The sequence below is a fragment of the Centropristis striata genome, chromosome 22 (assembly GCF_030273125.1).
Source record: "Centropristis striata isolate RG_2023a ecotype Rhode Island chromosome 22, C.striata_1.0, whole genome shotgun sequence".
NCBI lineage: Eukaryota > Metazoa > Chordata > Actinopteri > Perciformes > Serranidae > Centropristis > Centropristis striata.
In genome coordinates, this window is record NC_081538.1 from 31,202,463 (window position 1) to 31,274,551 (window position 72,089).

General features: G+C 40.9%; 2 protein-coding genes across 2 annotated transcripts; both read left to right on the forward strand.

Annotated features, from left to right (window-relative positions):
- The first annotated feature begins 28,663 nt into the window (after positions 1 to 28,663).
- Positions 28,664 to 30,583, forward strand: LOC131960446 (uncharacterized). Its single transcript, XM_059325673.1, has 3 exons — positions 28,664 to 28,903; positions 28,983 to 29,697; positions 29,802 to 30,583. The coding sequence occupies exons 1-3, from the start codon at positions 28,664 to 28,666 to the stop codon at positions 30,581 to 30,583; spliced, it is 1,737 nt and encodes a 578-aa protein (XP_059181656.1).
- A 9,082-nt stretch (positions 30,584 to 39,665) lies between these two features.
- Positions 39,666 to 56,334, forward strand: LOC131960447 (proline-rich protein 2). Its single transcript, XM_059325675.1, has 5 exons — positions 39,666 to 39,756; positions 40,769 to 41,233; positions 49,061 to 49,222; positions 49,707 to 49,792; positions 56,281 to 56,334. The coding sequence occupies exons 1-5, from the start codon at positions 39,666 to 39,668 to the stop codon at positions 56,332 to 56,334; spliced, it is 858 nt and encodes a 285-aa protein (XP_059181658.1).
- The last annotated feature ends 15,755 nt before the right edge of the window (positions 56,335 to 72,089 follow it).

Genomic DNA, 72,089 nt, shown 5'->3' on the forward strand with positions numbered 1-72,089 from the left:
GCCCCGGCCCCGGACTGGCCCCCACCCGGCCCCGGACTGGCCCCCACCATGCCCCGGACTGGCCCCCACCCGGCCCCGGACTGGCCCCCACCATGCCCCGGCCCTGGACTGGCCCCGGACTGGCCCCCACCCGGCCCCGCTCCGTCAGGTGAGCCTGTGGTGTTTGGCTCCGCTGGCGGAAATCAAAGCTTCCATTTATTAGTTCTCAGAGCTGCTGTTGTTGTAAGGATCAGAGATGAAGACCAGGACCGGATTAACGGGACCAGAAGACAAACAAGATCAGATCACCACCAGGGTCCCCACTTCAAAGACTCTCTGTCCTCTCAGACCTGGAACCTGAAACCTCAGACCTGACACCTCAGACCTGGAACCTCAGACCTGAAACCTCAGACCTGAAACCTCAGACCTGAAACCTCAGACCTGGAACCTCAGACCTGGAACCTGAAACCTCAGACCTGAAACCTGAAACCTCAGACCTGAAACCTGAAACCTGAAACCTCAGACCTGAAACCTGAAACCTCAGACCTGAAACCTGAAACCTGAAACCTCAGACCTGAAACCTGAAACCTGAAACCTGAAACCTGAAACCTCAGACCTGAAACCTGAAACCTGAAACCTCAGACCTGAAACCTGAAACCTCAGACCTGAAACCTCAGACCTGGAACCTGAAACCTCAGACCTGAAACCTCAGACCTGAAACCTGAAACCTCAGACCTGAAACCTGAAACCTCAGACCTGAAACCTGAAACCTGAAACCTCAGACCTGAAACCTGAAACCTGAAACCTGAAACCTCAGACCTGAAACCTGAAACCTCAGACCTGAAACCTCAGACCTGAAACCTCAGACCTGAAACCTCAGACCTGAAACCTGAAACCTCAGACCTGAAACCTGAAACCTCAGACCTGAAACCTCAGACCTGAAACCTCAGACCTGAAACCTCAGACCTGAAACCTGAAACCTGAAACCTGAAACCTCAGACCTGAAACCTGAAACCTGAAACCTCAGACCTGAAACCTGAAACCTCAGACCTGAAACCTGAAACCTGAAACCTCAGACCTGAAACCTGAAACCTCAGACCTGAAACCTGAAACCTGAAACCTCAGACCTGAAACCTGAAACCTCAGACCTGAAACCTGAAACCTGAAACCTCAGACCTGAAACCTGAAACCTCAGACCTGAAACCTCAGACCTGAAACCTGAAACCTGAAACCTCAGACCTGAAACCTGAAACCTGAAACCTGAAACCTCAGACCTGACACCTCAGACCTGAAACCTCAGACCTGAAACCTGAAACCTCGGACCTGAAACCTGAAACCTGAAACCTCAGACCTAAAACCTCAGACCTGTAACCTCAGACCTGAAACCTGAAACCTCAGACCTGAAACATGAAACCTGAAACCTCAGACCTGAAACCTCAGACCTGAAACCTCAGACCTGAAACCTCAGACCTGAAACATGAAACCTGAAACCTCAGACCTGAAACCTGAAACATGAAACCTGAAACCTGAAACCTCAGACCTGAAACATGAAACCTGAAACCTCAGACCTGAAACCTCAGACCTGAAACCTCAGACCTGAAACATGAAACCTGAAACCTGAAACATGAAACTTGAAACCTGAAACCTCAGACCTGAAACATGAAACCTGAAACCTCAGACCTGAAACCTCAGACCTGAAACATGAAACCTGAAACCTGAAACCTGAAACCTGAAACCTCAGACCTGAAACCTGAAACCCATCCATCCTCTGGTCCTCTAGTCCGTCCTCTAGTCCTCTAGTCCGTCCTCTAGTCCTCTAGTCTGTCCTCTAGTCCTCTAGTCCTCTAGTCCGTCCTCTAGTCCTCTAGTCTGTCCTCTAGTCCTCTGGTCCTCTAGTCCTCTAGTCCTCTAGTCCTCTAGTCCGTCCTCTAGTCCTCTAGTCCGTCCTCTAGTCCTCTAGTCCTCTAGTCCGTCCTCTAGTCCTCTAGTCCTCTAGTCCGTCCCCTAGTCCTCTAGTCCGTCCTCTAGTCCTCTAGTCCTCTAGTCCTCCAGTCTGTCCTCCGGTTCAGAGTCTCACTGTGAGTCTCGGCTCACACGTCATCTTTAACTCGGCAGCCGGTCCAGATAATTAACCTGAAACAGAGAAACCATTGTGTCCCAGCACACACACACACACACACACACAAACACACACACACACAGAAACACACACACACACACACACACACACACACACACACAGAAACACACACACACACACACACACACACACACAGAAACACAAAAAGAGACACAAAATCAAAGTAAGAAAAGGAAATTGAAATCAGAAATTTGCAAGAAAAAAATCGATGATGTATGAGGAGAAACATTAAATATTCTCTAAGAATCAAGTAGTAATTTTTTTCCAACCGTTTGATATAAAAACATTTAAATTTTAAGGACTTCCAGAATCTTTAATAACTTACACATCGTGTCTTTAAGTGTGGCAGAGTCGGTACAAAGGGAAATAAAAATACAATAAAAAATGAAATTTATAAAAAGTAACAAAAGATAAAAAATAATTATAACTTGGAAAGCAAATAAATAAAATACAAATATAATTTTAAAATACAAACAATGAAATAATAAATAAAGTAAAAGGGCAAAATAAAACAAAGATAAATAAAAGAAATCAATAAAATGAAATATAAAAAATAAAAAGTGACACATATGAAACATGAAAGTAAATTGATGTTTAAATTAAAAAATTATAGAAAAAGAACAAAGTCAGTAACTAATGATAATAATAATAATAATAATAATAATAATAATAATAATAATAATAATGGCATTTTAAAGAGCTGAATGTTTTAATGTTATTCAATAAATGAGACAAAAACAAAATATGGAAGGAAACTGACAACTTTTCATGTAAAACCTGACGTGTGTGTGTGTCTGTGTGTGTGTGTGTGTGTGTGTGTGTGTGTGTGTGTGTGTGTGTGTGTGTGTGTGGTCTCTGTGTTTATTCAGCTCCTTGTGGGAGAAAAACACAAACTGCACTTTCACAATAATCAGCCTCCAAATATTTGTTCAAGTTATAGAAACAAAATCAGTCAGAGGTCCCGAGTGTTTCTGGTGTTCATCAACACACACACACACACACACAAACACACACACACACACACACACACACACACACACACACACACACACACACAAACACACACACACACACACACACACACACACACACACACACACACACACACACACACACACACAGTGTTTATTTAGGCTGGTTTATATTGTTTTAAAGCCTTTAAATTGAAGATATTTGGGTGTTTTCCTGCTGTTCTGGCGCTCCTCCATCAGGGGGCGCTGTGCTGGGGCCGTCACTGTGACATTACATAATTCTTGGAAAGTTTTGTTCAGTGGTGGTGTGGAAAAATTAATTGACGCTCCCTCAGCGAGCAGTTATTTTAGGACAAGCTCAATCAGAGGAGGGATTTGAGTTTTTTCTCAGTGAAACGTTCTGAAAGAAATAAAAAGCAGAGATGAGATCAATAAAAACACACAGAAACTCTGCAGCACGTCTTCTTTTAGGGAGATTTTATGGATTTCTGGATCAGTGAGTGTGCTTGAAAGAGACACTTTATATTCTCTCCACTGGGATTAATCCTAGATTTTATTTTTCCGTTTGTTCTGTGTTATTTTCCGGTCGACTACTCCTCCCAGAGTTTTGGTCTCACAAACACTAAAAAGGTATTAAATGGACCAGCTCGTCCATGACCAGTGTGCTGTGACTTTTCTAAGGGTTTCACCAAACGGTTTGCAAATTATTCGGCAAAAAATCCCCCCAGTGTTCCCCCATGGAGAGGCTAGAGTGATGACATCATTGCTAGAGTGATGACATCATCGCTAGAGTGCAGAGGGAGAGAAAAATGTGTCAAAAAATACATTTGTAAACAACACTCGAGGCCGCAGATACCACTCTACAGAAATAATTTATACATTAAAACAAAACACAAAATAACACAAAGATACACAAAAAAACAAGCAAAAAAAAAAAATTTAAATCAGAAATTTACCAGAAAAAAATCACACGTATCAGGAAAAAAATTAAATATTCTCCAAGATTCAAGTGGTGAATTTTTTTTCAACAGTTTGATATAAAAGCATTTCAATGTTAAAGACTTCCAGCATGTTTAATAACTTACACATGGTGTCTTTAAGTGTCACAGAGTCGGTAGAAAGGGAAATAAAAATACAATGAAAAATTACGTTTATAAAAAGTAACAAAATATTTTAAAAAATGAATTATAACTTAGCAAACGCTTTTCAAATTAATCGAGGATCAAGGATTTTTTTCTCTTTTTTTCTGTATTTCAACTTGCGAATTTTTAAAATTTCAACTTGTAAATTTCCGAATTTCAACTTCGAATTTCTGTATTTCAGAAATTTACAGTTTCCTTTATCACCCCCTAGTGTTTCCTTTATTTATCACTTTATAATCTCAGAAAATATAGATTTTTTTGTTATAATTTTGTGGCATTTTTCTTCCAAATTGGTATTTTTTGAGAAAAGTAAGTGGTCAAACCAAGTACAAAACATTCAAACAGTAATTTTCTTGAAAATGTTTGACTTTAAAATATGAGAAAAAAGGACTTTTAATGCACTTTTGTCTTGACTTGAGCAGATAAACCATCAGGATGTTTGTTCTGCATTCTTTTAATCCGTCCAGAAATAAAATATCATCCGAAAGCGTCTGAAAATCTAAATATGAAGCAGAGGAGACGGAGGCTGACTGTTGACTCAGGATTCAGTATCACAAACCTCCGAGCAGAGCATCAATCACCTGGACACCTGACCTCCTCCTCCTCCTCCTCCTCCTCCTCCTCCTCCTCCTCCTGCAGGAGGTCAGGGAGGAGGCACAGACTAATGTCAGAGGTGTGGGCAGACGGTGGTGACAGACCAGACCTCCTCCGTCAGCTCCAGGACCCCCTCAGTGAAACAGGAGCTGCAGGGGAACCTGAGGAGGAAGCTGGAGCCCTCCTCCTCCTCCTCCTCCTCCTCCTCCTCCTCCTCCTCCTCCTCCTCCTCCTCGCAGAAGCTATTCATCATCCTCCGAAAATCTTTTTCTGGATCTTTTTGTTTCCACTGATGGCGACAACGTTTGAGACGATTTAAAACATTAAAGTTAAACGTGTTTTCCTCCAACAGCCGGTCAGCTTTACATCCACACATTTACTGCAGGAGAAACACTGACTGTTATCAGCATAAAGTGGGCATGTTATTGGTATAAAGTGGGCATGTTATCAGCATAAAGTGGGCATGTTATCGGCATAAAGTGGGCATGTTATCGGCATAAAGTGGGCATGTTATCAGTATAAAGTGGGCATGTTATCAGTATAAAGTGGGCATGTTATCAGTATAAAGTGGGCATGTTATCAGTATAAAGTGGGCATGTTATCTGCATAAAGTGGGCATGTTATCAGTATAAAGTGGGCATGTTATCAGCATAAAGTGAGCATGTTATCAGTATAAACTGGGCATGTTATCAGCATAAAGTGGGCATGTTATCAGCATAAAGTGAGCATGTTATCAGCATAAAGTGGGCATGTTATCAGCATAAAGTGAGCATGTTATCAGTATAAAGTGGGCATGTTATCAGCATAAAGTGAGCATGTTATCAGTATAAAGTGGGCATGTTATCAGCATAAAGTGGGCATGTTATCAGTATAAAGTGGGCATGTTATCAGCATAAAGTGGGCATGTTATCAGCATAAAGTGGGCATGTTATCTGCATAAAGGGGGAATGTTATCATCATAAAGTGGGCGTGTTATCAGCATAAAGTGGGCATGTTATCAGCATAAAGTGAGCATGTTATCAACATAAAGTGGGCATGTTATCAGCATAAAATGGGCATGTTATCAGCATGAAGTGAGCATGTTATCAGCATAAAATGGGCATGTTATCAACATAAAGTGAGCATGTTATCAACATAAAGTGGGCATGTTATCAGCATAAAGTGGGCATGTTATCAGCATAAAATGGGCATGTTATCAACATAAAGTGAGCATGTTATCAGCATAAAGTGGGCATGTTATAGGCATAAAGTGGGCATGTTATCAGCATAAAGTGGGCATGTTATCAGGATAAAGTGGGCATGTTATCAGCATAAAGTGGGCATGTTATCGGCATAAAGTGGGCATGTTATCAGCATAAAGTGGGCATGTTATCAGTATAAAGTGGGCATGTTATCAGCATAAAGTGGGCATGTTATCAGCATAAAGTGGGCATGTTATTGGTATAAAGTGGGCACGTTATCACCATAAAGTGGGCATGTTATCAACATAAAGTGGGCATGTTATCAACATAAAGTGGGCATGTTATCAACATAAAGTGGGCATGTTATCAACATAAAATGGGCATGTCAGTAAAGAGGAGACTCGTAGGTTGTTGTTGGCACCAGTAGTTTTGTCAGATCTTCCAGTTTCATCTGAGTCAGTTAATTTATCCTCAATGTAAGAATGGAATCATTGCAGAAATTCAGCTTTAATGGTAAAAATATGTGAACGAACCATCTGAAGCTGCACCGATGATGTCATGAACCCGATTCATTCGGACCGTACCGTCTTTGAATGTCTCATTCTATCTCTGGTGTTCATTCAGTCCCTGTCGTGTTAATTCTTCGTCTTGACAACATGTCATTTGTTGCTGTTTTTATTGAATTATTTGTGTGTCTCTGTGGAGCTGCTGTATAAATAAAGTTTGAACTGATCTCGGATCATGTAAATGTGTTCCAGCCGCTCGCTCCTGTTGTGAAACAAACATTCATTTGATCACTTCGTCGCCGACAGACACGCAAAACACCCAAAACACCCAAAACACCAAAACACGCATTACAGCATGCAGGGGGAATTCTGGGCCGGGCAGGTAGGAGACCACACAGAGCCACGGGCCCACCTGGAGGCCCCGCTGGGGTATGTGGGGTGTGTGTGTGTGTGTGTGTGTGTGTGTGTGTGAGAGTGTGTGTGTGTGTGTGTGTGTGTGTGTGTGTGTGTGTGTGCCCCAGGCGGGTGTGAATCACTCTGTGATGTGGTGCGTTCCTGTCTGCAGGATTCATTACAAGGTAATAACACGTATTTGTTGTTTTGATGGTAAATCTGTCTGAACACAAACTGAATAAACAGACTGGCAGCAATAACCTGAATAATTCATGAGGGTTTGTTCTCGCACGGAGAATAAAATGTAGAAGATTTTATTCCTGTTATTCTCAGAAATCATTTGTTTCTTGTAAAATTATGCTGAGCGTGTAGAACAGCAACTTAAATGCTCATTCATGTTCACTCCCACAGGGCCTCATATAGGAGCATCACTAACCAGATATGATGAAACTGACATTTTAAACATGTTTACAGTGCAGTAACTTAACATATTTCATGCTCTAATGCATGTTTAACAGTATAAATAGGAATACAAAAGGTTTGAAACAAATTAAAATAACCACTTACTGTGATTTCTTTTTGTTTCAGTGCAAGAACAGCAGACCAACATTAATTACAAGAAGTCATTTTGTGCATTTTTACACTGCACTTTTAAGATTTCATGCTCAAATGCATGTAGTTGTACTGAGGGCCACTTCAGGTGAGGGTGAGGGCCGTATGTGGCCCCCGGGCCTCCTGTTGCCCATCTGTGGTGTAGAATATCTCCCTTTTTTTCCACTTTCAGAGAGTTTAAAGAGTGTTTTCCTGCACATTTAAAACCTTTTTCTTGCAAATTTTTGACTTTTTTCATGCATTTTGCTCATATTATCTGTGTTCTAGTGCCTGTGTCTGTCTATGAGTCTAGCCGCTCTGAGCCCAGGCTCAGTGTGTTTCTTGTGTTTCTGCAGAGAGAGATGAATTATGGGGGATAAGTGGAGGAAGACGGCGACTGACCACAGGCTCGCCGCCGCAGACCCAAATGACAGAGGTCATAAAAGCCGACGTGTCAGGAAACACAAGCTGCTCTCACACACACACACACACACACACACACACAGATGAACAGGCTCAACATCAGCTCTTCTTATTATAATTAATTGATCTCAGAAACAAACTACTCGAGTATTTACATTTTTTGCTACTTTGTTCTTCGTGTCAGAGAGAATATTGAACTTTTTACCACAATTATCTGGCAGCTTTAGTTACTCTGCAGATTCAGGAATCAGAAATATAAAGTCGCTGTTTCATTTCAGCAAACTTTTTTCAAATGAATCGAGGATTTTTCCTCTTTTTGGCCAACAACGGCTCTTTTGTTGGTAAAGGTTGCCGACCACTGCACTAAAGTGAAAATCAATGAGACGAGTTCTCATAAAGCTCCTCTGTTTTATTTTTAATTTGTTTATAAATAAAAGTTTGTCAGATTCTCAGTTATGGTGGAAACAGAAAGCATTTATACTTTTCCCCTTTACAGCCCAAGTGTTTGGGAATTTCTAAATTTCAACTTGCAAATTTTCAGAATTTTTTTTTTTTGTTATAATTTTGTGGCGTTTTTCTTCACACACACACACACACACACACACACACACACACACAGATGAACAGACTCAACATCAGCTCTTCTTATTATAATTAATTGATCTCAGAAACAAACTACTCGAGTATTTCCTTTTTTTGCTACTTTGTTCTTTGTGTCAGAGAGAATATTGAACTTTTTACCACATTTATCTGGCAGCTTTAGTGACTTTTTGCAGATTCAGGAATCAGAAATATAAAGTCGCTGTTTCCTGTCGATCGTGAAACAAATCGGCTTCGTCACTTCTCCACCAGGTGGCGCCGCCAGGCTGCTCTCTGAGCACCGAACGATTTCACATGTCACAGAAACCACTGAAAATTTTCTATTTTTCAACTTGCGAATTTCTGTATTTGAACTCATGAATTTTCTGTATTTCAACATGTGAATTTTCCTATTTCAACTTGCGAATTTCTGTATTTGAACTCACAAATTTTCTGTATTTCAACTTGCAAATTTTCTGTATTTCAACTTACGAATTTCTATATTTCAACTTGCGAATTTCTGTATTTCAACTTGCGAATTTCCCTATTTCAACTTGCGAATTTCTGTATTTCAACTTGCGAATTTTACGTATTTCAACTTGCGAATTTCTGTATTTCAACTTGCGAATTTTACGTATTTCAACTTGCAAATTTCCTGTATTTCAACTTGCGAATTTTACGTATTTCAACTTGCGAATTTCTGTATTTCAACTTGCGAATTTTACGTATTTCAACTTGCGAATTTCTGTATTTCAACTTGCGAATTTTACGTATTTCAACTTGCGAATTTCTGTATTTCAACTTGCGAATTTTACGTATTTCAACTTGCGAATTTTACGTATTTCAACTTGCGAATTTCTGTATTTCAACTTGCGAATTTTATGTATTTCAACTTGCAAATTTCTGTATTTCAACTTGCGAATTTTCTATTTTTCAACTTGCGAATTTCTATATTTCAGAAATGTACAGTTTCCTTTATCTTCCCCTTGTGTTTCCTTTACACCTGGTGGCTGCAGTACAGGTTATAAGCCCCGCCTCCTAAAAATATATATCTGTAGAATAATATGTTTTTTTATTGTTATATGACGAGAAGTGTTGCCAGATTCTTTTTTTGACTATTTATTTTTTTAATTTAAGTGTTAGTGTATTTTTTTTCATCCAGCAATATGTTGTTTTTTTGTATTTTTACATATAATTCACTACGACTAAACAACAAAACCACTTCTTTGTGTGGTATCCAGGTATAGTGGTGTCCTGCTGCAGCCCCAGAGTGAAATATAATATATTATAATATATATTGATGTATTATTAGTGTGGAGGCGAGCGGACAGAACGAGTCTCAGCAGGTCTCAGCAGGTCTGTGTGACTAGATGAAGTGTGTGTTGGCATCATTATCATGTAATTATTTGCCGCCCCGCCAGCCGAGCCGCCACTTTTAGGGACATTTTTAAGAGGGAAGTCTTAAAATTTAAGTATTTTTTCCCTTGAAGTGTGACTTTTAATTAGTAGCAACACACGTGGCGTTCCAGTGACACGGCGTCCAGATGAAAACGTGTTTTAAAGAGTTTTTTACTCTTTATTCTCTCCGGTTCGACTCTCCGTCCAGACACAGTCAGAGCTGAGAGTTTCTGTTGGCTGGACGAGCTTCAGAGTCTCACTGGGTGGTTTCACACACACACACACACACACACACACACACACAGACTGTAGTCAGCAGGAGCCAGACACACACACACACACACACACACACACACACACACACACACACACACACACACACACACACACACACAGGTCAGACACACACACACATATACACAGGTCAGACACACACACACACACACACACACACACACATACACAGGTCAGACACACACACACACACACACACACACACAGACTACAGTCAGCAGGAGCCAGACACACACACACACACACACATACACAGGTCAGACACACACACACACACACACACACACACACACACATATACACAGGTCAGACACACACACACACACACACACATACACAGGTCAGACACACACACACACACACACACACACACACACACACACACACACAAGTCAGACACACACACACACACACACACTTTGCTCTGCGCACACACACACACATACACACACACACACACACACACACACACACACACTCTGCACACACTCACACTCTCCATGCACACTTTGCTCTGCACACACACTCTGGTCTGCATACACACTCTGCACACACACACACACACGCATACATACACACTGCACACACACATAATAATCTGCACACACACACACATACACACACATACACACACATACATACACACACACACACACACACACACACACTCTGCACACACTCACACTCTCCATGCACACTTTGCTCTGCACACACACTCTGGTCTGCATACACACTCTGCACACACACACACACACACACACACACATACATACACACTCTGCACACACACATAATAATCTGCACACACACACACACATACACACACATACATACACACTCTGCACACACACATAATAATCTGCACACAAACACACACACACACACACACACACACACACACACTCTCTCTGCCAGCTGTATCTGAGAGCCAATCAGACGAGTCGCAGCACGTTGACCCTCTGAACTCTGACGTTCAGCTTCCTGCCGTGTCCTCGTTTCTCTGCAACATATAAAATATAAATGATATATATAATAAATATAAACCAGATGTTGTTACTCTCTCATAAATCATTCATCATGTACACTGTAAAACACTTTGTAGAAAGAAATTATAAAAAGTGTAACAGCAAACGTTGTCAAAAACTGAAATAACATTCAATTTATTTACAGTTTTATTTAACTGCTTAATGGTTTTTTTTTGGTTAAATTACAGTGAATTATATGTAAACAAAAAAATACAATAAATACACATGATATTGCTGAATATAAATTAACAAACTTTCTGTTTCTTACAGTAAAACTTTCAATTTAATTTAAAAAATCATTAAAAAGTCTGACAACAAAAGTTTTATATATATATATATATAATATTAATATTTTAATAAAAATAATTTTACTTTTTTATGGCATTATTATTAACACTTGAAATATTAGTTAATATTAGAAGTATTTAAAACTTATTTCTTTTTTACTTTTTATCAATACATTTTTAATACAACTATTGCTATCTATTTTATAGAATTTTATTTATTTATTGATGTATTTCTATTTCTAAATAAGCTCGGTGTAATTCAATGAATCGTTCATTGTTTATAGCGTGCTGAGGAGTCTTTTCTTTTTTATTCACCGACCTGGAACTCACCTGGAACACACCTGGAGCTCCAGGCCACGAATCACACTGCAACATTAAACAGCAGTGTGTGTGTGTGTGTGTGTGTGTGTGTGTGTACTCGGGGTCATTTAGACGACTTTCTCTGCTCACAATAGAAACATTCAGTCATGTGTTTACTCTGCTGTGATCTCACCTGAACTGTGATGTCATCAGGCCCCGCCCCTTCTGCACCACAAAGGAACCATAATGAGATCTCATTAGATCCACTGAAGCCGTCAGGCTGAAACAATGACGGCACTCTGTTCGCTGTAATTGTCCTAAGTATCCTAAACAGCGTTAGCGTTAGCCTGCAGGATGCGTTAGCTCCCTGTTATTATGTCGGGCTCAGCTAACAAAGACGAGCCGTCAGCCAAACCAGCATCAAAGACTTTCACCTGGCAGCTCCACAATTACCTGCACAGGCTCCGAGGTGTGTCCCACCTGCTTTGACAACTGAAGAAAAGCAGTTGTCATGGAGTCTGAGGTTCAGGTATGAATGGTTGTTACCTGCCCAGGTGGAGCTGCAGGCGGATCACCGTTTCACTGCTGCAGAGAGGAGAGAGAGTCCAAAAGGTGGAGAAACCTGACAAAAAACTGGAGACCTGAAACAAAAAGGTCAAAGATTCACCTATAATGGTTAAGATCAATGATTCACCTATAAGGATAAGGTTCGGTAAAATGATTAAGGTTCAGCTTCGACCTTAAATGGTTATGGTCAAAGATTGATCTTCAATGGAAAGGTTCAACATAGATCTTAAAAGGTTAAGGTTCGGCATTGACCTCGTAATTGTAACTTGATTGGTTCAGGTCAAAGATTGACCATTAATGGTAAAGTTGGATATTGACCTTAAATGGAAAGGTTCGGCGCCAAACTTAAGTGGTTGAGGTTTGGCATTGACCTTAAATGGTTATGGTCAATGGTTAACCTTGACTGATTAAGGTTCGGCATTGACCCCTACGGTTGAGGTCCAGTATAAGGGTTAAGGTTCGGCATTGACCCTTATGGTTGAGGTCCAGTATAAGGGTTAAGGTTCGGCATTGACCCTTATGGTTGAGGTCCAGTATAAGGGTTAAGGTTCGGCATTGACCCCGTATGGTTGAGGTCCAGTATAAGGGTTAAGGTTCGGCATTGACCCCGTATGGTTGAGGTCCAGAATAAAGGTTAAGGTTTGGCATTGACCCCGTATGGTTGAGGTCCAGAATAAAGGTTAAGGTTTGGCATTGACCCCGTATGGTTGAGGTCCAGTATAAAGGTTAAGGTTTGGCATTGACCCCGTATGGTTGAGGTCCAGAATAAAGGTTAAGGTTTGGCATTGACCCCGTATGGTTGAGGTCCAGAATAAAGGTTAAGGTTTGGCATTGACCCCGTATGGTTGAGGTCCAGAATAAAGGTTAAGGTTTGGCATTGACCCCGTGTGGTTGAGGTCCAGTATAAAGGTTAAGGTTTGGCATTGACCCCGTATGGTTGAGGTCCAGAATAAAGGTTAAGGTTCGGCATTGACCCCGTATGGTTGAGGTCCAGAATAAAGGTTAAGGTTTGGCATTGACCCCGTATGGTTGAGGTCCAGAATAAAGGTTAAGGTTTGGCATTGACCCCGTATGGTTGAGGTCCAGTATAAGGGTTAAGGTTCGGCATTGACCTTGATTGCTTAAGGCAGTGATTCCCAACCGGGGGGGCCCGAACCCCCCAGGGGGGCCCCAAAGATCCACGGGGGGGTCGTGAAGCCCTCTTGATTTTAAGGGGTGTAATAACTCTAATGGGTTAAATATATACATATTTACCTATACATTTGAAGTCCACACAAACTTGGTGTCCTGTGAAAGCATAAACTATGGGGATTACAAAGACGTGTCACATCACTGTGTGGCCAAAACTCAGCGAGCTAGCCCCCCAAAGTTTACAATGGTAAAATTGTGAAGCTGCATTATATAAAGTTTTGGGGTAAATTTAGCATCACAGCTGGTTTTCTGGAGCGCTACAAGAACAAAGACAACATGGGGCCTGCACTCCTTTTCACTAAATAAAGAGAAAGAAAGGAAATGTCTTTCTGATTACTAGTACTTGATGTAGGAAGTAATCGTCTTTGTCAGCTCTAAAGTTTGAAACGACTTCAAAGGTTTAGTGGTGAGCTGCGGCCACATGTTTCACACTGAAACTCCACCGTCGGCATCTCCACTGTCGGCAAGTTTATACACTCCTACATTTCAAAAGATCCCAAAACATTCAGCTGAAAGAAAAAAAAAAGCCTGCACAGATTCCAATGTTTCCAGCAGTGCAAGATAAGCAAATCTACCTGGGCTCCCCGCGGCTCCGGCCCCGGGGCCCGAGGTGATTCAGAGAGTGTGGGGCCCGCCGCGGGGCAGGAAGCAGAGCTGAGGCCAGAGAGTCTGATTTACAGGCTGATGAGTCGAGGAGCCTCCTCTGGGACTGAACGCTCTCCAACACCGCCACCATTACTCTGCTCCAGGACTCCTCGCTGTAATTAGGCCTACATGTGCACTCTGGCTGCTCGGCATGCTGGGAGCAGTAATTTACTCATGTGTGTGTGTGGTGGTATAAATTCTTACAAGGCCTCCAGTGAAACAGCCAGCAGCAGATACCAGGAAAGTCTCGCTGAAACAAGATGAATCTGTTTAAGAAGCCATTATTTTAGTGTTGGCTGCTTGTTCTGGTAGCTGCTGGGATTTCACAATCACAAGAGGGAACTCCAAATACAAAACATTATATAAAATATTGACATTTTATGTAAATATGATGAAATATTATCATCTCATTAAGTACATGTGGCTAACACGTTAGCAAACATCAATGTAACTTTCCTATCAAACCATATTAAAAACATAATTAAACACAAAAATAAGATAGCTCAACAAACTTTCACAGGTCGGAGAGAATATCAGCCATCATTATCTTTGTATGTTATTGTGCTAAGCTAGGCTACAAACAGCTAACATACAAGGAGCTAAACTTCTTTCACAGGCTAACATCAACCAAACATCAACCAACCTAACATTGATTATGCTAACTGTGTTGCTACTGTACACTGGCTAGTAAACACTAGCTTAACACAATTAAGAATATGTGATGTATATAAATGTTGGATAAGCTAATGGTAGCTTCACTGGCTAACAGTTTCTCTGTCCTGCCTGTGTTTATGCTAAGCTAGGTGTGACATAATGTTGCTTCAAACCAGACGGCAACCTCCTGGTCTGAGCAGGGAGGCAAACCAGGAAGTGCCTTAAGCTGCATTCCACCAAAAAATCCAGCAGGGGGCGCTAGGTTTGATTCTGTCCATTCATTTCAATGCAAAATGAGAAGAATTCACACTTTTATTAGCTCAGAAATGTTTTTCAGGACAACACTATGGTCTCAATCACTAGTAAAAATCATCTTCAAGACAATCTGATGTCAATAGTTCTAATAATGGCCCCATTTAGAGAAAATAGAAGATAAAGAATTGTATGATTTGGGGCGGGGCTACCTTTGATTGACAGGTCACTAACAAGACGAGCCGTCACCAGGAGAGAAGCAGAACAATGGTGTTGGATAAGCTAACTGTGGCTACCAAAGCTAATGGTTTCACTATTTCACCTTTTGTGCTACGCTAGGCTACACTTTCTGATGTATGTTGGTAAACTACAAACAGCTAACACACAGTTAGCACCATGTAGCTGCTGATAATGTTGGATAAGCTAACAGTAGCTAAGCTAACTAGCGGTTCCTCTCTGATTCGGGTGTTTGTGCTACGCTAGGCTAAACTGTTTCTTGTGTATATTGACGGAGGAGGAAAAACAAAGAAGTAAGTCAAGAGGACAAGGCCACAAAGTGAAGCGGGAAAGAAAGAAAATCCCTGAAAACCAATTTAATTTGGTAATGAATGTGTTTTTATTTTAATTATTCAGGTTTGGTTTGACACGTGGAGGATCCTGAAGGTGTTTCAGCTCAGTACTGTTTGGTTGTTTATGTTGATGTTGTTATGAAAGTGTGGTTTCTATCAGTCTGATCAGAGAAACAGAGAACAGATAGTTTTAATAATAAATCTCTGTGTGCCAGCTGCTCTCATTCATAATACCAGTCTGATTGTGAAACTCTTTGAAATCATAATACAACAATTTGCTTATGAGTGCTGCTGCTCCCTGTGTGGTCTGAGCTCTTGTTTTGTGGTGTGTTTTCTCAGACTATTGTTACCGCTGCAGCTCAATCACACCATCTCTGTGTGTGTGTTTGCCTTGGACTCATTCTCATGAATATCTGAGTCTCTTTTTTTTTACTGGTTCGCTGCCTCGTTTGGTTTCATTCACTGTTGGAGAGCGAATGAACCCGAGCCGAGTTCATAGCGAAGACACCAGGTGGAGGAAGGAAACCAGGCCGATCATTTATAGATTGACTCAGCGTGGGAACAACGACCAGCCTTTAGACTTCAATAAACTGACTAAACTCGGTCAGGAAAACATTTTAAAACACGTTTTTATCTGCTCTCTGCAGACCTGAAGCCGGAAGAACTAATTATCTGTTACTCACGTCTTCATACGTTAAGATTTGATCTGTAATATTTGAGAAATTGAAGAACTTTTGTGGCTTTTATCAATAGTTTCTCACTGTTTGTTCTAAGGTACACTGTAAAAAACAAAATGTACCATTCTACAGTGTTTTTCTTGTTCGTGCAAATGCCATTAAAAAGTAATGTCCTTCTATTGCAAATATTAACCATAAAATAAAAGTTCAAATCTGTAAATTAACATAATGGGACATTATAGATTTTTTTCACAGTATTTTTTAATTGCTTAATGGTCTCAAATATTAAATTAAAGTGAATTCTATGTAAAAATACAAAAATATACACATTTACTTCACATTTAATGTATAAAAAAATCGTTAAAATAGGTTAAAATTTGCCCAACACTTATCGTCATATTGACGTAATAAAAACTTTAGTTATTCTACAGATATATATTTTAAATACAGATATTTACTGTATTTTATCAGTATTTTTAAAGTAATTATCCATAAAATAACTTATTCAGGAAATTTGTTCCCTGATATTTGACGGGAAGTGTTTGGAATCTTTTGCTGCCAGACTTTTAAAATAAATAATAAATAAATATCCTGGCTATAGGCACTTTTATGCACGGAAGCCAAACTTTGAGCAGCTTTCATAGGAATGAACAGAGCCCCGCCTCCAACACTGTGTCCAGCTCTCTTTAATTGTTCATTGTTTTGGGGGAATCTACCGTCGCCATATTGTTTTTATGCAGCAGGTACATGCACAGAACGGTTCAGGAGCTGGAATGATGCTACGCCATCAGCTAACGCCATCAGCTAACGCCATCAGCTAACGCTAGCATTAGCTTAGTTCAACTCCTCCGAATGACTTTTAGTCCGACTAGTCAAGACGCTCATTGAACCAAAATGTTCGAGTTAACTCTGATGAAGTGAAAACATGATGTGAACAGGTCGAAGAATGTTTCCTGAGGTCACAAATCAAGTCAGAAGTTGGCTCATTTTCTCATAGACTTCTATACAACCAGTCTTCTTTCTGCAGCCATGCAGTCGCCCCCTGCTGGACGCTAGAAAGAATGCATATTTACGGCACTTCTGCAGTGGCTTCACTTTTTAGACTCACAGGTTTATCTTAGTCTTAGAAAAGTCTGATCTTCCTGAGGAAGGAAGGAAAGAAGGAAGGAGAGAACGAGGAAGGAAGGAAAGAAGGAAGGAAGGATGATGAAGTGAAAACACGCTGTGAACGTGTCAAAAAAAATGTTTCCTTAGGTCACAAATCACGTCAGAAGTTGGCTCATTTTCTCATAGACTTCTATTCAACCAGTATTCTTTCTGCAGCCGTGCAGCCGCCCCCTGCTGGACGCTAGAAAGAATGCATATTTACGGCATTTCTGCAGTGGCTTCACTTTTTAGACTCAGAGGTTTTGAACTTTATCTTTTATTACGTTATTATTTGATCATAAAAAACTACAAACCATAACTGAAAACATGCAAATAAACCTCACAGAATAGAATTTTTTTTTTTAATAAATCAATTTTTTTTAAAATAGGGTATCTTTGAGGCGGTCCTCGGCCTCTGTCAGGAAAGAAAAATAATATTTTGAGTAAATTAGAAGTTTAAAGCTGATATTTAGATAATAATTCTGACTGATCTAGACGTAAATAATAAAGTTCCAACTGGTTTTAATCCTGATCTGGTTAGATTTATCTGATGTTTCTGACTAATTTTGATGTTTTAATGCCGATATTGTTAGATTTATCTGATGTTTCTGACTAATTTTGATGTTTTAATGCTGATATTGTTAGATTTATCTTCTGTTTCTGACTAATTTTGATGTTTTAATGCCGATATTGTTAGATTTATCTGCTGTTTCTGGTCAGATCTGATCCTCCGTACATGCTGCAGATACTCATAGTCAGTAGTTGTGAGGACTCTCAGTCCGTCTGAGAGTTTTTCCTGCCGTCAGGACTTCACTACATCATCTTTCTGGCGTGCAGAGTGTGTGCAGACACTGAAGGATTGTGTGGAAACTCCCAGAGCGCTGCAGCAGACTGGAGCTAATAATCCCTGTTTGGACACAAATACACGCCGACAGTCACCAAAGAAAATATTGATAAAAGTTTACACTTCATCAGATGCGTCAGGGTGAATTCCCCCGACCACAGGCCTCCACATCCTCCTCATGCTGCTCACTCTCTTTATTTACTGCACGGCTTTATTTACTGTTGTTTACACAACAAACTGTCCCTCAGAACAAGAACACAACAAAGAGATCAGAAACAAAGAGACACTGGAACAAGATGCAGCAACAGAAACACATAGTCTCATCACTAGGGAAGGAGGGGAGGAGGGAGGGATGGGGGGGGGGGAGGAGGAGGGATGAAGGAAGGAAGGAGGGAAAGAAGGAGGGATGAAGGAAGGGAGGAGGGAAGGAAGGGAGGAGGGAGGAGGGAAGGAAGGAGGGAAGGAATGATGGAAGGAAAGAAGGAAGGAGGGAGGGAAGGAAAGAAGGAAGGAACGAAGGAAGGAGGGAAGGAATGATGGAAGGAAGGAGGGAAGGAAGGAAAGAAGGAGGGATGAAGGAAGGAAGGAAGGAAGGAAGGAAGGAGGGAAGGAAGGAACAATCAAGGACGGAAGGAAGGAACGAACGAACAAAGGAAGGAGGGAAGGAATGATGGAAGGAAGGAAGGAAGGAAAGAAGGAGGGAGGGAAGCAAGGAACAATCAAGGACGGAAGGAAGGAAGGAAGGAAGAAAAGAAGGAACAAGGAAGGAAGGAGGGAAGGAAGGAAGGAAGGAAGGAAGGAAAGAACAAACAAGGAAGGAAGGAATAATTATGGAAGGAGGGAAGGAAGGAAGGAAGGAGGGAGGGGAGGAAAGTAGGAACAATCAAGGATGGAAGGAAGGAAAGAAGGAACAAGGAAGGAAGGAAGGAAGAAAAGAAGGAAGGACGGAAGGAAGGCAAGAAGGAAGGAAGGATCCTGGTGGTGACTGAGGTCAGTTCAGGTTTAATGTTTAATATTTAATATTTGATGATGAAACATTGAATGAGAGCGTCGAGCTGGAAACAGATCAGACATCATCATCAGCTGGTCGCCTGGCAACAAGTTATCTATTTATTACTGAGTCACCAGAGGATTTGGACTCCTCCTGCACCTCCTGCTCCTCCTCCTCCTGCACCTCCTCCTGCTCCTCCTGCACCTCCTCCTCCTCCTGCACCTCCTCCTGCTCCTCCTGCACCTCCTCCTCCTCCTGCACCTCCTCCTCCTCCTCCTGCACCTCCTGCACCTCCTCCTGCACCTCCTCCTCCTCCTCCTGCTTGCCTTTGCACCTGCTGACCTTTGACCTCTTCATTGGTTTGAAACCTGATGTTTTTCTCATTCAGTCTGGTGACACGATTAAAAGTCAAGTTAGGAACAATCGAAGAAAGACTGAAGAGGAAGGAAAAAAGGAAGGAAGGAAGGAAGGAGAGAACAAGGAAGGAATCAAAAGAAGAAAGAAAGAAAGAATTCTCATTGAAAGAATGAAGGAAGTATGTTATTAATAAAACATTTGAGTGTCATCACACCATAAAACATCTCGTCTGATTTATCTTCGGTAGAAACTGCAACAATAAAAACGATATAAAGATGAAAATGACGAGTTTAAATCATGTTATCAGCTGACTGAGGAGATTAAAGCTGCTGTTAAAACGTGTTGATCTGAAACCAGACAGACTGAGACGCTCCAGGATCTGAAGCTCTGAGACGCTCCAGGATCTGAAGCTCTCAGATGTTCCAGGATCTGAAGCTCTGAACGCTCCAGGATCTGAAGCTCTGAGACGCTCCAGGATCTGAAGCTCTGAGACGTTCCAGGATCTGAAGCTCTGAGACGCTCCAGGATCTGAAGCTCTGAGACGCTCCAGGATCTGAAGCTCTGAGACGTTCCAGGATCTGAAGCTCTGAGACGCTCCAGGATCTGAAGCTCTGAAACGTTCCAGGATCTGAAGCTCTCAGACGTTCCAGGATCTGAAGCTCTGAGACGTTCCAGGATCTGAAGCTCTGAACGCTCCAGGATCTGAAGCTCTGCGACGCTCCAGGATCTGAAGCTCTGAGACGCTCCAGGATCTGAAGCTCTGAGACGCTCCAGGATCTGAAGCTCTGAACGTTCCAGGATCTGAAGCTCTGAACGCTCCAGGATCTGAAGCTCTGAAACGTTCCAGGATCTGAAGCTCTGAACGCTCCAGGATCTGAAGCTCTGAAACGTTCCAGGATCTGAAGCTCTCAGACGTTCCAGGATCTGAAGCTCTGAGACGCTCCAGGATCTGAAGCTCTGAATGCTCCAGGATCTGAAGCTCTGAAACGTTCCAGGATCTGAAGCTCTCAGACGTTCCAGGATCTGAAGCTCTGAGACGCTCCAGGATCTGAAGCTCTGAACGCTCCAGGATCTGAAGCTCTGAAACGTTCCAGGATCTGAAGCTCTGAACGCTCCAGGATCTGAAGCTCTGAAACGTTCCAGGATCTGAAGCTCTCAGACGTTCCAGGATCTGAAGCTCTGAGACGCTCCAGGATCTGAAGCTCTGAATGCTCCAGGATCTGAAGCTCTCAGACGTTCCAGGATCTGAAGCTCTGAATGCTCCTGGATCTGAAACTCTGAGACGCTCCAGGATCTGAAGCTCTCAGACGCTCCAGGATCTGAAGCTCTCAGACGTTCCAGGATCTGAAGCTCTGAATGCTCCTGGATCTGAAGCTCAGAGACGCTCCAGGATCTGAAGCTCTGAACGCTCCAGGATTTGAAGCTGTGAACGTTCCAGGATCTGAAGCTCTGAACGCTCCAGGATCTGAAGCTCTGAACGCTCCAGGATCTTTCCTCCTGGAGCTCTGAGACTCTGGAATATTTAAGGATCCTGGCTGGAGGCCACGGCTGGAATCTGGAGCAGCAACACAGAGAGAACCATGATGAATGATGATCCACGGATCAATCGTGGCTCTGATACCAGGAAAAGGATTTAGAGGCCGGTCTGGCAGCGTTCCGGCCCGGATCAGACCAGGACTTAAGTTACACATTCCTGTGTTCCTGAGCTCAGGTTCTCCAGAGAACCAAACACACAAACACACTCAGTCAGAGAAACTCTGATTGTCCATAGAGGATGATTCCTACACTGAAAAATAAATAAATACAAAAAATAAATAGGCTTTTATTATTTAACAGGGTTTCTACATTAGGTGCATATGCTTAAAAAAAAGGTAAATTACTTTGATTACAAATAAAATGAAGTTATGATGGGTTTACAGTAAACTTTAAATTCAATGTAAATATCTATATATTGTGTTTTCTTACAGTAGAACTTTAAATTGAATGAAAAAAAATTCAGTTGAAATAAAAGTTATGATGGGTTTTAGCAACTGAATAATGCTGTGCCGATATATATATATATATATATATATATATATATATATATATATGGGCATGTTATCAGCATAAATTGGGCATTTTATCTGCATAAAATGGGCATGTTATGTCCATAAAATGGGGATGTTATGTGCATAAAGTGGGCATGTTGTCATCATAAAGTGGGCATGTTATCTGCATAAAGTGGGGATGTTATGTCCATAAAGTGGGCATGTTGTCATCATAAAGTGGGCATGTTATGTCCATAACGTGGGCATGTTGTCATCATAAAGTGGGCATGTTATCTGCATAAAATGGGGATGTTATGTGCATAAAGTGGGCATGTTGTCATCATAAAGTGGGCATGTTATGTCCATAACGTGGGCATGTTGTCATCATAAAGTGGGCATGTTATCTGCATAAAGTGGGCATGTTATGTCCATAAAATGGGGATGTTATGTGCATAAAGTGGGCATGTTATCTGCATAAAGTGGGCATGTTATCGGCATAAAGTGGGCATGTTATGTCCATAAAATGGGGATGTTATGTGCATAAAGTGGGCATGTTGTCATCATAAAGTGGGCATGTTGTCATCATTAAGTGGGCATGTCAGTAAAGACTTGTGGGGTCACAGAACCCAATTTTATTCAGATATCTGGAGGTCGGAGGGTTCGCTATGAAAATGGGCATGTCAGCTGAATTTAGCTTCACTTTGATGGTTATTTCAGCTCGTTTCCAACAAGACATGGTCATGGTTCCAATGGATCTTCTTGATTGATGTCCTATAAACATAATATTTATAAGGGCTTAATTGGTTGTTTATGGCGTTTACTTCCATAATAACGCAGTTTAATTCTTGATGTTTTCTCCTGGTTTTTCTGTCTCGTTTAGTAAAATGAAGTCCAGTTGGCTGGTCAGTCCAGACCTGGAGGCATAACCAACATTCCCGCCTCCAGGAGACACTTTATTGAATGTAAAACACTTTAATTAGCAAATAAAAACAGATTGAACTTTGTTGTCTTTCCTGTTTGATTTGTTTATGAGCTGTTTGTGCCTCGGAGCCTCGTGTTGTTGTTCAGAGGAGGCGCGGCAGCGTCGCGGCTCTTTTACGGCCCAGAGACTCATTTCACTTCAGTGTTTAGTCTTCGTAGCGCTGAAGAACGCAGGACGGAGCTAAACGCTCAACCACATTAATGTTCAATGTTCTTATTGCATGGAAATTCATCCCACACATCAATTATTCACTAGTGTTCAGGTTTCACGCTGCTCAGTTTGATCCTCAACAGAAACAAGACGTGATGAAAATAGACTGAAAATTATGAGATAAAAGATTCTTCATATTATCAGTTTATATTTGAACTGTGAGCTCCAGTAAAGGGAAAATCCCAACAAAACAAACCTCTTTGGTTTCAAACTGAAAACAAATAAATACATAAACATTTAAATTTTGAAGTTAAAATATTAAGAAAATCTGTGAAAATAAAATTAATTTCCCAAAAATAATTTTTAAAAAGATATCTCAAATAGTCAAAATATTTTTTATTACCCTTGTCAAAATAATACATACATATATAAATTTAAAATATGAATAAATACTACTTTTTATTACTGTCAAAAATTAAATGAATATCCCAAAAACAATGTCAAAAAAGAAATGCAAAATAGTCAAAATATTTCAATCAAAAACATTAAATAAATATATAAATACAAATACAAATAAATACTACGTGTTACAAAACATTCAATAAATACATCAAAATAAATGTAAAAAAAAATTAAATATACTAATAAGCCAAAATAGAATTTTTTAAAGTATAAATATATCAAAACTAAATGCTAAAAAGGTCAAATTTAATAAGAAAAATATGAGTCAAAATACAAATTAATGTTAAAATTACATAAACCTTTTTTCTCTTTAAAAAACTAAAAAAAAATATGAAATATACATATATATATATATATATTCCTTTTTATCATGCAAAACTTCTTTTTTCCCCGTCCTGGCAGAAACAGTTTTATACTTAAATAATGTTTTACTCATTCTGGTATTTACAACCTTTAAATCTATTTTCCTTCTTTAAGTCTTCTGTTTCTTCATCTAAAATGTTTCCTTGGTGTTTTATTTAAAATCCGAGCCGTGCAGCAGTCAGATCCTGCAGCAGCAGCAGCGTTAGTGGATCTGAAGCTGCTCAGTCTGACTACAAACACAGTCTTGTGGTGTTTAATCCTGTTGACCACAGAAGGAGTCGGACCCACACGGTGGTGGCAGCCGTCCAGGCCTGCAGACTGGGAGCTCTGGGAATTTGGAAGGAGTTTCCCAGCGAAGTGCGTCAGCCGGTGGGCCGGGGGGAGCACGCCCTTCTGCAGCGCCGGTTGCATCACGGCTGCTGTCAACATCAAAGCGTCCGGCGGGCCGCGCCCCCCCGCGGCTGCAGGCGTGGGCGCGCCGCTGCATGACACATCCACAATATCCACTCGCTCACATTCCAGCTCCGGAAATAACACGCCGCACGCCGCGCCGCGCAGCTCCACAGGCCACAAACCAAACAAAACTCTTACATTTCTTACGCATTGTTTGAGCCAGGAGGAATATTTAGAACATCAAAAATAGATGCAGCCATCTCTGAAATACACGACTCTGCGTCAGGCCCAGAGGAAACCCTGCAGATACGGAGAGGAAACAACGCGTCGTCACGCTGCACTTTCCCACCGCCGGCCTGCAGCAGCCGTGTGGGCCGACGGTACCTGACTGCAGCAGCTCTGCAGGAGGCCGGCAGCTCCCAGACCTAATGGGCATTCCTCTGAGCTGAGCTCAAACCACAACACACAGGACCCCGGGCTCCCAACCAATCAGGCCTTCATGGGGGTGAAACAAGCAGCGTTTCCCTGCAGAGAACACAGAAACACCTCCTGAACAGCTCGGCCTGATTATCCCGTCTGCTCTCCTGCAAAGGAACACGGACACGAAGCAACATCTGAGATCTGGAACATCCCGAGGGAAACGTCTGCAGCCATGTGTTAGCTGGTCGTCAGTAAACATCTGCAGGTATTTGCTCATAAACTAAAGAAGTGAATCAAAAGAAGAGCCACTAGAGGGCAGAGGGGTTAACGAGGTGCAACTGAATGCACCATGAAGTGCCTGTTGGCCAAAAACTAAAAACTCAAAGCAGAAGTCAAATAAAAGTTTCCCAAACATTTTTTTTCTGTCGAAAAACTTGATAAAATGCAGACTGCTTTCAAGCATGAGTCCTAAAACTCAGAAATTTCCAACCTCCTGCTACAGAAAATATAATGGGACACTTCTTACTCTCCCCACCATGAACATATAGAGAAAACTGATCCAGTGTTGGAGGTGATGCTCTGTTCATTCCTATGAGAGCTGCTCAGTAAAAGTTCTCCTTTCTTGTATTAATATTCCCGGATGGATCTCCACAACACACAGGACCCCGGGCTCCCAACCAATCAGGCCTTCACGGGGGTGAAACAAGCAGCGTTTTCCTGCAGAGAACACAGAAACACCTCCTGAACAGCTCGGCCTGATTATCCCGTCTGCTCTCCTGCAAAGGAACACGGACACGAAGCAACATCTGAGATCTGGAACATCCCGAGGGAAACGTCTGCAGCCATGAGTTAGCTGGTTGTCAGTAAAAGTCTGCAGGTATTTGCTCATAAAAGTACTGAATCAAGAGAAGAGCCACTAGAGGAGTTAACGAGGTGAATGCACCATGAAGTCCCTCTCGCCAAAAACTAAAAAAAAGTTTATATGCAAAGTATAGGTTAAATAAAAGCTTCCCAAACAGTTTTTCTGTCAAAAAACTTGATAAAACGCAGACTGCTTTCCGAGTTTTAGGACTCATGCTCGAAAACTTGGAAATTTCCAACCTCCTGCTAGAGAGAAAACAATGAACGCCTTTTACAGTCGGAGTCGACAGCTCGCCACCATGAACATAGAGAGAAAACTGATCCAGTGTTGGAGGTGATGCTCTGTTCATTCGTATGAAAGCTGCTCAGTAAAAGGTCTTCCTATATATCCGTGTATAGAAATCCCTGGATGGATCTCCTGCTGCTCTTCTACTTCCTGTTTAGTGCTCGAACTTGAATGTCAATTAAAACCATTTAGTCTTACGGTAAAATGTGTCATTTTAATTGTGACGTTCTGATTTACAGACTTTTCTTTTCTGATGGAGTTTTTTTGGGCCCAACGGCTGAAAAATAATGATCAGGTCACATACCTGATCACTTTGACACAAAAAACATCAAATCTGATTTTGAAAATGATATTTTGTTATTTTCAGTGAAGAAATTTAAATGTTGGTTCCAAGTCTAACATCTAAGACAGGGGTCTCAAACTCAAATTACCTGGGGGCCGCTGGAGGCAGTATCAAAATGACCAAAAAAGACACAACATTGCTAAAAATAAAGACACAAAATGACAGAAAAAAACTAAGTTACTTAAAAAAGACACAAAATTACAGAAAAAAACACAAAATGACTGAAAAATCACTAAATTACTTTAAAAAGACACAAAATGATCCAAAAAAAACACAAAATTACTTTAAAAAGACACAAAATGACCCCAAAAATACACAAAATTATTTTAAAAAGACACAAAATTATTAGAAAAAGACACAAAATTACAGAAAAAAACACAAAATGACTGAAAAAACACTAAATTACTTTAAAGAGACATTCATATAAAACTCACATTAAACTTTCATATCAAGGTGGGGGCCACAAAATATCGTCACGAGGGCCACAATTGGCCCACATGCCGCCAGTTTGAGACCCCTGGTCTAAGAGGTAGAATGAGGAGAACATCTAGTTCCATATTTCATACTAAATATATTCGACCTTATCTTTGAAGCAGAACTTTTTGGGGCCGCTGACGGCAGGAAACGCTGCTGAAGGTTTGACGTGAGGAGGAGGTCGGTCGGTCGGTTGGATCTCTCCGGCTCCGTCACAGGGAAAAGCCTCGTCGTTTAGCTGTCACACACCAGAGAAACTCCTCGGATGATTCACATACTTGGCCAATAACTCTGATCCTGATTCTGGACTTGTCTCCTGTCCAGGACCACGACGCCAAATCAGATTTAAGGCTCAATCTTTGGTTCCTGATGCAACGACGGAGCGCTGCAGCACATGAAAGAAGAGAAAGAGATCCAGTGATTTATTCCATCAGACAGCTCTGCATGAGTTCACTGTCTGACCTGAGAGAGCAGCATTAGAGCCAACCGGTCCACATTTAGCTATTAGACCCGGTGGGGAGGACGGGAGGGGGATAATTGGAGGACCTCCACGCTGCCAAACATGTCAACATGCCTGTTAAAGTGCCAGATGGCTGCTTTGATCCCCGTTTATGTGCCTCACCTTCCCTGATTGTCTCAGAGGCTGGCGGCGCCGTCTTCCTGCCTGCCCGCCTGAATCTTCTTCACCGGGCCGGTTCTGCAGGAACCCCTCCCTCAGAGACCGGTTCCACTCCAGTTCATGTCCCCCAAAACTCTGATCTCCATCTTACCGTAGAGTCTGTTATGTGGTGTTTTACCGTTCGTGTCCTGCAGGGGGAGATGTCTGCACAACACTACGACATGAGACTTACAGGGACGCTTCAGGGACATCTAGTTGTGTGTTTGAGTTCTGGCCGGTTCTGATCCGAGAACAGAACGTTCCTGTAGGCTGGCACAGGCACAAATTAAAAGGGTTTTCTACGTAAAAGTAGAGTTGTGTTGTGGGTTTTTTCCATTGTGTTGTTTTCTGTTTTGGACCTTTACCGTTGTGTTGTGATGTGTTGTGTGCTTTTTCTGTTTTGTATTGGGGATTTTTTCCATTGTGTTGTGTTGTGATGTGATGTGATGTGATGTGATGTGATGTGATGTGATGTGATGTGTTGTGTTGTGTTGTGTTGTGTTGTGATGTGTTGTGTTGTCTTGTGTTGTCTTGTGTTGTGTTGTGTTGTGTTGTGTTGTGCTGTCTTGTGTTGTGTTGTGGGCTTTTCCGTTCCCTTTGAATGATTTGTCGCAGGTTTTCAGTCACAAATTAAAAGGTTTTACTACTCAAAAGTAGAGTTGTGTTTTTTTGTGTTGTGGGCTTTTTACGTAATGTTGTGTTGTGTTGTTTTCTGTTTTTTCCCCATTGTGGTTTATGGGCTTTTTCTGTTGTATTGTGTGCTTTTTACGTTGTTTTTGTGGGCCTCTTCCCTTGTGTTGTTTTTTGGGCTTTTTCTGTTGCGTTATTTTGGGGATTATTTCTGTTGTGTTGTGGGCTTTTTCCCTTTGAATGATTCGTGGCAGGTTTTCAGATGGTAAAAATAAATATATCTTTAAATGTTTCGACAAAATTACATTTCAGTCATAAATAATATCAGAAACACAGTTGAGTCACAGAAAAAGCTGCTTAGTTTTTTTCCAGTGAGAACCCTTTGGTTATTCTGTTTTTTTGAATTTGTCTGTAAATGCACATTTCTAACAAAACTCATGGAAACTTTTCCACGTCACTTGAATGTTTGACCCACATTCTGCATGACGTTTTCATTTTAACCACCACTGGTTCAACACTGATTCACCTTCAGACGCTTCAGGAGGACCTGAGAGAGAACAATGAAGTGTGACGCCACTGTTTGCTCTTTGCAAAGGTTTTCCTTTTAATGTTGTAAAGTCTTTTCAGTCTTTGGGATCAGTTGTGTTTCTGTGAGGGCGTCAACGCTGCCGTCAGCCTGCTGATCAAACACAGAGAAGAAAGAAGGAAAGAAAGAAGGAAAGAAAGAAAGAAAGAAAAGAGAGAGGGAGCCCCTCCTCCACCCAGAGCCTCCTGCTCCGTCATTGCCATCCCAATTTGTTCTGAGGCTGTTCGGCATGTCTTTTGGTTTGCCTCAGTGAAGCTGTTAACACATAGCAGATTTTTACATGCTGCCATTAAAAGCCACACTCTTTAAAAAGGCTCTTTTTTATTTTTAGCATGTCTCCAGTTGAAAAAGAAAAAGGAAAAGTGGCTTTGGAGCGCCTGAAACCTCCAGAGGGACTGCCAAAGGTCCACTGGAACTCTGCTGCAGCCAGGAGCCAGATCCTGCAGGACCGCCCCCCCAACCGGGCTCTGAGAGGCCCACCCACCTCCACACCACCCAGCAGAACCCCCAGACCCTCCACCAGCAGAAACCCCCAGACCCTCCACCACCAGAAACCCCCAGACCCTCCTCCAGTAGAAACCCCCAAACCCTCCTCCAGTAGAAACCCCCAGACCCTCCACCACCAGAAACCCCCAGACCCTCCACCACCAGAAACCCCCAGACCCTATACCACCAGAAACCCCCAGACCCTCCACCACCAGAAACCCCCAGACCCTCCACCAGCAGAACCCCCAGACCCTCCACCACCAGAAACCCCCAGACCCTCCTCCAGTAGAAACCCCCAGACCCTCCTCCAGTAGAAACCCCCAGACCCTCCACCACCAGAAACCCCCAGACCCTCCACCACCAGAAACCCCCAGACCCTCCACCACCAGAAACCCCCAGACCCTATACCACCAGAAACCCCCAGACCCTCCTCCAGTAGAAACCCCCAGACCCTCCACCACCAGAAACCCCCAGACCCTCCACCATCAGAACCCCCAGACCCTCCACCAGCAGAAACCCCCAGACCCTCCACCAGCAGAAACCCCCAGACCCTCCTCCAGTAGAAACCCCCAGACCCTCCACCACCAGAAACCCCCAGACCCTCCTCCAGTAGAAACCCCCAGACCCTCCACCAGCAGAAACCCCCAGACCCTCCACCAGCAGAACCCCCAGACCCTCCACCAGCAGAAACCCCCAGACCCTCCACCAGTAGAAACCCCCAGACCCTCCACCAGTAGAAACCCCAGACCCTCCACCAGCAGAAACCCCCAGACCCTCCACCACCAGAACCCCCAGACCCTCCACCACCAGAAACCCCCAGACTCTCCACCACCAGAACCCCCAGACCCTCCACCGGCAGAAACCCCCAGACCCTCCTCCAGTAGAAACCCCCAGACCCTCCACCAGCAGAAACCCCCAGACCCTCCTCCAGTAGAAACCCCCAGACCCTCCACCAGCAGAAACCCCCAGACCCTCCACCAGCAGAACCCCCAGACCCTCCACCAGCAGAAACCCCCAGACCCTCCACCACCAGAACCCCCAGACCCTCCACCACCAGAAACCCCCAGACCCTCCACCACCAGAACCCCCAGACCCTCCACCGGCAGAAACCCCCAGACCCTCCTCCAGTAGAAACCCCCAAACCCTCCACCAGTAGAAACCCCCAGACCCTCCACCACCAGAACCCCCAGACCCTCCACCACCAGAAACCCCCAGACCCTCCACCACCAGAACCCCCAGACCCTCCACCGGCAGAAACCCCCAGACCCTCCTCCAGTAGAAACCCCCAGACCCTCCACCAGCAGAAACCCCCAGACCCTCCACCAGCAGAAACCCCCAGACCCTCCACCAGTAGAAACCCCCAGACCCTCCTCCAGCAGAACCCCCAGACCCTCCACCAGCAGAACCCCCAGACCCTACACCAGCAGAAACCCCCAGACCCTCCTCCAGCAGAACCCCCGAACTACCACCAGCAAAAAAACCCTGGATCCTCCACCACCAACCACCAGCAGAAAGCTCCGGACCTCCATCAACAGAGACCCCCAAAACCCTCCACCAAAAGAAAGTCTGGACCCTCCACCAGCAAAAACCCCGACCCCTCCACCAGTAGAACCCTCCAAATCCCCCACCACCAGCAGAAACCCCTGGACCCTCCACCAACAACCACCAGCAGAACACCCCAATCCCCCACCAGCAGAAACCCCCCGAACTCTCTACCAACCCTGATCCTCCACCAGCAGAAGGTCTGGACCCTCCACCAGGACTGATCTGACTGTCTGACATGCTAACGTGAAAGCTAGCGCCAGGCTAACGTGGTCAGTGAATGTGTGTGTTGGACCACAGAGTGTTTGAACCGTCGGTTCACTTCTGACACCAGAAGACAAACAGCCGACAGCCACCGACTAAACCTCCAGAATAAATGTGTCCCCGGTGGGCCGTTAGCCCTGTTTCTCTGTCAGATGTTTAGAAATGTCAAATCTTTTGTGAAAGTGTTTTATGTTCACTCAGAAAAAATGAGTTCTGTAATCCTGGAGGTCATGAATCTATCTGTGTGTGGTCACATATCGTTTTAGTGAAAGTACACTCATATTATTTATAGATGTTACACTGTGAGCAACATATTAATACCAGACAAAATACTTTTTTCATATTTATTATGTTATTAATTTCCAACAGATATTATAATTCTAAAGTATGTTTTCACATCCTAACAATTTACTTCATCATTCGTTCTTTCGATCCCAGAATAATAATAACTTCTTCCTCTGATTCGTCCCTGTCTGAATGCAGATGAAGAACTGATCCACTGAAATCAATGACAGAGAAAAGTCTGCATCAGATTTAATCATGGATGAGTTTGTTCTACGTTACTCTGATGTCTCTGAGCTGCTTTCAGCTACAAAACATTAAATCTGCGTCTCTGATTTCTGTCGTTTGAACAAATGCACGATTACAGGTTCATTTAACAACATTATTTTTTCTCTCCGTTATGTGATAAATAGATGTGACGTAGTCTGGCCCTGGTAAAGCTAACGTTAATGTAAAGCTAACACTTGATGAAGCTAACGTGATTTTGACGCAAACACCCGGTAAAACCAACCTTATTTTAAAGCTTAACACTTGATAAAGCTAATGCTAATTCAAAGCTAACACCTGATGAAGCTAACCTTATTTTAAAGTATGATAAAGCTATTTGATGAAGCTAACACTTGATGAAGCTAACACAATTTTTAACGCTAACACTTGATAAAGCTAATGTTAATTTAAAGTTAACACTCGATGAAGCTTACGTTATTTTAAAGCTAACACTTGATGAAGCTAACGTGATTTTGACGCAAACACCCGGTAAAACCAACCTTATTTTAAAGCTTAACACTTGATAAAGCTAATGCTAATTCAAAGCTAACACCTGATGAAGCTAACCTTATTTTAAAGTATGATAAAGCTATTTGATGAAGCTAACACTTGATGAAGCTAACACAATTTTTAACGCTAACACTTGATAAAGCTAATGTTAATTTAAAGTTAACACTCGATGAAGCTTACGTTATTTTAAAGCTAACACTTGATGAAGCTAACCTTATTTTAAAGCTAACACTTGATAAAGCTAACAGTATTTTTGAAGCTAACACTTGATGAAGCTTGCATAAAGAAGCTAACGTTGCTTTAAACCTAACACCTGATAAAGCTAACATTGTTTTGAAGCTAACAATTGATGAAGCTAATGTTATTTTAAAGCTAGCATTGTTTTGAAGCTAACACTTGATGAAGCTAACGTTAATTTAAAGCTAACACTGGATGAAGCTAACACTTGATAAAGCTAACGTTCCTTTAAAGCTAACATTGTTTTGAAGCTAACACTTGATGAAGCTAACGCTAACGGCTACACTAATCATCACAGAATGGATAGAAACAGATGGAAGGTTTGTTACGTTTGTTTCTGTTTGTTGTTGTTTGTTGTTTGTTTATTGTCGTGTTTGTTGTTTAGTTGTTGCAGCCCTACAGAAGAATGCACCAGAATATAAAGTATATTAATATTAATATTTCCTCCGTAGAAACAGTGAAGTTCAGTCGAGGATTTCCGCCCCGTTTCTTGAATTGACTTTGTAATTCGACCGTGAAAATAGAACAAATGTGTCAACGCGGGATTATTTATAGCCGTGTTTCTGTTTAAAAACCAGATAAAATATGTCCCGCTCTGATTCCCATGGTGTCCGGAGACAATAGGCCATTTATTGATGAGAAAACCATAAACAAGGAGTCTGTCTGCAGGAATACTTGAGGCCTGGATTCCAGCGCCGAGCACTTTGAGTGACTCATGGAAATAGCCTGAGTATGGATGGGAAAACTAACACACAACAAAGGGAGTAATTCACAATAGAAAGAGGAGGGGAAAGAAAAAAGGCTGAGAAAACGCACAACAGATGGAGTCTGTAATCAATACTGTAGCTTCACATCTGCATCAGCCTGCGGGGAAGGGAAGCGTCTTTCCATCCCAGCGACCGTGAGGAGAACCAGACAGCGCCGCTCTCAGGGCCGGGCCGGTCCGGGGTCCGGTCCTGGTCCGGGGTCCGGTCCTGGGAAACCTCCGCCGCTGGTCCATAAGACGTCAAAAGTGACAATATACTAAAAACGTCGACAGTAGAAGTAGGTTAGCAGGTCGTTTCCAGAGATGTCTAAACTCTACGGACGTGAACGGGTAAAAGGATTCAATTAGAGTGTCATGGGACCAAAACTGTGGAGCCAATTTAAAACAGACCCGTGGAAAATCTACCAAACCTGGCATTAATATATACATATTTCTTAAAGGTCTAATTCAAAAAAGACTCAAGGACGAGATCCCTTCAGAACTAAACCCCTTTAACATTAAAACTCCTTTAATCTATCCATGATGATAATGATAATAATAATAATAATAAACCTAGAATTTTAAGGACAGAGTAAAAAGTAGTCTGTAGATCACACACACACACACACACACACACACACACGAACACACACACACACACACATATACATATAAATGAATGGAGTTTAGTGTTTAAGGGGTTCAGTTCTGAGTCTTTTTCTTTTGTTATTGTTATTGTTACTATTTTTATTGTTTACTATTTTGTTCATTGTTTTTCGTATATTATCCTATATTTTAGTTGTTTTTGTAACTTGGAGCATTCTGGAACAAGAATTTCCTTTGGGATGAATTAAGTTCTATCTAATCTCTTTTCGAATTAGACCTTAAATTAAGATGAATATATATATATATATATATACATAAACATATATATGTATGTGTGTGTGTGTGTGTGTATATATATATATATATATATATATATATATATATATATATACATAAATGTGTATATATATATGTGTGTGTATATATATGTGTGTGTGTGTGTATATATGTATATATACATATATATACGTATATATGTATATATATATATATATATATATATATATATATAACACATAAAAAGAGCTATATTTATTTTAGGCTTATTTAACTTTATTTTACTGTTTTTATAGCATTTAATTTTCTAGTTGCTTCATGTGTAGCATTTATAGTGATTTTTTAAATTGAATTTCCTTTTTTTGAGCTACATCTGTTGCATAAAAAAAGCTCTATAAATAAAGTTAAATATTTGTAATATTGAACTCAAAGTAAAGAGATTTATCTGTGATTTATTGCGAATAAACGGATCTAAAGGATGCTGAAATAACCACAATATGATGCTGATGTGGAAACAAGAACACAAGAACTCTGCTGTTAAAACGATGGAGTCTGGTTCAATCATAGTTATAAATCAGTTGGATATATTAGGGAGTTTTTTAAGGACTTTTGAACAGGTTAAGAAGTTTTAAGAGGCTGAAACACAAAACAAATGACAAAAAAGTTAACTGAAACTTTTTTATGATTTCAGGTATAAATTAAGAGATGGTTTGATGTTATTTGGCCAAATTCATAGGTTTTTAGGCATTAATCAGTATGACGCCAAAATAAAGTGATTTATCTGTGATTTAATGTCAATAAATGGATCTAAAGGATGCTGAACAACATGATGCTGATGTGGAAAAAGTCTGAATTCATGCTTTGTCAGGTCTGTCTGCAGGAAAAAACTTTAAATACTTTAAAAAATGGCCGTTTTCTGAATGGAGTCTGGTTGGATCAAAGTTGTAAATCACTGGATATATATGGGAGTTATTTTATGGATTGTTGAACAATGTAAGGTGTTTTTATGAGGCTGAAACACAAAACAAATAACACAAACTGAAAAATATAGATAATTTAAGGTATAAATTAAGGGCTGCTTTAATGTTATTTGGCCAGATTTATAGGTTTTTACACATTAACCAGTAAGACGCCAAAATAAAGTGATTTATCTGTGATTTAATGTCAATAAATTGATCAAAAGGAAGGACTTTAAAAAATGAATGTTTTCTGAATGGATTCTGGTTCAATGAAAGTTATAAATCAGTGGATATATTAGGGAGTTTATTAAGGATTCTTGAACAGTTTAAGGAGGTTTTATGATGCTTTTTAGGCATTAATCAGTATGACGCCAAAATAAAGTGATTTATCTGTGATTTAATGTCAATAAATGGATCAGAAAGATGCTGAAATTACTACAAAATGCTGCTGATGTGGAAAAAGTCTGAACTGATGCTTTGTCAGGTGTGTCTGCAGAAAAAAAAAACTTTAAATGCTTTTTTAAAAATGGCCGTTTTCTGAATGGAGTCTGGTTGGATCAAAGTTGTAAATCACTGGATATATTAGGGAGTTATTTTATGGATTGTTGAACAATTTAAGGTGTTTTTATGAGGCTGAAACACAAAACAAATGACACAAACTGAAAAATGTAGATAATTTAAGGTATAAATTAAGGGCTGCTTTAATTTTATTTGGCCAGATTTGTAGGTTTTTACACATTAATCAGTATGATGCCAAAATAAAGTGATTTATCTGATCAATAAATGGATCAAAAGGAAGGACTTTAAAAAATGACTGTTTTCTGAATGGATTCTGGTTCAATGAAAGTTATAAATCAATGGATATATTAGGGAGGGATTCTTCAACAGTTTAAGGAGGTTTTATGAGGCTTTTTAGGCATTAAACAGTATGACGCCAAAATAAAGTGATTTATCTGTGATTTAATGTCAATAAATGGATCAAAAGGATGCTGGACAACATGATGCTGATGTGGAGAAAAAAAAGTCTGAATTGGTGCTTCGTCAGGTCTGTCTGCAGGATACTTTTTGTGAATGGAGAGTGGTAGATGGTGGTTGTGGGCCTGGTGGCGTTCTGAGTGAGCTTCTGTGGCTGCAGACAGGAATGTTAATGAGCTCTACGCTGTAAAACTGTGGAATGAGCCTTTAAGCTTGATGTGAGTCCGGGGGAGTGGAGCTGACAGCAGGTTTTTCTAAACATGGCGGCTGTTTGAACCATCAGTGCCCTCACTCTCCACCGTACGACTCCCTCTCCTCGCTGCTTGGCTTCTCCAGTCCGTGGGACAGATGGAGAACCGCTGAGCACGCTTCCTTCCTCTCCTCCCCAGAAAGGTCCTTCGGAGCGCTCGCTGCCCGTCCTCCAGACGTTTTAAAACAATTTACAACCACAGAGTCACAACAAGGAAGTGTGTAAGGGCTCTTACGTATCCGTTACACACCGCACGCAGCATGGTATTACCATCAGGAGGCCGGCGGCCCTGACACCACTTCCACTTGACCCACGTGGAGAAAACGACTGAACACAATAACTCAGAGAGGATAAATAAAGCGCTGCAGATCTTCATGTGTCTGTTAGATCCAGTGTGAGCGATAACCGACACCGCTGAGTGAGAATCCATACTGGAAACATAACGACGCTTAAATTAATACACAGGGGGGAAACGCTGGAACACTCTGCTGAAAATCAAATTAATGAACTATCAGAGGAGGTTGGATCAGTAAATCACTCGCTCTTTCAGAATAAATAGCTTCGGTCTGTGCAGACTCGGACACGTTGACTCTCCTGGAGCTCAGAGGGAAATAAAAGCTGCGAGTCCGAACGAAGGCGTCCAGAGCTGCTGCAGAGATCCTGCACATTAACGGGGACGGTTCCCTGAAGGACTGCCTCAGTTTATTATACGAGTTTGTGATAAATGTTTCTTTAAATGCCTTTAAGTGCAGCATTTTAGTCAGCAGGAAGTTACCGCTTTTATTTTGGTGGTCTATGAGTAACGTGGCGTCAACAAAGACAAATCAAGAGAGAACGGCAGAGCGTTGGTGACTGGAGCAACTCAAACTCAGCCAGCGCAGAGCTAAGAGGTCCCGGACCGCCGGATGCTGCCGTTGCAAAGGTTCAAACCAACAAAGGGTCTGATCCGGCAACAACGGGGTCTGTTCCTGGACCGTCATTACACAGGTTAAACCAGCAGCGAGGGATCTGATCCCAGATCACCGGATGCTGCCTTCACACATGTTAAACCTGGTGGTGGGGGTTCTCATCCCAGACCGGCGTTACTCAGGTTAAACCCGGCCGAGAGAGTTCTGATCCCGGACCGCCAGATGCTGCCGTTGCAAAGGTTCAAACCAACAAAGGGTCTGGTCCGAACCGCCGTTACACAGGTTGAACCCGGCAATGATGTGTCTGATCCGGCAGGAAGGTAGTCTGATCCTGGACCGCTGCTACACAGGAAAAACCTGTCAGTGAGGGGTCTAATCCCAGACTGCTGGATGCTGCCTTTACACAGGTTTAACCCGGCATTGAGGGGTCTGATCCCGGACCGCCGGTTGTTAAGATATTGGCGGCATACCATTGATCCGGTGGCCTCGTAGTCCAACTAACCTCCTGTTGGACCCATTGTGTCAAAAACAAAATCCCATTGATCCAACTGCTCTACGGTGCAAAAAATGCACAAATATTTCCGATTAAATGCCTGCAGCTATTTAATCTAATATTAGTATGTTCTTCAGAGATATGGGCGTTTCTACAGATGGAATCACACCAACAGGCAGTTTGTCCAGCAGGGACCCTGTTTACTGCAGATGATGGTGATCAGCTGTTGGCGCTGATCCCACAGTTACTCAACACTCTGACACTCAAACAGAGTTACAGTGTGTTTTCATGCCCCTCAGAGCCTCAGTGGGTTTCTCTTTAAAATAGAAACGGAGAGCGATCGTCAATAATGGCGGTTCTTATCCAGAGGATCTGCTGGCTGACGGAGCGAGGAGGGAAAAAGGAGGACAGTGCATCAGTAAATCCTCACTAAGCTCCTTTCTTCGAGGCATCCATTTCTGGAGAAAAACTGACACAGAACTTCCATTACCATGTTGGCAGATAAAGCCCGCCAATAAAGAAGGAAATGAGACTAATTATTTCCTGAGTGAAAGTCAAAATGTCTTTGCTGCAGCCCGGGAGGCTGCTGGAGCTCCGAGCGCTCCGCACAAACTCCCACCTGAGCGTCTACCTGCAGCCAGACGGCGAGCGGCGGCGGCAGGTTTGCTGCTGCTCGCTCTCCGCTGAGGGGGAGTCACTTTCTGCTCAGTCATCTCTCCGCTGACTGCCGCAGGAAACCAGAACATCCTGCACCGCAATCGCTTCTGGATCAGAAACTAAAGGTCTGCAACAAATTACAGGCCGGCCTGATTCTCCCATCACTGGAACCAGAATCTTTACAAACCGACGAGAGTTCAGCACTCAAAAAGGATGAAGCAAACTTTTACACAAGTATCAATAACAAGGCGAGGGAGAAGGGAGCAAACTGGGACAAAACTGATGCATGGAAATAAAATAAATAAATAAAAAGAAAGAAAGAAAGAAAGACGACAGGAATTACTAGTAACCTAAGAAATTAAATGAAAAAGGAACAGGGAGGAGAGGATGGAAGAGAAAAAGTCAATAAAGAATGAAAAGGACAAATAAAGAAGCGGGGGGAAAAGGGAAGAAATACAAACGTAGAGAATCTCCTGCACATCGTCTCTCTGCTGCACCAGAAACCATCGTTTTAACAGCAGTGTTCTTGTGTTTTTGCAGAGAGACCTGACAAACCTCAAATGTAACCATGTTGGAGTTATTTCAGCTCCTTTAGATCCATTTATTCATATTAAATCACAGATAAATCACTTTGTTTTGGCTTCAGACTGATTCATGCGTAAAAACACATAAAACTGGCCAAATAACATGAAAGCATCCCTTCATTTATTTCTGAAATCTTCCAAATGTCTCAGTTCACTTTTTGTTTTATTTGTTTTGTGTTTCCGCCTCTTAAAAACTCTTAAAACTGTTCAACAATCCATAAAAAAAACTCCCTAATAAATGACATCAATTGAATTATAACTTTGATCCCACCAGACTCCATTTTAACAGCAGAGTTCTTGTGTACTTCAGACCTGACAAAACATAAATTCAGACTTTTTCCTCATCAGCATCATGTTGTAGTTATTTCAGCATCCTTTAGATCTGTTTAATCACATTAAATCACAGATAAATGTCTTTATTCTGGCGTTAGAAGGTGGTGAGGCTCACTGAGCTGAGTGCACCTGTCACAGCCAAGACAAGAACGCTGCTGTTACCAGATCAACGACCACTTTGTACCAATCATTTTATGTAATGGATGGGATGGGAAGCTTGACAAAATTAGATAATATTACTAGCAAGTTGTTGTTCTTTTTTTACAGTGTTATGACATTGAATAAAAAGGCGGGAAAGACAAGAAAGTATAGAGGAAGAAAACAAAGTTTTGTCCCAAGTCTTGATAGAAAAAAACCTTTTTGAACTTTGTTAAACAATCATTTGACTTTTTTTCCCTCTGACATGTGGAGAAAAGCTCCGGCTGATGATACGATTTGTGATTTTTTTCCCTTTTTAAACTCCACGGATTACTTTCACCCTCTGAATTAAAGTGACAGCAGGTCTCAGAGCGAGGACGACACTCCGGCAGCAACAGAGCTCTCATTCTCTCTCTCTCTCCGGCAGGATTTTCCCTGCATGCATTGCCCTCACCAGGAGTTGTGGGGATTTCTCTGCATTTGGCCGCGGAGGCCGGCTGTCAACACGCCCCGTCAACAAAGCCCCGTCGCCATGGAGACGCCCAAATATGGGGAAAAAGAAACGCGAGCGGCCGAGGCCAAATTGCATTTTCTTCTCCTCTCGAGTCAATTGGTATGAACAAGGGAGTTAGGTTAAAGGAGTTGATACTTTAAACATGTCATATACACTTAAAGAAAAAGAGCACGGGGCTTTTTTCTTTCCTCGCTGGCATCTGGCTGACAGGACGAGAGCTCCTCTCTCCTCTCACACGTTCTGACTTCCAATACAAGAAAAACATTTAAAGAAATCAACAACGGGGATTGTAGAACGCTCCGTCACAGATGGAAACACCATCAGAGACGTTCCTCCGCCTCCGGTCCACTCAGCTCCACCAGCAGCCTGCACAAGGACCGTTTGTTTACTATGAGGACAGTAACTGACAGTAACTGAGTACATTTACTCAGTTACTGTTCTTAACTTCACATTTCAGGTCCTTGAGACTTTTATTTTCATGCAACTTTCTATTTCACTCGTTTGACAGCTTCATACCTCCCATACACTCAACCCTTGTGTAGTCTTAATATTCTATGCTTAGAATATATAGAATATTAATGACCCACAATTACTGACTCAAGTCCTATTAAAAAGCAGCATAATTGAATTTCAGGGGAACATGCAGAATAATACACATGCTAAATACCTAATAAAATAAATGTAAAACTATAGAATTTCCATTTATTTTTGCAAATATTCATATAAATATGTGTTGATTTCTGTCAGTGTGCGTCCTCCTGCAGCCTCAGTGTCTCTGGCTGCAGACTTCCTGACGGGACGCAGCGACCTGTGGACAAACTGATAAAAACAAACACAAAAAGGTTGTTGCGTGCTTTACGTGTTGTTCTGGGAATGTGTTGTCCATTAGAAACCACCTCCTGTAATTTGGTGAAGTTCCATCTGGAACAAAGGAGATGTTTTTATCAGCCACAGCCTGAGAGTTAACCCCTTCACCCTCCTCCTCTCCTCTCCTCTCTCCTCTTCCTGCTGATATCAGCGTTCAGAGAGGAGTCGGTGGATCTGCAGCGACAGACTTGAGGCCACACACAAATCTCATTTCCCACTTTTCATTGACATGTTAGAAAGTTTATAGATGTTTTTTCTGTGTTTAAATTAAAGCCAGCAGCCGTCGAGCCGACCACTTCAGAAAGATTTACGACGTAGATTTACAACATTAAATCTGAACTGGATTCAGACTGTCAGAGACCTCCAACACGGAGGTCGCCTTCTTTTATTATTATTGTGGTTATTTCTGCTTTTATTTGATAGATGACAGCAGAGACAGACAGGAGACACAAGGACAGCCGACTGGAGTCACCAGGAATCACACTGAGGACTATGGGATGATACGACCTGGACCACCGGACCCTGAGAACCCGCCACCACCAAGAACCCGCCACCACCACCGGACCCCGAGAACCCACCACCAAGAACCCGCCACCACCACCGGACCCCGAGAACCCACCACCAAGAACCTGCCACCACCTAGAGGCCGAGAACCCGCCACCACAAGAGCCCGCCTCAACCAGGAGCCCAAGAGTCCGCCACCACCAAGAACCCGAGAACCTGCCACCACTGAGGACCTGCCACCACCTAGAGCCCTGGAAACCCGCCACCACCGAGAACCCGAGGGCCCACCGCAACCGAGCACCCTGCCCTGCCACTCAGAGCCCGCCGCCACCTAGAACCCACCACCACCTAGAGCCTGAGAACCCGCCACCACCTAGAGCCCGCCTCAACCAGGAGCCCAAGAGTCCGCCACCACGAGAATCCAAGGACCTGCCACCACTGAGGACCCGCCACCACCGAGAGCCAGAGAGCCCGCCGCCATCAAGTGGCTTCTGTTCCCGTCCCCGTTAGTTTTCAGGTAGAGAGTAGGATGTGTCATAAATACAACGTACACCCTGGAGAAATATTTCCTTTATCTGCTAATATCTAGCTATATCTCAAAGACTTATATAAATAAATATGTAAAATATATATTTAAAATTTATTTTTTTTGGATTAATATGTTGGGAAAGATCGTGGTTTGGGTTAAAATGATAGAATGTACAAGAAAAATACAAGAAAAACTAAAGAAAAAGCAATGGGTTTCTCAGGAGAATCAATAATTGGCCTTTAGTTGCTGAAAATTTGATTAGATGAGTTCATAATTTGTTAAATGACATTATGGATTTCCAAACGTTTCCTCCGTGAGTCAGCCAGTTTGTAATCGTTTGTTAATAGTTTTAATTATTCTTGAAGTGACATGTGAAATATGATCCGTCTGTGTGGGCTCCGAGGTGTTCGGCGTCCCGTCTCGTCTCCGAGGTGACTAACGTCTTCCAGAGACAAACCATCTGCAGGATCCTCTTGTCTTGTGGCTGAGGGTGAGTCTGATTATGGCTCATGTGTCTGCTGTGTTTGTGTTGCTTTTAAACGCCATCACCAGACCGCCGTCTGCCAGGGGATTTTCAGCTCGCCTCGACTCCTTCTCTCTTTTACTGTGCGGTCGAGTAATTCGATCCAAGTCTCAGGAACAAGACAAGGACTAATAAGTGGAGGCTGTACAGTAGCACCTACTGTAAGTTTACAGCCTCTCTGCTGTACCACATCCAGATGTTTGGTGAAGTCTGGATAAATATAGACTCTGTCAAGTCCCCGCTACATTCTGTAAACATTTTCCTTACCATAATTTGAATTTTATTATAAACTCACAGTCTAACAAGCCAGTGAAAAAGCAGCCGCGTTCAGCAATAAACAAGAGAGCGGCTACTGAACATGAAGACACAAAGTGCTTTCAGCTCAGCAGGCGTCTGAAAACTGAGTCCACTGTGAGTACGAGCACTCTGTCCGCTCCACAGGACCCATAAAACACAGCAACATGGACTCAAGTACACAAAATACAAGCCCTGATGACACAGAGTGGGTAGAGTGTCTGCAGCTTTGGGGATTTTTTAAGGCATTTAGAAGGGAATTAAAAGGAAAGCATAAAAAAGATATCACTGACGTTTTATTCTTATCTGAGTAAAAGTTAAACATCACGTCTCGGACAACTACAGAAATAAAAACCAAACTCAACAAAATCCTCTTATTCACCAAAAACAAATCTTCCCACAGTATATTACTTTCCAGCAGAGCTGTAAATTGAGAAAAGAATTTGTGTCGATTAATTATTTCACATCTGAACAACATGTGATCTGCAGGAGGAGTTCCACAGGGCTCTATCCTCGATTCTCTACTGTTCAGAATCTACCTGCTCCCTCTGGCTCAAAATTCTTAAATAACACCAACATATCTCACCATATTATTAAAACCATAATCAAATATAAACACAGAGAAAGTCTGTTGAACCAATAACTGCTGGATACAAAGTGCTTTCAGCTCAGCAGGCCAACATCTTTCTGTGTTGAAACCAGATCTGGACCACAGGAGCAAGAACGGGTGATCTAAAAATAAACTGTTAACGCTAAAACTCAATGTACATTATTTGGTCACTTTTATGTCTTTTTTTTTACTCTTATGACTTTTTTTGGTCATTTTTATTGTCTTTTGTTGCTGCTTGCAAATTTACGCGAAAAAATTACAGATCACAAATTAACAATAAAAAAAAAATCACAAGCTTACTAAAAAATAACAATTTCATGAGAAAAAAATCTGAACTTTACGAGAAAAAAAATAACAGTTAGGGAAAAAAACATAAATAAACAAGAAAAAAAACTCACAAATTTACGGAAAAAAAATCTGAAATTTACGGTTTGTGTTGTTTAGATGCAGTCTGCAGCTTGTTTAGATTTGTTTTGGGTGTCACAGCTTCATTCTCACACTCTTTAACCAAACACAGGATCACAACCAAAAAAATAATATCTGAAGGACCCCAACACGTCTGGTACTGGTTCTAAAGGTGAACAAGTGTTCGGGGCTAGACCGTCTGCTGATTCTTTATCTGAAGTTTATCTGAGAACGAGATCAATCAACTTTGAACCTCAACTTTTAAGTCTAAACATCAGGAACTCCTTATAAACTTGGTGGTTGAAAGCTCCAGAAGAGCCTCTTAACAGACTTTGCGATGAGATTATCATCATTAATAATTCTTTGGAACTGTAACAGCAAACTGTATCGTCTCTGTTTTATAAAACTTGAAAGGACAGCGGGACCTCGCTGTCAGATAAATGTCACGCAGTAAAAGTCTTCCCCTCTCCGTCTGCTGCAGTGGAAACACTGTAAAGTGTCGTGGAGCTCAGGAGTGAACGGACTTTATCACTTTCTGCGTCTGTCCACATTTACACAGTTTCCTATGGAGATATGAGGTCAGGCAGAATGATGGGGACTTCTTCTTTAATCGCTTCTGGACCCATCAAACATTCCTCCTCCACATTTTTTAAGAGCTGTCTGACTTTTACAACCTGAAGCCGTGAGTCTGGACTCCGGCAGCAGCAGCAGGTTTCTGTGGCTGCGAGTGGAAAGAAAACGAAGGCGAGGGAGGTCACATTATTAAAAACCGACTCCACTACTGCTTATTATCTTCTGTCAGACTCGGCCTGTGTTTTTCAGGAGGTGTGGACATGGGAGTATTTACGAGCTCTGGTTTTAATAGACTGTTCCTTTTAGACTCAAACAAATGCCTCTCATTATATCCCCACTACAGTAATGGCTGGTGGCAATTCTGTGATCCACAACTGCAGACCATTAACATGTTGGTGTAGGAGTGTTAATCTCTCGCACTTTCAACCACGTTCCCCAAAGTCTGACTGGGACTCAAACCGCTCGACTCCAGCCTCTCAGACGTCAGACTCTCGGGGTAACCTCCTCACCTGGCCTTCAGATCCAGACTGGAGGAGCTGGAGGAGGAGGAGAAGGAGGAGAAGGAGGGGTAAGTAAATAAAAAGTGAGCTCACAACTGGGCAGACGGCAGGATACCTTCGAGCTCCAAGGCCCGGCAACCAGCGAGAGCAGAGAGCAGGCAGGCCCTGTGCCATGTTTGGAATAAGTGAAAGAAAAATTGAAGTCTTTCTGAAGGGACAAGGTTAGAAGAATGGTTTTGGTTTATTTTCCATAATCATGATTTTTGGATTGTGTAAAGGTCTCTTTCTGAGAGATTGGCCCCTCAGTCGCTCTATTAGCCAAGATGTGATGAGAGGATTGGCACCGGAGACATCTCTGAGGCTGGTGGAGGAGTTTCTAGGCCTATAACCTCAATGTTTCAGTACAAGAGGATTATTTAAGGGTTTAGATTAGAATAAAACATCAGATCTCTTTCCTTTTTTTCTTTTAAACTCATCTGAATGCATGAAAATCCCCCAAAAAACTGTCAACTTTTTTCAGGCGGCCTGCTGAGCTGAAAGCACTTTGTCTTCTGCTTTTATTGGTTCAAGATATAATATAACCTTATAATATGGTGATATATTTTGTTGTTATTCATTAATTTGAGCCATGTTAGTACTGAACAGGAGAGGACCGAGGATAGAGCCTTGGGGAACTCCACCTGTCAGTCAGATGTTGGTTATTTTCATAACCATTTTTGGACTGGCACCAGAGTCATCTCTGAGGCTGGTGGAGGAGTTTCTCATCCTTTAATCCCAGTGTTTCAATACAATAACATTATTTAAGGGTTCAGATTAGAATAAAACATCAGTGATGCCTTTTTTTCCTTTTTAAACTCATCTGAATGCATGATAATCCGTTTACAATCCGTTACACCGTTTAAATCAAACCTCATGACCTCTTCCTGCCGTCAGCTTCCCTCTAAAGTTCTGCCTTCAAACTCCATGAGGCCAGTTTGTGTTTGATGATGATACAACAAGAAAACTGGAGATAAGCTCAAATATATTTAGTTTGAAATATATAACTGGATGTTCTCCTCATTAGATTTGGAACCAACATTCACAATTCTTCACTGAAAGTTAAAACAACATCATTTTATAAATCAGATTTTATGTTTTTGTGTGTTTTTTGTGTTTGTTCATCCAGTAAGTGAACAATAATAATCAGGTCATATAGGTGAGGTTGTGCTGAATTAAATGATGCAATCATTTCTTAACTGGTATTTACAGGCAGGCTGATAAGGAGTCAGAAATGGACAAAATTAACCAAAAACACGAAGACATTAACAACTTTTTATCAAGCTCAGTCGCATTACTTTTCATCACCTTTGAAAATTGCCCAGTAGGAATATTTTCATGCACAAGACGGGCAAAAACGAGCATAAAGTATGTATGTGGATGTGGTGAGGTTGTCTGGTTATGCAGGAACTATTTCTTGGGGAAGAACAGCGTATTTATCCGCCAGAACTCCTGTGGTTGTCAGGAAATAGTTCCATTAATGTCTGGATTAAATGATGATTATCTCACTCTGAGAGAGAAAGAAAAGAAAGAAAGGTTTCTCAGAATGTCTCTTTAACTTTGCAGTGTGTTTGTTGCATTTTTTATCTCACAAGAATCTGTCAGAAACATAAATCTGAGTGATTAAAACCAGACTGCAAGGTGAGCTCAAGGATCCTCAGGTGACTTCAGTGTGACTAATGAACCAGAGGTGTTAAAGGCCTGAAAGTCCTCATCAGGATGAAACCTGAAGCAGTCAGTCTGAGGACATGATGGAGACACAACTTCTAGTTTTAACAGCAAATCCAGCAGTTAATCTGAGGGATGAGGAGAAGTTTAACAGGATGAAAAGGAGACACGACGTGTTCTGACCACTGGATTATCAAATACAACAAGTATGAAGTTTTAAATAGTCTTAAAAAGCTGTTTGAGGACTTATAAATGTATTTATTTGTCATTTAAATGATAAAATGACACATGTACTCAGCTTTCAGTGTGACAGCTTCAGGTAGAGTGTTGAGCTTTTGAAAGCAACAAATAATAGACACAAATCATAAAATCAGGTCCAACAGATGAAAACAGTTTGATATATAGAAATCAATTTTTCAATTCAGTGAATAAAACATTGAAAGTGATTCTAAAGGAGGTTAAAACTCACGTAGAATGAGGAAATTTTGGCAAAGGTTCTGGAATAAAAGTTGGGAAAAGAAGAGTAAAACCGTGATAAAACCCAAAAATTGAATAAATTCTGCAAACATCCATACAAAACTCACTTGAAATAGATTCAGCAAAATAAAGACCAATAAAATTAATGTAAAAAAAAAAAATAATAAGGTAAATTTAGCAAAGGCTCTCTGATAAAACTCATGTAAAAAAAAAATCTTTGATAAAATCCATGTAAAATTGGATAAATCCAGCAAGATCTCTACGCTAAAATTGGAGAAATAGGGTAAATTCAGAAAAGTCTCATAATTTAGCAGGAAATTTAGCATATGGTGTCCAATAAAACTCTGGGAGAAGAGGGTAAATTCAACAAAGGTTTTCCAAAATAAAAACTCACATGAAATAGGGTAAAGTCAGCAAACAAAGACCAATAAATATAATGTTATATAGGGTAAATTCAGCAATGGCTCACTTAAAATGAGGTTAATCTCAGTGTGGAAAGTTCTGGAATTGGGTCAGACGTTCCATTTGTGAAACTTTTGTTTGGAGAAGTACTAAATAAATATATTTTTCCTTGTTTAAGTGGTGACGTGGTCAGCAGTGTACTGAAACATGCAGCAGCTTCCTGCAGTGATAAACACTGTTGACTTGCATACTTTCCATCATTTCCCCAGATTGGGTATCTGCTTTTCATCAATGAACTGACTATTTCAATATTGACTGCTATTCATTCTGCAAACACTATTTATGACTGCTGGAACCTGCAGCTAAGAAAATACAAGTTTCTTAAGCTCACAAATCCAGGTGAATCACTCCTACTTCATTCAGCCATTACATCACACTTTCTCAACACAAACTCTAAACAGAAGTGCAGACAAATTAGCAGAAATATGAAGTGTGGTGAAGGGAAAGAGCCATGATACCTTTCTTAATTAGTACCTGAAATCTTCCAAATTTCGAGCCTATATTTTCAAGCACAGCAAGGAAAACTCTCAAAGGTCAGAGCAATTATAGCACAAATGAATAAGAGCAGTGTAGGTATGGCATGGAGTTCAATGGGCCTGGAGTCGGCTGCCGGGTGGCCAGGCTGCTTGGCACGGACGGCGATGACGTGACACGTCAAATAAATGTCCACACACAAACTTCAGTCCACACAAGAAAAATCGACTCGACTTTCACTTAAATAAGTCGACTCTTTAGCTCTCTTTCTCGCTGCTTTTTGGCCTTTCAGAGTGTAAAAGTGTCACAGGTTGTAGCTGTCCGGGGCTGCGGCGCTCAGCAGCCAGAAGGTGGTGAAATCAATATACTTCTGAGGAAACACTGACTTCAAAAAGATTCTAATCCCAACTAAATTGAGTTTGAAAGCTGGGAAAATGTGTAAAAAAAAAAAAGAAAAAGTTAAAAAGAATGAACCTTTTGGGATAAAATTTGACACTTTATGGTGCCATTTTTATTTTCTTCTGATTGTTCCAGTTTTTTCATTTTTCTCTTCATGACAACTACAGAAACTGAAAACAAACTGCAAAACTCACCAAAGACCACCAGTTTATTATTTTCTGGCACAGTTGTAAATGGATACTTCAACATCTAAACATATCTAAAGAAAAACAACAGGAGGAGTCCCACAAGGCTCTATCCTCGGTCCTCTTCTGTTCAATGTCTACATGTTCTTCCTCAAAATAAAGAAAGACCAACAAAGTATCTCACCTTGTCATACAAATTTGATGAAATACAATCTATGAGAAAGTCTGTTGAACAAATAAAAGCTGGAAATTCCCAAATTTCCTCCAGTCGGGATGAACAGAAACATTCGTTTTTGGTTCTAACAATTAATTGTTCTGTGCTTTGAAACATCATTTCCTGTACAACTACAGAACTTTTTTGATCAGAATGTCACTAACATTTCAGACAGAAAAACAACATGTTTCCCCGAACATTATAAGACTTTTGCACAGTATTTATGTCATGACCAGAATAAAAACATGCTGAGACTATTTTTTTGCTGTAAGACAAAAAACAAAGCAGTATAGAACATTTTTAAAAGTTATAACTTGTTTTATTATGTTGCTTCTTTGAACTTTTTGTTAACAAAGCTCCTCACCATTCATGAAATAGATGAGCAGTTTATATATTACCTGTTATGAATTATATGTTAAAAAAGTGTATTTATGGTTTTAGTTGTGTGGTTTTATTTAATTAGTTTTATTTAAATATGATAGTTAAATATTTTTTTCCACTTCTAATGAATATTAAGAATAAAATGTGAATTGTTCTATGACAGAGTGTACTTGTATTATTTTACTGTTTATATTATCATTTTATTAGTGATAAAAAAAACTGTTTAACTGATGATTTATTGCTTTTTTGTTTTGGAAAATACGTCATCCAATAAAAGTAGTAATCGTAAGAGGTACATCAACTAGAACAACCACAGTGTAAAGGTCAGATTAACAGTTCCTGAACACCTTGTTCTTTTATTTTTTATTAAGGCTTTTTATCCAGTCAGCACTTGTACTTTGTGAGTAATGAGCGTTTTGGCCTGTAGGGGTCGCTGTCGGGACCTCAGACGCTCCGTCCCAATAATACTCACCAAACATAACAAATGACTTATTTGTGGAGAGTTCATTAAATGACTCTCAGGCTGCAACAAGTTGCTCTTATAACAATGACTGACTTTATAATTCACTCCTGGCTCTTTTTTCATTTGTTCATTTGTTCAGATGAAGTTGCTGCTGACAGCTGCGGTCAGCGTGTCTGCCGGCCCTCGCCTCGCTTTATTCCCCCAATCAGGCCTGTAGCCTCACGCCCGGCTGACGGCTGCTGTCATCTGAACATGCTAACAGGCCGCCCACACCCTGCAGCCGCCTCTTACCCCAGAAATGGTATAAAAAGTCAGTTAATCAGCTGAATCATGTCATCTGGGCAGCCGGGCAGCCAATGGGGGCCCGGAGCCTCGGCGGGGTCCACCCTTCAGGGAGACGAGTCGCTCCACGTCCAGGAACAACCGCTCACTTTTTCCCCCCGAACTTAAAGCTAACATAATTAGTGAAAGGTTGCGAGGCGGACACATGCCAGGCTCTACCTAGCGGCCCACTCACTGGCTGCTCAGTGGAAAAGCCTCGGTGAGGATCAACACACTTAATGACACCTTGATTCACGCTCGGACACTGGCTGCCCTCTTGAAGCGTTGAGGATGTGATCCCCCTCCCCAGACTATAAACAACAACCTGCCAAGGTCTACCTGGCCCAGCAGAGCACCACCAGCTTAATGACACCTTTATTAGTCATCACACGCCCCTGGTGGCTCTCCCATTCACCTCTGGAAACTTTGGATCACTGCTGACTAACGCTCTGTTTACATACCAGAGAGGGCCGGGGCTGGGGCCAGGGGCCTCTCTGGGGCCGGGGCCAGGGGCTGGGGCTTGGGGGCCAGGGCCCTGGAGCTGCTGCAGGTAGATCCTGTTCACCACCACATGACAGAAACAAACCCAGCTCATCATCTCCTGACGGCTTCTGTCAGATGATCCTCCAGAGACCTGTCACTCATATTCCACGCTGAGGTTTCAGGGCGTGTCCTGTTGCCGGGGGCGACCACCTGGTGACGTGTTCGTCCTGAAACCATTCTCCTTATCCGGGTTCAATATCAGCTCTTTACTGCACATCATCACTCTCTCTCTCTCTCTCTCTCTCTCTCTCTCTCTCTCTCTCTCTCTCTCTCTCTCCACACTTATTTCTGATTACTGTTGGATGAAGGTGAGAAAGTATCTTAAGTCACAGTTTTATTTATATAAAAACATATCTTTAGATAAATGTCAGATAAATGTCTCTTCATCCTTGTGGGTTTTTTTGTTTGTTTTTTTGTGTGATACCTGTTTATTTCAGTACCAAGTCACGTGACACAAACATAATACGTAAATGTAGGTTTCTTTTTTTTTTTTTTTTGTAAATTTTATTTATGCAAAGTTTTGGCACATATATATACACAGACACATACAATACAAGAAAGATAGAAGAAACCCAACAGAAAAAATAAAATAAAAGTAAGCAAACAGATAAAACAGAACAGAAACAACAGACAGACAGCCAGACACTACTTAATCATTAACGTAAAAAGAAAATGTACACAAAAACATGTCGGTCAAACAAAATGTGTTTTAACTGATTCTGTCACCTATCCAAAACAAATATAAGTGGATAAAAGTGGTTAATATATATATATATATATATATATATATATATATATATATATATATATATATATATATGTGACTACCATTTGGAGCAGCAGATGCTCCTTTATTTATTAGTTTTATTTAAATATTTCAACAATTTATTTAAGTGCTTATTAGTATCTATTTCACCTTTTTGTTCAGTACTTAGCTATTTTAATTGTCTGTTACTTTTAACTGTTTGTACAGTTTGTCTCTTCTTTCTGCTTGACTGTTTCTGTTAGTTTTTGGTGAACCCAGAGATCTTTTTGTGGAAAAGTTAGAAAGAGTTTAATTATTAAAATAAAAGAGTTTTTGAAGCAGCTCTAATATGCATCAAAAACTAAATTTTCTTAAAAACAAAAATTATGACCCGTCTTGTGTCAAATCAGAAGCATAACTTTCATTTGTTTGAAACATATTTCCACCCCAGCATGGACTCAGAGGATGTTGGGTCATGTTTCCATGTTGTCGCTCTAATCTGACTCATTTATGAACAAATCCAGGAAACATGCAGCTCAGTAATGAATGTTGGAGGTCACGGCGAGCCAATCAGACGCTTCCTCCCTCCGCCATCAGAGTCCGACTCAGCGTTATTAACTGTGGCGTGTTTGGGGGCATTTCTGTGTTTCGGGTGGAGTTAAAGTTTCAGAATACAAGATTTTCATGTGCAGTCATGTTGTGTTATGAAATAATGTAAAAGGTTTGGCAGAGGATGATATAATTAGCAGTCGTGGAAATGCAACATGTTAAGTTGCCATAATAGCCACAAACAGACGAGTCTCCACGCAGCCACTCGCTCTGCAGCAGCAGCAATCAGCCGGAGGGCGGCCGGCCAACCCCGAACACGTTTACAAGCAATTAAAAAGCCATTTATCATCGTCTTCTTAAAGGTGCCTAACCACAGTCACACAGTCGCCTGGTCTGCGGTGGAGTTTCTAAATCTGCTCTGTGGAGTGGCCCAGTTTTTAATGAAGAGAAAAGTCAGCAGAGCTCTGCTGCTGGAACCAGCTGACAGACAGAAACACTAATGCTGCTCACACTCGGATTATTAACCGTGTTCAGTAACACAAGTCCTCTACATGTTTACACGAGGTTCTGACGAGTCTCCAGAGTCCAGTTAAAGCCTCGAGATGCTCATTATTAGTTTCACTCCAGGAACAGTCCATTCTCTTCAATCTGAGCACAAATAACACGACTTTTACACCTTCAGATTTCATGCAATGCAGACGCCAAAAAAGAAAACTTTGCATGCATACGAAACGTCAATCCTCCCAACGTTTACGTCTGGAGTTAGTGGCGCCATCTAGAGGGGAACATAAGGACTAAACCACATTTCATCACAAGTTGTTGACATATTTCACCCAAAACCACCAACATGAACCTCATGGTGGGGCTAGAGGAAAAGTCAGAGGATCACCAAAGTTACCAAGATTCATCCTCTGGGGAACATGAACCTTTGTACCAAATTTTAGTCCAATCTGTTAAATAGTTGTCAAGATATTTCAGTCTGAATCAAAGTGGAGGGTCGAGAGATGTCCATAGGAAGAAAAGTATAATCATGCTCAGATTCCAGACAAATTTAGTTAAAGTATAAGTTCTCCAAAACCAGAAATACTTACTGAAAGTTAAATTAATTAATCGATCACCATGACATTTTGTGCAGACATATTTCAATGTTTTCCAGTTTATCCTGAGGGGAACATGAAGGACTTAACCACATTTCATCACAAGTTGTCAACATATTTCACCCAAAACCACCAACATGAACCTCATGGTGGCGCTAGAGGAAAAGTCAGAGACTCACCAAAGTCACCAAGATTCATCCTCTGGGGAACATGAACCTTTGTACCAAATTTCACTCCAATCTGTCCGGTGGTTGTTGTAGTTTCACACCTTCAGATTTTGTGCAATGCAGACGCAAAAAAAAAGAAAATTTTGCATGCATACGGTATTCCAATGGTCCCCATGGTTACGTCTGGAGTTAGTGGCGCCCTCTGGTGGCCGTAGTAACCGTGAATGACCCAACAGTCTGAAGAAGTGATCCGTCTCTGAGTGTTTTTGTTCCTAAACTGAACCATTCTTTTCCCACAGTTAAACATCATTATTTTATAATAAGCTTGTCTGTCGTCACTGGACTCCTCTGTGTATATTCAGACAGTTGGGCGGTTAAACCCATATACATCTATGATGGACCAGAACAACAAGCAGTCCCCTTCGAAACAAGACACCACTAATAAAGCTGGAGCTGCGTCAAAATAAAAGCCTCTCAGTAATTTGTGGGTGATGCAGGAAAGCTAAAAGATATCTGAAGAGACTGAAAACTTTAAAATGAACGTTACATAAAATATTTACATTGATTAGCTGTTAGCATGCTAACTGTTAGCCTGTCTGCTGGTGTCCTGGAGGCCGTCAGGTGGAGATCAGTGTTCAGCTGTTCAGACATTAAGTTTTGTCGGATGTGACCAGCTGATGTTCTCCAGGTGATGAAGGGGTGATTGGGTTCAGGAGGGTTTACCCCCTCTACTCCTGCTGCTCCTGCTCCTCCTCCTCCTGCTCCTCCTCCGGTAGCCCTCAGCAGCCTGCAGCGGTTTGTGAACCAAGAGCTCGTTTAGTGTTTTACACACTTGTTTGAGTGACTGTTTCTGGACGGTTTCCGCCCATGGAGGCGACAGCTTCGCCCTGCGCCTGTAACCACAACACCACAACAGCAACATGAGTCACACTCAGGCTGCTAATATGGATTCCTCTCTATATGAGGGCCATAAATGTGATTAAAAACAACACGTTACATGTTGTACTCTTTATTATGGTGTAGACAGGATCTGAAACTGACAATAAAATGTGTCTTGGGGCTGAAATTGCTGCCATGTTGAGATGAAAACCCGAAACATGGAGGTTCATTCTTTGAGCTGCTAAGGTGTCATTGACTGCAAGAAAAGTCTGAAGTTAAATATAAATAGTGGATGAGAACCCTCAAACAGTTATAAACACTGCTCCGGGTCAGGCTGGGATTGTTGTGCTAAACCAGTCCGTGTCCCAGTTTTAAGGTGAACCACAAGTCTTGTTTCCATCAACAAACGTCTCTGCACATTCTGAAGATTCTCAAGAAACAAACAGTTTAAAATGAGGTGTATGAACAGGAACGCACCCTGCTCCATGTTGGTTCTACAACTCTCTAAAGACTTTTGATGGATGCAGAAAAAATGCAGAAAATCAAACAAAACTTAACTGACAGATGGAAGTTTACGTGTAAATGTGGTTGACACAGGTTGTATTTATTTAAACATGCAATCATTTCTGATGAAAAATACAGATTTGGTGCACCATCTGAGCATCCAACAGCCAGATTGTTGGTCGATCAGATGATTAAATCAGGCATTATTTTATCAGATTTCCCCTAAATTAAATGGCATGTGAACAGCACTTTAGCAGCATATAAACCAAAATACGCCCATTGTGTCCCCCGGGAGGTTTTTAAGGACAGTATCAAGCTGAAGGACGCCTGATGGATCTTGTTTGGCTGCCAACTGGTCATTCTTTATAGAATTTCTGTTTTATTTTTGGTGCATTTGAAAAGTTTGTTATTTTTTTAAAAAGCAGCCCCAAAGACAAGAAATTCTCATCAACCAGTTATAGCTTTTTCTTTGATCAATACACCGAAAACCTTTCAAACTTCAAGGTAAAACAATGTAAGAACTGGGGACTCAAAAGAAAAAAATGCAGGCACTCTGGTGAATTGACAAAAGTAAAAAACCCTTTATTATACATGGGTTACATCTAAAAAACACCAACGCGTGTCGGCTTGCGTCTTCCTCAGGGTGTATCACCTTTTGTCAATCCACCAGCGTGCCTGCATTTTCTTCTTTTGAGTTCACTGTTTACCCATTGCAAGAGCACCGGTGTATTTAGGGACACCAGCAGCGCTCCTGTTATTCTGTTTTTAATGTAAGAACTGAGTTGGAAAACAAATATTATTCATGTGTATAGTAAACAGCAGGGGACCCAGTACTCATCCCTGTGGAACACCTTCTTACCTGTTTGTGGACTTGATTTGTAGCGTAGTACTACATGTATTTCTGCTGTTTCTGAGTCTTTTTGTGTGCGCAGTGCAGTGAAACCTGTGCAGGGAGACTTTATGGTTTCAGTGCAGGTGTGGCGGGGTTCGAAGGGCCTCGCACGGCGCTGTTTGCTTCAGTGGGGCCATGTGGGGGAAATGCCCCATTTGTAAAGTGACCATCAGTCATAGTGACAGGCCCGAGATGAGTGCAGGGGCAGCTGAGTGAAGCCAGTCAGCCCGCCGCGAGAAGAGCGAGACACAACCATCTCTGTCTGAGGCTGTGATGGATAAACAAGCCGGGGCTTTGGCCAGCGCTGCCCGCTCACCACTTCAGACCTCACACAGCAACCAAGAAAACACACACAGGCAGACCGACATGCAGCTGGAGACTCACAACTTTATTTAAATTAAGGCAGAAACACCACAAGAGCTGCTCTCAAACGTTTACTGCTAAAACCTTGAATTAGGGGATAAAACACAAACCAACTCACACCTAATTTGATCCTTTTTTGACACATTTTTGTCCACAAAACCAATAAATCAGGTCAACGTTAAGACGTAGAGCACCAGAAGAAATGTTAAAAGTTATTCCAGTTCATCCTGAGGGGAACATGAAGGACTAAACCACATTTCAACACAAGTTGTCAACATATTTCACCCAAAACCACCAACATGAACCTCATGGTGGCGCTAGAGGAAAAGTCAGAGAGTCACCAAAGTTACCAAGATTCATCCTCTGGGGAACATGAACGTTTGTACCAAATTTTACTCCAATCTGTCCAGTAGTTGTTGAGATATTTCAGTCTGGACCGAATGAGAGATGTCTGTAAGAAATAAAGCATAATCATGCTCAGATTCCTGACAAATTTAGTTCAAGTATCAGGTCTCCCAAACCAGAAATACTTCCTGAAAGATGAATGAATTAGTAGATCACCATGACATTTTGTGCAGACATATTTCAATGTTGGAAGTAATTCCAGTTCATCCTGAAGGGAACATGAAGGACTAAACCACATTTCATCACAAGCCATCCAGCACTCCACATATTTCACCCAAAACCACCAACATGAACCTCATGGTGGCGCTAGAGGAAAAGTCACAGAGTCACCAAAGTCAACAAGATTCTTCCTCTGGGGAACATGAACGTTTGTACCAAATTTTAGCCCAATCTGTCCAGTAGTTGTTGAGATATTTCAGTCTGAACCAAAGTGGAGGATAAAGAGACGTCCATAGGAAACTATAGGAGAAAAAGTATAATCACGCTCAGATTAGTAGATTAGTAATAGAATATATTTAGTAAAAGTATAAGGTGTCCAAAACCAGAAATACTTCCTGAAAGTTAAATTAATTAATAGATCAGCAGGACATTTTGTGCAGAGGAGAAAGGTGATTTTACATGTTTTAGTGGCTCCAGTGTCTGATGATTGGACTGTTGACAGACTGGATATGAGAACTTGCTGCTGGTGCAGAAGCCGCTTCAGGTTCATCTGGTTGCTGATTTCCTGTAACTTTCCCTCTGAGAGACGACCAGCTCACCTGCTGAGTCTTTCTTTTTGTTTAAACGCAGAGTTTCCTAACTCTCTGCTGCCAGCTGCACCTGAGCTCCGGATGAACTCATGATTGGATGGGCTGCAGCGTGTGATTGAATCCTGTTAACCTATTTCCTCTGCAGACTCCACCCTCCAACCCTCCAGACCTCCAGACCTCCAGACCGACTCAAGGCTGAAAGTCCACACCGGAGGATTATGGGTCATTACGAGCTGTTCTAGTCAAACGGTTCTCCAAACAAACTGTTAATACGATCAGGTTCTCAGCGCTGCCCACTTCCTGTCTGTGGCTGAAGACGTAAATCTGTGATCACGATCAATCAAACGGCTAAAATATTTCTGTTTGCTTGAACTCTGGTGGGAGATAAAAGAGAAGGAGAACGCTGTTGGAAGAAAGACGTTTAAATACTTCAGCTTGTTTTTTCCCTGGTTCATGTTCCTGAGACAGAAGTTTGCAGGCCGGTCACCTGAAGCACTCTGGGTGATGTATTTAACTCTTTATCGGACAAAAAACAATATTTGGTAACTTCAGCAGACTATTAACCCTGTGGAGTGTCCTGGAGCTCCAAATAATCCAGACTTGTTGCCTCCATCAGACTAGAAAACAAAGCAGCGTGGAGCCCTACTGTACATTTACCTCTAAAGTTCTGGCTGTAAACTCCATGAGGCCAGTTTCAGTTTGATGATGATATACCAAGTAAAACTGGAGACAAGCTCAAATAGATTTAGTATCAAATGATAGAACTGGATGGAACCCTCTTATATGGTAGATTTGACACCTTTGGTCACATTTGACAAATTTACAATTCTTTATTGAGCATGATAGTGTTTTGAAAGTTAAAAAAAAGATTCAAAATCACATTTTATGTTAGACTAAAGGACTAAAAAAGACACAAAATGACCAAAAAAAGACACAAAATGACAAAAAAGACACAAAATGACCAAAAAAGACATTAAATGACAAAAAAAAAACCCACACAAAATGACTAAAAAAAATTTAAATATTTATTATATAACAATTATTTTTTAATTTTATTTTTTTACAGTGGACTGTACACTAACAGTCAAATAACATAAACAACCGTAAGTCATTTTATAGATATAATAAACAGTAAATATCTGTACTTAAAAAAATCTTCATCTGTAGAATAACTAAAGTGTTTTTACTTCAACATGACATGAAGAGTTTGGAAACTTCTACTGTCAGACTTTTTACATTTATTTCAAGTTTTACTGTCAGAAAACAGAAGGTTTCCTTAATTTTACATTCAGGAAAATTGTGTGATTTTTTTTGTATTTTTTTACATAAAACTTAAAGTAATTTCACATTGAAGACCATTAAGCAATTTTAGAAATCCAAGAAAAATCCTGTAAAATAACAGTTAATATTTATAGAAGAACTTGTTTCCAGCTCTAGTTATTAATCTGAGCCACATTCAGCAGATTAGATAAAGTTTGACTGGAATGATTTCATAAACTTTTATCTGAACGTCACAAAGCTTCAGCAGGTTGAACTCTGGGAGAAAAGTTTCACAATGTGAAGAATTCAACGTGTTTACCAGCTCGCAGTGATGTTACAACGTCACACTCTGAGCCCAGAGAGACACTTTATTATTATTATTATTATTATTATTATTATTATTATTAATAATAATAATAATAATAATAATAATAATGACAAGATATTATTATTATAACAACCATAGTAGTAAGCCTGGCAATCATGATAATAATCAGTTATCAGTTATTTATTTATTCATATGATTTTGTTCAATCAATAATATTTTAAATCTATTCTCATTTATATATATAAGTTTCAATTCAACTATAACTACACTTGCTTGTTATTATATGTTTATTTCACATATTTTACATTAAATGTGAGTTGTTTTGAAGCTGTTTGTGTTTCTTGTGAGTGTGAAGCAGATTATTATTATTATTATTATTATTATTATTATTATTATTAATCTCCATCAGAGACAGAAGCAGCAGCAGCGTCTCCTTTAACGATAAAACCTCCAAACATCAGACAGAACGGCTGCAGAGTGTTCGCCTCGCTCAGGAATGTGTGTGTGTGTGTGTGTGTGTGTGTGTGTGTGTGTGTGTGTGTGTGTTTGTGTGTGTGTGTGTGTGTGTGTGTGTGTCTGGTCTGTATTATTGCGGCGTGCGGATCAAGGAGCGTTTAATGAGACAAGACGTTTCACCAGAAGAAAAAAAAAACAGAACGAGATCCACAAGATCAGAGTTTAATAAGAACAGCTATCATAATAATGATAATAATAATGATAATGATAATAATGATAATGATAATGATATTGACAATAATAATAATGATAATGATAATAATAAATATAATAATAATAATCATTATAATAATAATAATGATAATGATTATAATAACAATAATAATAATTATAATAATAATCATAATAATAATAATAAATTAATAATAATAATAACAATAATAATAACAATAATTATGATTATTATTATTCTCCTGGTCTCTGACCAGGACCTGGACTGGTTTCTGTCTCTGACCAGGACCAGGACCTGGGGCCAGATGCACAAAGCATCAAGCTTTAATTAATTAATTATTTTTTTTTAATAAATGTTTTTTCTTTCCTGTTCTGTAACCGTCACCAGCTCTGCAAATCATTCAGTAAAAAGGGTTCTTAAGCCAATCTCTATTATTGCATAATGTTCTATTGGTGTACCTCAGGGTTCAAGTCTGGGTCCTCTTGTTTTCTCAATGTACAAGCTTCCACTTTGATCATTAGAGGACGTTTTATTTTATTGTTTATGCAGATGATGCGCAGCTATAGCTAGAGGACCTGAACAACTAAAGTCAGGAAACAAACCTGAACACCGTCAACATGATTCTGTTCATTTTTATCACATTAACGTTTCCTTTTTTAACGAGAAGCTGCTTACTGTTACGTTAGCTAGCGGAGATGACATTGTCGTTAGCTAAGCAATTAAACCATTACCTTTAGTAACTAAAATAAGTAAATAAATACATAAGTAAGGAAATAAGTTAGTACGTAAATAAGTACTTAAGTCACTAAATAAGTAAGTAAATAATTACATATTTATTTACTTACTTGGTTCCTTTCTTATTTATTTTCTTACTTACTTACTTATTTAGTGACTTACGTACTTATTTACATACTAACTTATTTCCTTAATTACATATTTATTTACTTACTTGGTTCCTTACTTATTTAAGGAAATAAGTAAGTATGTAAGTAGCTTAAGTAGGTTGTGAGTTAGTGACTTATAATTAATACTAAAACTAACTTAAGTTAGTCAGTTACTAAATATGTTAATTAACTAAGCAAGGAACTAAGTAAATAAATGGATACGTAATTCAATAGATAAGTAAGTACGTTAGTAGCTCAATATGTCAGTAGGTTACTAAATAAGTTAAGTAAATAAATAAGTTAGTGCATAAGTAAGTAACTTTAAAATTAAGGAAGTAAGTTAAGTAACTTGATAAGTAAGTAAATAAGTATGTAACTAAACAAGTTAAGTCAGTACATGAGTAGTTGTGATGATGATGTTTCTGGATCTCTTGCAGGACCTGAACTCAACTTGTTGAATTCATTCTGGTTGCAGTTTCCTCCACATTCACTGCTTCATGTTTGCTGTTATTTTTGGATCAAATTTAGACTTTGTAGTTTGCTGAATTCTTCTAGAAAGATGATTTTTTTTCTCTTATTGTTCAGAGAGTTCCTCAGCTGAGGAGAGACTTCAGATGTTTAACTGGTTTCTGTGTCTGATGTGGATCAGATCCTCCCAGAGGACTCTGTTGTTGCTTATAAAGGGTCATAAAGAAGAAGAACCGCTGAGGAGATGAAGTTGTATTTGTAAAGTTGACAACATGAAAATAAAAGTGAACGTTGCTTCAATGGATCAACCGTCGACCTCCAACTCTGATGATCGACGAGCTGCATCATGGAAGCAACAAGTCAACCTGACGTCATCCCACTGAGGCGTCTCCGCCGGGTGGAGACGCTCATCAGCCCCCCACTCACACACACACACACACACACACACACACACACACACACACACACACACACACACACACACACTCACACACACACACACACACACACACACACACACACTCACACACACACACACACACCACCCAGGATCCTCATCAGTGACAGTGTGTCTGGAGACAACTCTCATGTAAACACTCTGAACTCAAACACAACATCAAGACACAGTGATGTCACTGCTGATACTGATCACACACTCCTCCCAGTGTTCAAAGCACACACACACACACACACACACACACACGCTGACAGGAGGTGTCCTCTTTCAAAACAGTCAAACTGGGTTTCCACCCAAATCTGTCGAGCAACATTTCATGTTGAGGCTTCAATGTCACAAATGGAAACAGTTCTGATGTGTGTGTGTGTGTGTGTGTGTGTGTGTGTGATCCGCCCTTTCTGTGTTTCTGTGAAATGTTTTTTTTTTTTCTTTTCTGGACTGTAACTGTCATCAATACTGTAAGTCATGCACTACAATACGATGACATCACCCAAGACACAAAATAAACATCCATTCTTCTCTCACTCCATTTTTATTATTGCACAACGTATCAGTGGTGTGCCACAGGGTTCAATACTGGGTCCTCCTCTTTTTTTCAATTAACATGCTATGGTTATATACTTAAAAGACATTTTAATTTGCATAGTAATTACAAGACATTATATTGTCATTTTTATGCTGATGATATGCAATTATACCTCAGAATTGTCCAACTAGTACAGTGATTTTCTTTCCTATTTTACAAAATTAATACTTTGGATTATAACATCTCAATCACCTTTGTAATCAAATGCGAATAAAATATTTTTTCCAATCAATTTTAACAATTTGATAAATGTTATTCATTTACATGCTTCCCCTTTGATCATTGAATTAATTTTATTCATTTATTTTCATTATTATGCAGATGATGAGCAATAATACCGTAGAAATCTCCAAAATGTAGTCTGATATTTATCTTTTATGTCGATCAATAAATACTTTATTGAACTTTAGATCGACAGCTCTGTATTCTCATCTACGTAAAAACAAGTGGTGTACCTCAAGGATTGATTCTTGGTCCTCTTGTTTTCCTCATTTACATGCCTCCCCTTTGATCATAAGAAGACATTTTATTTTAATTTTTATGCAGATGATATTCAACTATACCTCAGAATTCTCAAATTACAAGTATAAAGCAATTATATCCTCTGGTCACATATTTTTATGTTTTAGTTATTGTAACCTTCAAAACTAATTGTTTTGTATCATCATCCATACTGTACATCAAGACAATTATTCAATTAATCGTACTAGAATAAGATACTTTACTCTGAAATGGTTCAATTCTTCATATCCCTGAATTTCCTCATCCACAGAAATTACTTGTGGTGCTCCTCAGGGCTCTACTCTGGGTCCTGTTCTCTTTTTTATTAAAATGTAAAAAAAAGTTTGTAAACAAAATATATGCTATTTGTACACAGATGATACAATACAGGTTTTATTTTACTTGATGGTATAAGAAGACGGTAATTTACATGATTTTATAGTCATATTTCTATTAATTTCTGATTTTGTGTTGTCTTTTGTTGTCTGTCTGTAACTTTATTGTTATTTCTGCCTTTCTGGTGAAACTTTAAAGAGATTTTTATTATTAATGAGGCATTCCCAGTTCATCACAGGTCACGATTAAGGACAATAAATTATACAACTGGACCAAATGTTAACAGACAGTTTATTAGAAGACGTATAATGGAGGAAACAGAACTGGAAACACAAATTATTAATAATCTCCGATGGCTTCCTTCATGTTGAACTCTGCGTACACGTAAAGGTCGGCTCTGTCAGGACGCCGCGCTGTCAGACAACGCTGGAAATTAACCAAAGTTGAACTTGTCGCGTAAGATTAGCAGATCGTCTTCACCCCCGCTAGTGAATCCCCTGGAGGGAGCTGATCCCGCTGCACATGTTCAGATATTTCTTTCCAGGCCGTTGTTGTGACTGAGGCTGCAGTCAGACGGACGGTCGGGGTCGGAGGTGTTTCCAGTCCTTCAGCTCTCTGGCTGCCATCTTCGTCTCTCAGACCTCCTGAGAAGACGCCGCCGCCTCCAGCTGGCAGGTTTCCCAGCAGCCCCTCCTCCCTCCCTCGCTGGCTGGCTGGCTGATGTCTGGGGGGTCCAGATGCTGCCGAGGCTCTCGCAGGCAGTTTGACAAACTTCTTCTATGTGAGGAATTTAAACTGAGACTTGATGTTAAACTCACAGGATTAGAGCGTCCTGACTGCTGAATCATCACAGTCAGGCATCAATTCTTCTTTTACAACCAAAATCTTAAACTAATTGACTTCACATGGGACTCTTCTGCTGCAGGAGGGACTTTATGGGCTTCTGATGGAGCTGACAATATGCTGATGTGCAGTTTTATCTCTGATGTTTTTCATTTACTCAGCTCTGAATTTATAGATCTATATATATATATGTATATATATATATATATATATATATATATATATACATATAAATGAAAGCAGTTAGGGCAGAAAAAACAACATAAAAAGCATCATAACAGAAATGAAAACACATCCAGGTCCATTCATGATCCTGATTCTGCCTTTAAAACAAACAGTTCTCTTTTGTTTGAGTGGAGACACATTTTTATGTTGTGTAACATATTTGGGGGCTCGTCCAGAATAAAAGAAACACATCCAAACATTTGTAGCTCTCGCCTCAGGCCAGGCCAACACAAAGACCTCTTGTTGTTGTTTTCTTTAGAGATAAAAACCAAGTTTGAGTCCTCGTCACGTTGAGCAGCGACCTGTCTTCACCCGCCTCGTGTTCCCACACAACACAATCTGAGCCGTTTTCTTCTGTTTGAAGCTGATGAAGTGTTTGCCGTGTCCCTTCTCGGTGGTTCCTGCCGCCAGCCTTTAGGATTTGGCAGCAGTGAAAATGTTTATGATCCCTGAGGGGAAGTTTGCTGTGGAAACTGTGTTAGTTTGTTATTAAAGTCTAATAATCTGTTCTTGTTGGAGAACGCAGCGTTACAGTCCATCAGAGCTCAGAATGTCACAGCTTGTGCTCAGACTTACGGTCCTCATTGTATATTTTTCTGCTGGTTTTATGTGTGTTTTAGTTTTTAAGAAGTCAGTTTAGACTTGTTAAAGATCAACAGCTTCACTGGTTGTTCCTGCTGCACTGAGCATGTGCAGACTCACCTGTCTCACCTCCAGGGAGCAACCGACTACAGGTAATGGGATTACATACTTAAAATACAAAATATGAGCAACCTGCTGGTATTCTGATTAATTCACTGATTCTGTTAACCCTTAATAGGGCACTCATTGAAATACTTCCAAACTTCAACCCTAGAGAATATTGGAGGATATTACATACAGCCAGAATGTGTAAATAAAAACATACGGGGGAGGGGCATAATATTTTGAGAACATTTTTTACGAGATTAAAGTGGCAAATCTACGAGAGAAAAACAGGCAGATTTATGAGATTTAAAGTGATGAATCTGCGAGAAAAAAGTTGTTGTTTTTTCACTTTTTTTCTCGTAAATCTGCGATCTTTTCGCACAGTTTAGCCACTTTAAATCTCTTAAATCTGCAACTTTTTTTTCTTGTAGATTTGCCACTTTAATCTGGTAAATTTGCAACTTTTTTCTCGAAATACTACTAATAATACAATACTACTACTATTTTCCGGCTGACGTGTTTGTGTAATAGTTTTGGTTACCTGCCGGCTCCTGATTGGCTGAAACTACACAGAACATTTTACACCCAAGAAAAGTTGCCAGATTCAGCGATTTTCCGCTGAATCTGGTCTCAACAATTCAGTTTCCGATTTAATGTTTTCCCTTCAGTTTCTGAGTTATGGCGTAACTTGACCTTTGACCTTTTGGATTCATAATGTCATGACTTCATCGTTATTTCATCCTACTAGATCATTACTTTCATTTTTCCCTTTATATTTTTTTTCCTTAAGTTAATTGAGGAAAACCTGGACTACTCAATGATTAAATTATTTAATTGCCATTAACATAAAAACTAAGTCGGGTCACTTTAGACCATGTTGTGCATCAAAGGGTTAATATCATAAATGTTTACACTTCTAACCATTAATGTTGCAGATTCCATAGAGCTGCAGGACTTATACAGAGTTCATAGATTTATTTTGTGTTCTGCAGTGAAAAACAAGGACACAGAGAGTAAAAAGTGACAGCAGCAGCCAGTAGAAAGCTCCTGACGCTGCTGTTTGGGGGTTAAAGCAGCGTGTGGGCTGGAGGTGATGCTCACAGTGTTTCAGTTAGCAGAGCGACCACAGAGCTGCTGGCAGACGCTCCGGCTGGTAAACCGGCTTACTGCAGGCCGTGACGTGAGCCAGGACTCTATTCCTTTCTACTTTGGTATCATAACAAGAGGAGCTCTCCGGGTTTAGAGCCACACCACAGACTTTATCCACAACACGCCGCCCACTGCTGCTTTTAATAGCTCGCCTGTCACCGCGCCGCTCGCCGTCAGAGCGCCGCGCGTCGCGGACATGCAGGGCGACAGGCGCGTTAATCTGATCAACGCTGAGAATGATTCAAGCCAACGAGAGGAGGAGGAGATGACCGCCGTGATGTAAACATCTGGGTCAGCGTGCAAAGAGTTCCCGCGATGACACGGCGGCCTGCCCCGGCCCGCCCACGCCCCCGGCGCCCAATGGCAGCGCCCGAGCCCACGCTCTCTCCACAGACGGCTCTGTGACATCACCGCTGCCTCAAAAACAGAAAGAGCAGATTTATTTAGCAACGTGTGGAATCCCGCCTTCGTCAAGTGGCGTGCCGCCCCCGCCGGCGTTCCAGCCGGCTGTGTTTACAGTCAGACGGAGAGTTTCTGCTCTGTGTGTGTTGGCAGCCGCCGCCGCCATTTGTGGCCATGCCTGAGGTTTGGGGAGCAGAGGGAGGGGGAGGGGAGCCTCCAGCTGGCTGACACCCGGAGAGGACAGGAGGCCGCGCTCCCACCGGGGCCCCCGGGGGCCGCACGCCGGCTACCGGGAGGAGGGTCGGGGGCCGAGCTGTGGCGAGCCATGTGACCACAGCTGGAGCGCCACCAACAGCTACAGGCTGCAGGTCAAACAGCTGCAGGGAGTTAGAGTCTACTGGAGACGCTTCACATCAGCCTCACAGCTGCAGAGGGGAACTCTGGTGACCTCTGACCTTTAGGGACGCCTCAGACAGCAGCGTTTACACCCCGTCCAAACATAGAGGGGCTTCTGCTGTTTAGCCCTTCTGGCTACATGCAAACATGGATTTACAACGCTGGAAAATGAGATTTTAAAAACTCAGTCTGGAGAGAAGATTTTCTCTGAGTGTTTGTCTTGTAACTCGTCATCAAAAGTATCTAAACTAAACTAAACGTTGTATCTGGATACGATATTCATTTTCAAAAGTATCGAGTATCTGAAGCTTGTTATCATAGTTGCAGTTTATTTTTGCACAACTGTTTTTATTATAAATATTTAACCTGTGGCTCTGTTGCATTTTTCTTGTTAATAAAAATATTTCTGTTAAATTTTGGGGTCTTTGTTTTTATCCTTGTGGTATCGAAAATGTTATCGAGTATCGAATATTTTCCTGAGTATCGGTATCCAGTTGAACATTTTAGTATGGTGACAACCCTACTTGTAACGTCAAAGTGTCATTTACATTTAGTCATTTAGTCATTTAGCAGACGCTTTTATCCAAAGTGACTTACAGGAAGAATAAAAGCAAACAATCAAGGTCTAGTGCAATAAGAGCTATTAGTGCATCGATAAGTGCTGGTGAGGATTCTTTAAGGAGTAGAGTTATGGTGTGGTCTAGGAGAGAAGATGCTCTCTGAAGGTCTTCAGGAGGTTTTAAAGGTAGAGAGTTTCTGCTCTTATCTCCGTCAGAAATGAGGAAACTTTTCCTGCAGACGTGTCCAAAACGTTGCTGGTCCTCAGCTCGCTAACAGGACACATAAATGTTCAGACACTGGACTCAAACTGGGCCGGTACCAGCACCTCTACCTTTGACTCTTTGGTGAACTGTGACTTTGTGCATAAAGAGAAGTGATCCAGTGTTGGAGGCGGGGCTCCATTCATTCCTATGAAAAGTATGAATGTAGAAAAATCCCCGGATGGAACGGGATCAGAGTGAGACCTCCTGGTCCTTGTTCTCTGTTTCTGGAAACAGGATCAGATTTTAATGAAATGTTATCGGACTGAACAGCTCAAACTCTGACAGAGAAAAAAAAGACTTTTGTTCTGATTTACAGACGTTTAGAGTGTTTAAAAATACATGTGTACTTGTGGAAAAGGCCTGAAAGTACAAAAGTATTATCATGACAATAAACTTAAAGTACAAAAGTAAAAGCCCTTTTTCCTGCAGAAAAAGTTCCATAATATTACTGTATTATAATTATTGATGCAGTCATGTGTTGATCCCTTCAATGTTGCAGCTGATAAAGATAAATCTTATTTTAATGACGTTATAATAAAGAACCTAAAGCTTTACTCCACGTCTTCTCAGAGGGAAATATTGAACTTTTACTCCATTACATTTATTTCAAAGTGTCATAAAATGGAAAAACTCAAGTGAAGTAACTCAAACTTGTGTTTACATGCAGTCTTTGGGTTCTTCTGCTGTACTGGAACATTTAATTTAGTAAGAATTAATATTATTTACGGTCATAATATCCGGAGATGATTCTCATGTTGTCATTGTCTTAACTGACTGCTAACAGTTTGTTTGTGTCTCGGGGTGACATGTTTACTGTCCTGCTGCTCCCACGCCGTCACGCCACACAGACCCGAGGGCGTCGGGCAGATTTATATTCATTAACAGCCGCCCACAAAAGTTTTCCTTTTTAATGTTTTCAATTATTTCTGTATTAAAAAACTGAACGCCACTCAAACTGGCTCGGCCCGCAGAATCCACAACGATGGGATCATAAAAGCCCACAGGTCAATAAATAACTAACGCCTCGGAGCTGCTGACAGTGAAATCATTTGGTTTCTCAGTAATCTGGACTCCACCGTGTGAAAGAATCACTGTAAATCCTACAAATGTCCTCTTGTGTGACTCTTAAAATCTGTCTTTTCACAGAACATAAAGTTTCACCAAACGCAGCGGCTCAAACCTCATTTAGAGGACATAAACTGACAAACTTCTTCTGTTAGAAACATGGAGGAACTCTGTGTTCATAATTCACTAAACAACTAACAAAAATAAGAGAAAAACATGGAAACATGTTTGATCATCTAACTTTGGATCATTGGATGGACAGGAATTAAATTGGGTTTAACTTTAACTGAGTGTTTCTATTCTGAGAGGTCTTCTACTAGTTATTTGGAGTCTGGAATGTGTGGCAATGTCTGTTTGGTTCAGACTAAAATATCTCTACAACTATTGGAACAATTGAGACAGAATTGGGCACAACCATTCATGAACCCCAGAGGATGAATCCTGCTGACTTTGGTCATCCTCTGACTTTTACTTTCCGCCACCAAGAGGTTGATGTTTGGCTTTTTTGGTGAAATATCTCAACAACTATGTAATGAAATTTGGTTTAACTGACTTAAACTGAGTATTTCTATTATCAGATCTTCTACTTTTACTGATTTTCTCTGTCTGGAATGTGTGGCAGAGAGTCAAACGCTTTGGTCCAAACTGAAATGTCTCTATATTTTTGGACATATTGGGATGAAATTGGGCGCAACCATTGATGATCCCCAGAGGATGAATCCTGCTGACTTTGGTCATCCTCTGACTTTTCCCCTGAAGCCACTGTGAGGTTCATATTTGTGGTTTTAGGTAAAATATCTCAACTTTTGGAGGGACTGAGATTAAATTTGGCACAACTTTAAATCAACTATTCATCTGCAAAATAAAATGTGAAGGAATGCTTGTTTCTACTGGGGACTAATCATTGTTCATATACATTTAATGGTATATAGTATGCTTTAAAAAGTATGTTAAACTGACTTCATTTTAACTTCTACTTTTACTCATTTTCTCTATGGAGTCTGGAATGTGTGGCAATGACTGTCGATTCATCACTTTGGTCCAAACTGAAATATCTCAACAACTATTGGACATATTGGAATGAAATTGGGCGCAACCATTGATGATCCCCAGAGGATGAATCCTGCTGACTAAGGTCATCCTCTGACTTTTCCCCTGAAGCCACTGTGACTTTCATATTTGTGGTTTTAAGTAAAATATCTCACAACTTTTGGAGGGATTGAGATTAAATTGGGTGTAACTATTGATGATCCCCAGAGGATGAATCCTGCTGACTTTGGTCATCCTTTGACGTTTACTTACCGCCACAAAGAAGTTGATGTTTGGCTTTCTTGGTGAAATATCTCAACAACTATTTGGTTTAACTGGGTATTTCTATTATCGGAAGATCTTTTACTTTTACTTATTTTCTCCATGGAGTTTCGAACACTTTGGTTCAGACCAAAATATCTCAACTACTGGACGTATTGGGATGAAATTGGGTGCAACCATTGATGATCCCCAGAGGATGAATCCTGCTGACTAAGGTCATCCTCTGACTTTTCCCCTGAAGCCACTGTGACTTTCACATTTGTGGTTTTAAGTAAAATATCTCAACTTTTGGAGTGATTGAGTTGAAACTGGGCACAACCATTGATGATCCCCAGAGGATGAATCCTGCTGACTTTGGTCATCCTCTGACTTTTCCTCTAGCGCCACCATGAGGTTGTTTTTTTCGTGTTTTATGTGATGGATTGTGATGAAATGTGGTTTACCATTCATGTCCCCCTCAGGATGAATATACTATTATATACAGATATAATACTATAATATATAATAACAGGGGACTGCTTAATGTTTCAGCAGCCCATTGGTCCGACACATCTGATTTATGGAGTCCAGTGAGTGCCGGTTCAAAAATAATTCTGTGTTATGGTACAACAATGATGTGGTTAAAGAATACTTTGGTTAAAATAAGAGGACTTCATCACGTGACTGCAAGAATTGCAAAAAAAAGCTGAGAATCTCATGATTCAGACCCAGTTTGAAGTTTGTCTCGAGCAGAAACGTTTCCAAAGTAGTTTGATGTTTTTTCAGAACGAGTTTTATCAACGCTCGGCTCGTCTCTGATGACCAGAAACTGAACTAAAGTGTTGTTTAGAAACTGTAATCTGGTTTCTGTGAAGTTGTGCCGGCAGATGTGTGCCACAGAAGTAAAACCTCCACCATCGTCATCATCATCATCATCACATGCTCAGAGGAACACAGTGAGTGTTTGAGCTGAACGACCTGCACTGCTTATGTAACACACCTGCACGTCTGCAGCTGCCACGGCCAATCAGGCCTGTAAGTCCTCAGCCAGCGATCTATTTATGAGCTTTCATCGATCATTACGTGTAAAATCATCTGAAGACTTGCTGAGTAAATGAGTCGTAGCGGGGGGCTGTTTGTCTGGGCGCCGGGCGGCCATGAGCTCACCCTCACAGAGCCGGCCTTGTGGCTGTGACGGCTGCTGATGCTTCTCATTTACATCCAGAGGAAAGTTTTATGTGTCTACTCCATCATAACTGCAATAATGTTATCATAACATGACGGGTGTGAAGCTCTGGCTTCTTTGTGACGAAGCCCCCGCCCCTACACATCTGTGACCCTGCTCATGAAAAGTTCATGTATAAATACACATTCAGCTCTGGAATACAAAGCAGGCCAGCCAGTTGTTGTTATTCACTTAACGGCCAAATGTGTCGCAAATTTTTAGGCAAATTTCGAGAAAATCTGCAGAAGAAAATGTGAATTAATCCTTGTTTCCATGTGGGACTAATGATTGTTCTGATACTAAAATATAACAGCATCAAAGGTTTTCATGTATATTTTGTCTTTAACTTTTGTAGTTTTGGTTTATTTTGTCATTTTGACTCATTCCGACTTTATTCAGCAAATCATTTACCATGCCATGTTGGTATGGGCCTCTCCTATATGAGCTGATCATGATGTTTTCACTTTGACTCGCTGGATTTGAACACAAAAAACATAAAATCTGATTTTGAAAATGATGTTTTAAATTGTAAATGTTGGTTCCAAATCTAACATCTAAGAGGAAACACGAGGAGAAGATCTATTTCTGTATTTTATACTAAATATATTTGTACTTATCTCTGGTTTTACATTGTGACGTCATGAAGAAGTCCAGAGGTTTAAAGTGTCACCAACATCTTTTTAAGAACATTTACTCCCAGTGCACGCTGACTTTTACAAGACTTTTACAGCCAAACCATATTTAGAGTTCAGGTTATGATTCAGCCTCTGTGGATATCTATAGTAGTCTGACAGATATTTCACTCTGGACTCAGTGACTTTAAATGTTTGTGAGCGCTGAGAATAAACCCTGAGACCTTCAGCATCAGGACTGTGACACACTGACCAGCAACAGAAACAGAAAGTCTTTCTAACTCTGGCAGTGTTTGACGTTTGAGGCTGATTCCTCAGCAGCTCTGAGATGAAGCTCTGAGTCAGACTGCTGTGATCTGAGGGAGTTTGGAGCTGTGAAGAGACGAAACCACGGAGCTGGGATCAGTCTGACCGCGGTGCTGCTCAGTCTGCTGTGTTATTACAGCATTAACCAATCAGCCTCGTCTCAACCTCCAGGGATTTACCCCCTTTTTACATCACAGGTCAGCCTGTGAGTCAAGCTAAAGGGCTGCAATCAAACTATTAACAAACATGTTTTTCTCTTCAGGGATACATTTTTTTCCCCCATATGCATCTCTTTAACCATTTATTTTTTAAGAAGTGACGCTTGGTGAAAGTTAGGTTTGATCTTTATTAATCCAAATAGGGAACTTCATCTTTGTTTGTTTGCTTTTATTTACCATTTTTACTGTGTAGAAAGTCTTATTGTACTTTTCTGCAAACCCCAGATAACATTTAATATCTACATTCTTTATTCTTCATTCTTTACCAGTCGACTATGAAAATGTTGTAAAAAATGTGACGACTTCTGTAAAACGCTGAAAATACAAAAAACTTTTAAGTTTAAGTTAAGTTTAGGCACCAGAGTTAGGTAAAATAACAGGGTCAGGCTTAAAAAAAAGTTTATTCCAGACATAACTTCCAACAGTGGGACACAAACACCCACCAGAATGTGAAGATGTACAGCTGTAAACATCATACAAACAAGAACAACAACAACAACAAAGAGTTTGCTGATGAACCTATGAGTATGTTGAGTATGTACAATGGCAACATTTTTGGCTGGTGATAGAGCAGCAAAAATATTATCTAATATTATGTTATGGAAAAAATCTGAGATGTTATTTTGAGGCGGTTCTGTCAGCCCCATTAGTCCACTGAAGAGTTACACATGGGTCATTTTAGAAGACACTTAACTTGTTTAAAACTACGATAACAGATTGTTTACCATGATCTCATTCCTTATCCACACAAACAGTGCGTTCCTGTGTGTTTCAGCTTTTTGTCCACACGTAAACGGTGGTAAATATAACTCCAAGGGGAATTTGTTTCTGTTTTTGCTCTGAGTAATCTCAGTTCAGTCTCTTCTCCTTCTCTCTCGATGTCCACAGGCAGGAGAAGCTCTTAAACGGGTCTGAAAGGTCCAGGGCTATTTAGAAAACATGCAGATATAGGTCACGTTTACATGAGGACGGTCTGAACAGAAGACACAAAAGTGGCGTCTCGTCTTCACTTTTTATTCCTGGTTTAGACGAGCGTTTTCAGGAGGAAATCTGCTGCATACGGTGACGCTAAAGTGTGTGAAATGTGATTGTATGCAGCCAGACGGCATCACTTAAAGCCATAAGAGCATCTTTGGGCATGCAGAAGTTTTCACACCACACATTTTCATCAGCTACTCCTTCCA

Bases quoted from the DNA above. Each gene is read 5' to 3' on its own strand.
- LOC131960446 (XM_059325673.1), top strand. From the start codon at position 28,664: ATGTCTCCAGTTGAAAAAGAAAAAGGAAAAGTGGCTTTGGAGCGCCTG. The intron at 28,904-28,982 runs GTAGAAACCCCC...CTCCACCACCAG, and splicing joins AACCCCCAGACCCTCCTCCA to AAACCCCCAGACCCTATACC. The intron at 29,698-29,801 runs GTAGAAACCCCC...CTCCACCAGCAG, and splicing joins AACCCCCAGACCCTCCTCCA to AACCCCCAGACCCTCCACCA.
- LOC131960447 (XM_059325675.1), top strand. From the start codon at position 39,666: ATGGAAACACCATCAGAGACGTTCCTCCGCCTCCGGTCCACTCAGCTC. The intron at 41,234-49,060 runs GTTAGTTTTCAG...TCATTTGTTCAG, and splicing joins TGGCTTCTGTTCCCGTCCCC to ATGAAGTTGCTGCTGACAGC. The intron at 49,793-56,280 runs GTAGATCCTGTT...TTTCCTCTGCAG, and splicing joins GGGCCCTGGAGCTGCTGCAG to ACTCCACCCTCCAACCCTCC.